The 61,390-nt window shown below is 39.5% G+C and overlaps 1 protein-coding gene across 1 annotated transcript; it reads right to left on the reverse strand.

Moving 5' to 3' along the window:
* Positions 1 to 42,011: 42,011 nt before the first annotated feature.
* Positions 42,012 to 60,557, reverse strand: ankrd50 (ankyrin repeat domain 50). The gene is made up of 5 exons (XM_026225705.1): positions 60,371 to 60,557; positions 57,862 to 58,592; positions 54,968 to 55,185; positions 43,733 to 47,274; positions 42,012 to 43,500 (listed from the first exon to the last, which is right to left on the reverse strand). The coding sequence occupies exons 2-4, from the start codon at positions 58,320 to 58,322 to the stop codon at positions 43,736 to 43,738; spliced, it is 4,218 nt and encodes a 1,405-aa protein (XP_026081490.1). The 5' UTR covers positions 58,323 to 58,592; positions 60,371 to 60,557; the 3' UTR covers positions 42,012 to 43,500; positions 43,733 to 43,735.
* Positions 60,558 to 61,390: the final 833 nt, after the last annotated feature.

The raw sequence follows: 61,390 nt of genomic DNA on the forward strand, positions 1-61,390 counted from the left end.
CTTTAAAGAGGAACCTTTCCAAAGTCATCAGAAACTCTGATGACTTTGAAAGTTCTGATGTAGTTTGTACACTCTATCCGTCACACACACACACACACACACACTGGAGTTTAATATTACAACAGCATCATGGGACAATTGTTTCAGCCACATCCTGTATTAGCAGAGGAAATGGTCTGGTAATGGTTTACAAATGTTCCTCTCTCTGTCTGTCGTTCAGGTGTAATTATTCTCAGAGCGACTGTGTGTTTCAGAGTCCCCACGAATCCCGAGAGAAGTAATGGATGTTTATCACTTTCCTGTTCCTGTTCAGTCCAAAACACAAACATGTGCAAACAAACACACACACACACACACACACACACACACACACTCAAAATAGCCATTAGTTGCTCTGACCAGTTCACTGATTTAACAGGATAAAAGAAACTATCAAACATTAGGAGTCTTAAGCATGTTCTTAAAACCTGCATTTTCCACTACAGAGTAAGGCGCTCGCTCACTCAGTATGCGCTGAAGGCTCGTTGCAAAATGGCTAAAGGGTCTTTCACATAGGACACGGTATGCGCTGGGCTCAACGTTGCCCTTCAGATACAACGCGATTTGTGCTGCACTATGCCAAGAGCAAAGTAGGTGGAGTTTTCAAAACTGCCCGTGCATACGTTCTATTTATAACAGTTCTTCTATCTAATAACGCGCAGGCCTGTTAATTGTATCGTACTGCTCAGAAAAATTCAGACACAGTAGAGTACTACTAGTCCATTTTGATTTCCGTGCTTGTTTGGATGCCCCGATCGATTGGTAAAGTGCACCCAAACACCAGACCTGTTGGTTATTGGAGGAACTTCTATTTCTGGTCTGTTAAACGCATTGGCCATTTTGCAACGAGCCTTCAGCGCGTACTGAGTGAGCGAGCGCCTGACTGAGTAGCCTAACATAAACATATTAGTTGGTGTTTTTTTCTTCTTCGGGGGTGTCAGGGGTGTTGCCTGTTATGTCGTATCGGTTATTGGGCTACCTTGTTGAACGCATATCATTATATTTCAAAATTTTTTAATTATTTTCCTAGTAAAATTAATTAGTCCAACGAACCGTTCGGTACATAATGCGTACCGCGTACCGAACCGAAAGCCTCGTACCGAACGGTTCAATACGAATACGCTTATCGTTACACCCCAATATATATATATATATATATATATATATATATATATATATATATATATTAAGTCCTTTATTTGGTTTAAGTGCTGAGTGGAGTCAATAAAAAAAAGAATTTCGACATTCCCATGTCTCCCGCCCGAACGAAAACTTAAAAATTGTGTGGCAACGATACACCTGTTTCTCACTGAATCTCCTCATGTCTTCCATCTCTGATTGATAGCTTAAAGCTCTTTCAGTTTAATTGTACAAATGTGTCAAATATTGTCTGATTTTGATCAAGTAATGGTCAGAATAAGGTCAGTAATATCTCCAGATGAACTCTTCCTGGACTGAAGCAGCTCAGCTTTACTTGATTCTCCATCAATCATGTTTTAGAGTCTCAAATCTGATCCTCAGGATCTTTTGAGGAGCGTTTGTTTCCAGAAGCTTTACTTTCACTGTTCCTCAGCGGAGGAATGAGCTTCCCAAGTCTCCAGAACATCTCACATCTTCTGAGGAGCCTTGATTTCTTCAGCTCTCAATCACTGTGTTATATGTGCGGATCATTTACATCTCATCTTACGGAGACACATTACTGGAGATATAGAGCACAGACTCATATTTACATCAATTTGTGTCGACTGCTCTACTGTTAGAAAGATCTCATTGATTAAATATGAATTTTTAGCTTGTGTAAAACAGTACAGTACTACTGTTTCTTACTGTCACCCTTCAGGTTTGTAGAAATGTTCAGATGTGTGTGTGGATGCATGTGTAACGTTGCCAGATGTTCTACACACTGAGCCGTCAACTTTAATTGCTTTTGTGTGTTAAAGTTGCATCAAAGAATAAAGCATTAAAACAGAACAAAGGTTCTTCTGCACATGTGTCTTTTGATGTCATTAATGAGCTCTTATGACTGATTGATTAATATTCCTCTGAACTGCCCTTATGGCTTTTTATTTGCAAATGTAAGTCTGTAAATTAATTCCTGGTGACAATCTGTGAAACAGCATCTGAATTCAGTGTATCTGCTTAACTTACAAATAAACCATAAAAATAATTACCTTATTAAAATGTAATATTATTGAACTTAATTTAAGAGTCAAAAACATGTTTATCCAACTTAATTTAAGATTGTTTAAATTATTTAAATAATTTGGTTACACTTTATTTTGATAGTACACTTTAGACATTCTCCTAACTATAAGTAACTTTGTAACTACATGTCAACTTATTCTCATTAATTTGCAACTACGTCTACTAACTCTTAGAGTAGACTGTTAGGGTAGGTTTAGGGTTAGGGTTAATGTTAGGGTAGGTTAGGGTTAGTTGACAAAGAAAGTGTTAGAAGATTTTAATAAAACTCTTAAACTTAATTTTAGGAGTCAGTCATCTGTTCACCCAATATTTTAAATGATTGAATGGAATTTAAGTCAACAATCCATATGTCTGTCGATCTTTATTCAATTAAAGGGATAGTCCACCCATTATGATGGATGGATGCACTTTATTGGACTTCTTTTGGATTTTGGATCAGAAGCAACAATTCACTGCCATTTTAAAACCTGGAAGAGCCAGGACATTTATATATATATATATATATATATATATATATATATATATATATATATATATATATATATATATATATATATATATATATGATTGTATTTGTCTGAAAGAAGAATGTCACATACAGCTAGGATATTTACATTTACCAAACCATCTACACAAGGACAAACTCCACAGACCAGACTGCTTTAACACTGAAAACCTGGACACATTAAGTTGGGTTTGTGTGTGTATGCGTGTGTGTGTGTGTGTGTGTGTTTGCACTTCTCATAACTCTGGGACGGTTGCTATGGGAGCAGTTTATCTCCAAACCAGATCCATTTCATCTGCCCCTCCCTCTCGTCTGCTTCCTTTCCTCTCTGTTTTCAGAATTCCTTCTGTCCCAGCCAGCTCAATCTCGAAAACACACACACACACACACCTGGCCCAGCTTAACAGCTGCACAGAACATCCTTAAAGACAGAGTAACACTGTGAGTGTGTGTTTCTTTGAGATGTTAAAAAGTGATACACAATAACTCCTCTGTCTACATTATATAGACAAAAGTATTGGAATATTCCTCTTCATTACTGAACTCAGGTTTTTCAATCAGACCCACTTCCAAAGGTGTGTACAATACAGCACTACTTATTTAAAAACATTGGTGGAAAAATTTGTTTTTCTGAAGAGCTCAGTGATTTCAAGTGTGTGACTGTGATATGACACCATCTCTGTAGTAAGTCAGTTTGTGAAAACGCATCCCTGCTAGATATTCCATGCTCAACTGTAAGTGGTATTAAGAAAACATTTATTTATATAGCACCTTTTAAAACAAAGTTACAGACTGCTTTACAATAAAAAGATCAGTACAGTAACAAAATACACAAAAATTCCATCCAAATTAAGAAGCCATACAATAAAAATGAGTCTTAAGAAGAGACTTAAAAGAGTATATAGTAGGAGCCTGCTTATATCCCCAGGCAGGGATTTCCATAGCTTTGGCGCACGAATAACAAAAGCGATGTCACCTTTGGTAACAAGTCGAGATTTTAGAATCTCGACTTTCAAGCAGCGGTCAGGCTCATAAGGGATTAATAAATCACAAATATAGTCAAGGCCTTAAAACAAGCAACAAAATCTTAAAATCGATTCTAAAACTAAGATGCAACCAGTGAAGAGCAGCAAGAATTGGTGTAATGTGGCGACTTTTCTTAGTATGCATCAAAAGCCTAGCAGCAGCATTTTGAATCAGCTGCAATCTTTGGAGATTGCATTACAATGATCAGATATTGATGAAATAAAAGCATGAATGACCTTTTCCAAATCTGCCAAAGAAATTAATGACTTTATCTTCATTAGTTGCCTTACTTGTGCAAAACAAGACTGAACCACTTTAGTCACTTGAACATCAAAAGACAGTTCTGAGTCAAAAAGTACACCTAAGTTGCAAGCCTCTTTTTGAAAATTATTAGATAAGGCACCCATACTAGAGGAGAAATTATTAAAACTAGCACTACCGAGGGGGCATGGGGTAATTAAAAGCATTTCTTACTTGGAGTCATTCAACTAAAAAAAAAACAAAACAAAAAAAAACTTGACATCCAATTTTTTCTTTTGATGAACCATGACAAAATATGGGATGTTTCAGTTCCAGGCTTTACTGGGACATACAATTGCATATCATCTGCATAGCAGTGGAACCCAATGTCATAATTGTACATAACTTGACCCAGGGGTAACATGTAGATAGTAAACAGAAGGGGACCCAAAATAGATCCCTGAGGGACCCCACAAAACAACCCAGCCAGCAATGACATGTGGGGCCCAGATGAGGGCTTCATGGGCAGCAAATGTGGGCCCCATTATGGGCTTGCACCCGGGATCCATATTGGGGCAAGCCATGGAAGCCCAGACATACTAAAAGTGGGAACTATAAGGGTACTGCATGGGTCTTAATTGGGCAATTCATGTCATGTCACACCTGCCCAAATGGGTCTAATTGGGTTTGCACCCAGGATCCATCCGTGGATGCCCAGATGAGCTTTAAAAGGGATATATAAGGGTGTTATGTAGGATCTTAACCAGGTAATTCATGTCAGACCCATTTGGGCCCTACCTGCCTAAAGGGGTTTACATTTAGCTGATGCTTTTATCCAAAGCGACTTACAATTGCTATTTATGTCAGAGGTCGCACTCAGGTCTTGCTCAGGGACACATTGGTGTCTCACAGTGGATTCGAAACCCGGGTCTCTCACACCAAAGGCATGTGTCTTATCCACTGCGCCAACACCACCCCAAAGTTTAAAGTGGATTAAAGTGGGCTTGCACCAGGATTCAACCGTGAATGCCCCTACGGGCTTAAAGTGGGCTCTGTAAGGATCTTTAAACCGATACCGATATTTACAGATATTGAATTTAAAGCCAAAATCGGCTGATAATATCGAGCATCCCTAGTTGTCTAAATATGTGTTTCTGCCCCAAGGGACAGGTGTCTGGGACTGGACTATTATTTGAAGTGTTACGATAGACCTGCAACCTTTCTGAGAGTCCACTTATCAGCATAATTCAACACAGCGTAAACTTTGATCTATTTTAATGTTTTTTACATTTTTGGGATGTTACATTTTTCATTTTCTGCACGACTAACAAAAATGACTGATGGATTGTTTTGGTAAAAGATCTACATGTATGCAATGTTTTTTATTTGGTCACTAGCATGACTTGAAATGTATTGAGTTACAATTACTCAATCTCAACATGCTTGATTAACCTACATGTAGAGTTACTACAAGTTACTAAAAATTTTACAGTAAGTAATTACATAACTCAATAGGCCTACATAGTTACTTTGTGCCTCTGCCATGCAGGACCCATATATGTGTTCCCAGTTCAAACCCATGCCCAAATGGCCCATGCCTGTCCCTTATGGGGCCCATGTAATCAGCTCATATGGGCTTCCTATGTGGGACTCATACTACAAAACCTACGTGGGACCCGCTGATTTCACCCAGCCAAAGCCCATGCCCACACAGTAACCATGGAACCCGTACTTAACCTATCTGGGCCCCACATGTGATTGCTGGCTGGGAAAGGAGCATGAGAAGAGGAGGCATCTCCAAGCACTATGGAGAAAGATTTGACAAATAAGAAATAAACCAGTGCAGAGCTACATCTCTGTAATAATAAAACCTTTGTATTCATCGGGAAGAAGGAGGCGGAAACCGGTTGACAATCAAATAACATTTTAATAATTCAAAATAAACACAAAACAGCACACCAGCCCCTCACGGACGACTGGTGTGCTCAAATAAAAACCAAAATATAAAATAAGGCCCAGGCCTGGTCCTCTCTTGTCCTCCACTATCGTCGCTCCAGTTTTATATCCTTCTATCTCCTACGTGGGACTCGAGACCGGCGGTGGGTCGCAGGTGTCGCTGATTTCCCAATCAAGGATTGAAAGCGGAAGCATTTATGAACATCATAAACTCCACATAAAGTCAAAGATTCACAAAAAGTCGACATACTCTAATGAATTCAGAGTTAAAGAGCTCCAAACTTCCACTGGCATTATTATCAGCTCAAAAACTGTGCGGTGGAGCTTCATGATTGGGTTTCCATGGCCGAGCAGCTGCATGAAGCTTCATATCAGCACTACAAAGCCAAGCATGGGATTGAGTATGTAAATCACACATATAGTGAACTCTGGAGCAGTGGAAACCTGTGGAGTGACCGATCAAACAGTCTGATGGGTGAGTCTGGGTTTGATGGAAACCAGGAGAACATTACCTGCCTGACTGCATTGTGCCGAATGTAAGTCTGTTGAATGAGGGATGATGGTATGGAGCTTTTTTTTCGGGGTTGGGATGGTGAAGGGAAATCTTCATGCTTCAGCATACCAAGACATTTTGGACAATGATGTGCTTCTAACTTTGTGGGAACAGTTTGGGGAAGGGCTTTTTTATTCCAGCATGATGCAAGGTCCAGAAAGATACAGATGGATAAGTCTGGCTAAGAAGACCTCAAAATCCTGACCGCAACCACATCAAACATCTTTGGGATGAACAGGAACAGAGCTTGTGAACCAAATCTTCTCATCCAAAATCAGTTTCTGACCTTATAAATGCTCTACTGGATGAATGGGCAAAAAATTCCACCAAATCTCATGTAAAGACTTCCCAGAAGGTCTATGTGTCTATCGAAGTAATCACAGTTTCTGCCACATGATCATCCTACTGTTCCTCCAGTAAATGATGCTGACTGACTGAGTCCCTATCAGTCTATTTATCTGATGCCACAGTTTTACTAATAATAACTAACAATATCTGGATGAACCGTTATATTTTGGCACACACACACGTTGGGATTCCGTGTTTTATAAGTTCATTTCACCCTACACCTAAACCTTCCCCTCACAGAAAACTTTCTGCTATTTTAGATTTTTAAAACACTTTTAAAACACCTGTGCGATTTTTGAGCTTGTTTCCTCATGGGGACCTAAAAAATCCCCCACAAGGTCAACATTTACTGGTATTTCAAAAAATTGTGGGACATTTGGTACTCATAACATACGCTCTAAAAAATGCTGGGTTGTTTCAAACCAAATTTGGGTCAAATATGGACTAAACCATTTTTACATAACATTTGTAACCCAAAAGTTGGGTTAGTCCAAATTTGACCCAAATTTGGGTTGAAATAACCCAGCATTTTTTAGAGTGTAGGGAATACCAGAACTCACTCACTCACTCACTCACTCACTCTCACACACACACACACACACACACACACACACACACACACACGTGTTTAAGTGCAGCTGGAAACAACTGGCTGTGACATATTTGATTACCAGCAACAAATGGAGATTGTGCGTGTGTGTGTGTGTGTGTGTGTGTGTGTTTGTGTGTGTGTTTGTGTGTGTGAGAGAGAGAGAGAGAGAGAGAGAGAGGCATGTTCTCATGTGAAAGAGTGTGTGGAGATGAGTTTGATTGTGTTGTGTGTGTTACAGACATTAAACACTCCTGTAATGTCATGGTGTGGTTGTTGTGTGTCTATCTTCACTCTCATGTTCTGGAGCATCGTGAGGGACAGATGTAGATCCTCCAGCCTCACATCGAGCTCTGTGTTTCCATGAGGTGGTGAAGTGATGACTGGACATTTTCCCACACGGCTGTGTCTTCACAGGAAACTGGAGGCAGAACGGAGACGTGTGAGTCAGGCGGGATCTCCCGAGAAAAACCCAGACAGAGAGAGAGAGGTATGACGGCAGATGAAGTCATGTTCTCCATCGAGTCGTGTGACGTCACAACCGAGGGGAAACTCAAAATATCTTTTTATATGTGAATCTGTGTTAAAGTGCAATTTGATGTACAGCTGTATTTTAAGCATCATTCCTCCAGTCTTCAGTGTCACATGATCTTCAGAAATCATTCTAAATTCTCTCTTTCTCTTTCTTTCTAAGGATTTTTTAAAACAAAAATAATGGAAAATACAGTTTTAGTTTTTAATGGTCAAAAAATATTTACATTAACAAAGCTGTAGATAATTTACCTCATATTTTTTTACGAATTTTGGTCCATCACATTATTTAAGAGATGATTCAGTCTCCATCTGTCTGTGATTCACTTCTTTCTAGTGGTTTAAAATTAGTAAAAAGGTGAGTTGCTAGAAGATGTGTCACCATTTCAGAGCAGTTGCAATAATTCAGATGCATTTACTAGAAAATGTAAAATATCTTTCTATTAAACGTTTATACAATGAAGGATATAATGCACCTGTCAGAATCTCTCAGTTCACTGGCATGACAAATATTTTCACATTCACATTGCCAAAACACTTAGTTTTGCACTGTTGCTGCAATTAAAATGAAATGAAAATACTGCAAATAGGCAATGCATAATATATGTATATATACTCATACATAAAATGGACAATAAATAATAAACTGACAAGTTTCTCTGTCTCTCTCACATGCGCTCACACACACACACACGCACACACACACACACACAGGCTGTCGCTCCTCCCATGTACGAATATAAATTTCACTCAAGTTTCCTAAAATATTTAGTCCAGCAACCACCTTTCCATATACAAAAGCTGTTATTGAGACTAAAATATGATCTGTTGTAAACCTGTCTGACCTGTTAGGGGCTTGTGTGCGTGTGTGTGTGTGTGTGTGTGTGTGTGTAACTCTATAGGGCCGCTGACATCCAGCAGATTATCACTGGATCACAGTAATGAATCCTCTGACCACATCTAACATCAATCTGATTACTCACATCATGGAGTAAGTTCAAAGATGCAAACATGATTCTGATGTTACAGTGGTACAGGACCTGAAGGAGAACACTGGCCATAAACATCACTCACTGGTCTTGCAATATGTTGCTGAAAAAACAACACAAACCTCAAAAAATGCATATACCGATATAAAAAAAAAACTGGGTGATTAAAAAATGTGCTTCACACACACACTAAAAACTCACATTAACAAACACACACACACACTCTCACAATCACACACACACACACACACTCTCACGTACACATACTCTCTCGGCTCTTAATGCAGACAGCAGACACAACACGGGCGTCACACAGTGACCTTCACTGATCAGAGCAGGAAGAACTGGACAGCTGAAGGGCTCGTCCATCATGATGAGGGTCAGTCTGGAGCCGCACACACACACACAGACACACACACACACACACAGACACTTCACACCGCTGCTATACTGTTGCTACTTTTCTTGTGTTTGCCAGGAAATACAACAAAGGCTTGTTTTATTTCCAACAAAAATGTCTTGCAAACACATCACAACATAATTAGGATCTCAGAACCTGTAAGCAGGAACTTCCCAGGAGAACCTGAAGAAGTTTGTGATCTTCCACAGGACGGATCATTACAGGGCACAAACACACACATCACTCCACACATCTAGAGACGGGGAACTCCTGACACACACACACACTCGCTGACGTGTGTTTGATCTGCTGTGGATGTGTCGCCTCAGGCTCGGGCTCCAGATGTTGCTCCATCATTTGATGTGAGATGTTTGAATGTTTCAGATTCTCGGGCTCTGACTGCAGCTCGCAGGACTACAGGCTCAGTGAAGCTGTTCCTGGCACCGAGACCACAGGAAATCTGCTTCAGAGCGTGTGCAGAGGCCACACACACTCTCACACACACACACCATTTACAGAAAGATTTTAAACTAAACATGTTCATGCAGTGCAATGGCCAGTAATTAAAATATTAATAAACTAAAAAATATGAAAGATAAAAATACAAACAAAAGTCCCAACGATATTAAAGTAATAAATAAATAAATGCAATTAAATAATATAATATTAGTATATTTTATGCATTATTTACATATACTGAAATCAAATATCATGGCCAGTATTTTATAAGGTTTACAATAAAATTATTATTAATGCATGAATTAAATAAATATAATTACAGAATATAACAAAATATTTTAATAATATATATAATGTTATATTAAATAATATTTTTACAAAAATATATGTGAAATATAACAATACCTACACACACATATGTAATATAATTTAATTAATATTAATGTTTTATATAGTTATATATGATAGAATATATAAATAATAGAATAAAAAATATATTATATACATGTTTCCCCATGCAAACTAAACTGGCACACACAGGCTTTGTTGAGATGTTATACTATTATTTTTCATTCATTCAGTCAATTTTGTTCACAGACTATGCAATTTTCACTAAAATCAATGAATGCATTTGTCAAAATGAGTATAATGAAAGAAAGAGATACTGCATGCCATAAGATCTGCTATGATCTAATCAGATTTCACACTAAACAAGTTATTTATGAGCTTTATTTCACTGAATTAAACATGTTATATAATGAGGCCATGTGATAATCATAAATCACATTTGTGCATACTGTTTTATATAAGGCACAATACTCAGTACACTAGTATTTCATTCTGAGCACAGACTTTTTTTAATTAAATAAAACTGATGATGATGACTAAAGGACTGTGTTTATTCCCTTAGGAGCCATTTTCCTCTTTCAGGACGCCTCTATAAGCAGTTTTTGTCAGATTTAGCTGAATGTATTTCAGTGGTTTCATCCCCATAGTGTTACAGCGTGAGTGAAGACGGCCCAGAGACGATCACAGAGTCATTACACAACCGTGAAAAACACAGCTAAATAATTTCTGAAATGTTTGAAACATCCTCAGAAAGAGTCACGTCAGAGGAATGTGTGCTTATTCATGACTCCTCAGAGGAAGCACATATGTGTGAAATTAAAATAATCAAACGCATTAATAACTTCTAACGGGATTTATTCTTCCATCGAGAGTTGAAGCAGAGTTTCAGGCTCTTCGTCGTGCTCTTCTGTTGTTCTCTTACAAATCAACTCATAAGACAAAAGCTGAGCGTGCCAAGAATGAATAAGACCCCCGCTGCGCTCGTTTGTGAGCGTTTAATGAGTCTCTTCTGATTAATACACTCCCACACAACCCTATAAAACCATTCAGGTCACATCAGGGATAATTATCTATAATCATCCAAAGCATGTCGTCAGTGAACATGAGTTTCAGAAATGAGTTTATATTCTATACTGTTCTTTGAGGAGACAGATAGATGAAAAGAGCTTCACATTAAAACATCACAAAACACAAAGATGCACTACGAGAGACACGCATGGAAACAACGAAAATAATTATGTCACTGTCACAGCTAAAAAAAAAAGGTAATTAAATATATTAAATATATTATTGTATTTTTCAAAAAAAAAAAAAAATTGCATTAGATGGTGTGTATTTGAAATCTATATGAAATCTTTTAAAAGTACATATTCTCTATATATATTATATATGTGCGTGTGTGTGCATGCTGTCACGGATCCAGCCAACCAACCAGCGTCTGACCCTACAGCTCAACCTTCCCTGCTCACCTGAGTATTAAGTCCTTGCACCTGCCTCTGCCCAATCAAGACGTATGCATATAAACCCGCACTCACAGACACCTAACCGTCTGGACTCGCCTATCGTGCGTAAGACTTACCCGACTCCCGATCTCCAGTTCTCAGATCATTTTCATCTTCATCATCGTCCTTGTCAGCCGTTGGTCAGTGGCCTACAATTATCACAGGCTAGCAGCGCCTCCTACTTCATCTGCCACCACCGCAGTAGCACTATCTTCCCCAGTGTCATATCCTCCAGCATCAGCCATCGAACCGATGCAAGTTGACTCCTTCCATCTCTCACCTGCTGAACGTCAAAGATGGCTTCGACAACACCTATGTCTTTACTGTGGAGCAGAAGGTCATCTCATGCCTGAATGCCCCGTATATTCGCAACCTGTGAAGGCCCACATTGACTCTGGCTTCACGGGAAACTTAATTTCCAGAAACTTCGTCAGCCAGTTTCACATCCCACAAATCCCTTGCCAGAAGATGAATGTATACTCCATCCTGGGGAAACCTCTCGGAAAAGGTATTATTTCTCACTGTACACTGTCCCTTACTCTACGCATTGGGGTAACCCATTATGAAAGGATCTCCTTGCTGGTGCTGGATGGATCAACTGCTGATATCATCCTGGGATCACCTTGGCTAAAGCAGCATAACCCTCACCTTTCCTGGACTACTGGTGACATCCTCTCTTGGAGTGCCTCCTGCTTTGAAAGTTGTCTACAACTCCCTACTAGACCGTCTTCCACTACTAAATCAATCCAGTCACTCCTCCAAGGCCACAACCATCGAGAGTCCCGGAGGTCAGCACGATATAGCAGTCCCAGAAGAGTGTAGGACATTCCAGTATGTTTTTAGTAAGCATTTAGCCACCAGTTTACCACCACACAAGCCATGGGACTGTGCTATTGAACTGCTGCCTAGTGTGACCCTACCTAAGGGAAGAGTGTATCCCCTATCCATCCCAGAACAGAAGGCCATGGAAGAGTATGTAGAAGAGGCTTTTTGTCAGGGTTACATACGCCCTTCTACATCCCCTGCCGCTTCCAGTTTCTTCTTCGTAGCCAAGAAAGACGGAGGCATAAGACCATGCATTGACTATCGGGCCCTTAACAAGCAGACCGTACAGTACGAATATCCCCTTCTCCTGGTACCTGCGGCACTCAAGATGTTGAGAGGGGCTTCCATTTTCACCAAGTCAGACCTGCGCAGTGCGTACAACCTCATCCAGATACGGAGGGGGGATGAATGGAAGACTGCCTTTATCACACTATCAGGGCACTATGAATACCAAGCCATGCCATTCGGACTAGCCAACTCACCCTCTGTATTCCAGGCCTTCATGAATGAGCTGTTCCAGGACTACCTACATCGGTTTGTGATCATTTACATCGATGACATCCTAATATACTCACAAAACGAGGGCAATCATCGTCTCCACGTGGCACAGGTCCTCCAAAGACTTAGGAAAAATCACCTGTACCTCAAAATCGAAAAATCTGAATTTCACCGCTCCTCTATTCAGTTCATGGGCTACATCATGGATTCCAGGGGTATACAAATGGATCTGAAGAAGGTGGAAGCTGTCCGGCATTGGCCCATTCCCACTTCTATTGAGGAACTCCAATGATTCCTGGGTTTTGCTAATTTTTATCGCAGCTTCATCTGTAACTTAAGTACCTTAGCAGCCCCCCTCACTTCCTTCCTACGAAAGACGCCCAAGCATCTTTCATGGTCTCCAGCAGCATCACAGGCATTCTCCCAGCTAAAATTAGCCTTCACTACAGCTCCCACTTTGGTCCACCCAAACCCGGAATTACCCTTCATTGTTGATGTAGATGCCTCTACGACCGATGTGGGAGCGGTGTTATCACAGGGGGAGGGTGTTCCACTGAAGCTCCATCCGTGTGCCTTCTTCTCCAAGAAGTTATCCCCGGCAGAGCAGAATTATGATATTCGCAATCGAGAACTGCTAGTCATCAAACTAACATTGGAACAATGGTGTCACTGGCTGGAGCGAGCCAATCATCCGTTTGAAGTTATCACTGACCATCGCAACTTAGAGTACCTCCTGGAAGCCAAACCCCTAAACCCTCGTCAAGCCAGATGGGCATTATTCTTTACCCGTGACATATCGGCCGGGAACTAAGAATCAAAGGGCTGACGCCCTTTCCTGCATTCATGACCCTGACCAAGCTACCCGTCTACCAGAATAAAGGCAAACAACGAACCCTCTCGCTCATCCGCAACCCATATTGGTGGCCTGGCATGTCCGGAGAAATCAAAAGTTTTTTTCAAGGATGTTCCACCTGTGCAGTTACCAGCATACCACACAATCTTCCCGAGGAGAAGTGACTTCCACTGCCTATTCCTCGCGACCCTGGTCACACCTAGGATTGGATTTCATTTTGGATCTGCCCAACTTTAACTCCTACACTTGCGTTCTTGTGGTGGTAGATTGTTTCTCGAAGGCCTGTTGCCTTATTCTACTAAAAGGAATGCCATCAGCCATGGAGACTGCTGGAGCCCTATTCAATCAGGGCTACCTGAATACATAATCTCGGACTGAGGACCTCAGTTTGTTTCCAGAGTTTGGAAGGCCTTCTTCCGTCTCCTAGGTGTATCAGTAAACCTAACATCTGGCTACCATCCACAATCGAATGGTCAGACGGAAAGGAAGATACAGGAGATCGGACGCTTCCTGAGATCATACTGCCATGGCCACCAACATGCTTGGAGCCGGTATCTTCCCTGGGCTGAGTACGCTCAAATCTCCACCACAGGTCTAACACCTTTCCATGCATGCTTGGCTTACAGCCACTTCTGTTCCTCTGGTCAGGAGAGCCCTCGGAGGTCCCAGCAGTCAACTATTGGTTTCAGAAGAGTGAGAGGGTCTGGGACTCTGCACATGTCCATCTGCAAGGGGCAGTTAGGAGGCACAAGAACCAGGCAGACGTTCACAGAGCAGTAACACCTACTGACCTCCCTGGTCAGAAGGTCTGGCTCTCTACTAGGGACATACACCTCCGGCTGCCCTGCCGCAAGCTGAGTCCCAGATACATAGGGCCATTCACCATTTTAAGGCAGATCAATCCTGTCACTTATCATCTAAAATTACCCCCAGATTGCAGAATTACTCCTACCTTCCATGTATCTCTGCTAAAACCTCACCGACCTTCTCTTCTCCCTACTCCCACAGGGTCTGATGTGGCTGAGGTACCTCCTCCTCCAATTGAACTGGAGGAAGACCTCATCTACACCGTACGCGCCATCCTGGATTCACAGCAACGAGGAGGCCAACTGGAATATCTTATTGACTCGGAGGGTTTCTGTCCTGAAGAAAGGTCCTGGATTCCGCATGAGGATGTTCTAGACCCTACCTTACTCCAGGAGTTCCATATCAACCACCCTGATCGTCCTGCACCCAGAGGGAGAGGCCGTCCTCGTTGCCACCATCATTGGGCTTCAGGAGCTGCCCATGGAGGAGGTGGTACTGTCATGGATCCATCCAACCAACCAGCGTCAGACCCTACAGCTTAACCTTCCCATTCCTGCTCACCTGAGTATTAAGTCCTTGCAAGCCCAATCAAGCCCAATCAAGACATGCTTATAAACCCGCACTCACAGGTTGGTGTGAGTGTGTGTATAATTCAGAATTCACTCAATCTCTCAGAAATTGTGAAATCTTCAGGCAACTCTGTTTCTAATATATGTTTTGACAAACGTCTGAATGTGGTTTTAATTGGAGCACATTTCCATTTGACAAAAGCGAGTGTAGCTATGCAGTTGCTAGGCGGATCTGATCACTAGTGTTCGTGACGATGGACTTTAAACAGAGTTCACCTCTGAGTGAATCTTCTGCTCCGTCCTCAGAGTTTAGAAGCTGTGTGTGGATGTTGTGTAACTCTGAACAGATGATATATCACACACATGACAGCTGATAAAAGATGCTGCGCTGTTATTCAGATTCTGTGCTGCAAGGCCAAACACGCCAACAACACACACACACACACACACACACACACACCAACCTGCCAGCTGCCGCTCCTGTCTGTCTCTGTGTGTGTGTGTGGACGAAGAGTTCAAACACACACATACACAGTAACTGAAAGTACATCAGTCCCACCCAGTGATGACAGCTTTTACCTGAAGCAAGGTAACACAGTCACTAAAACATCCTGCAGAGAGGAAGAGAAGAGGCAAACAACACACACACACGCACGCATGCACGCACGCACGCACACATACAAACGCACACACACACACACACACACGCATGCATGCACACAAACACGCACGCATGCACACACACACACACACACACACACACACACACACACACACACACATATATATATATATATATATATATATATGATTTTATTAACACTCTTATATAACATTATATAATGAATACATTTTCCAGAATAATTGTTAAGTTTTTATTTTATTATTTACAAAAACACTTAAAAGTAAAACCTTAAATTAGTTACTTGGGGAGAAAAAACTTTACAAACTCGTTATTATAATTATTATTATTACTTATGTAATAACTTATCATTATTATTATTAACAATAATAATAATTCAAGTGTTTATCATTTAGCACCTCGTCACCAAAACAGTATTAAAAGATTAAACTAAGCAAGCAAATGCATTTCTGGCAAATGTTTTACAAATCTGCAACATGAACTGTGTGCAACGAGTCTGAATACAAACCAGTTTTCAATTCTTTCTTAATTCATTTGTTCATTTGTTGTTTTTACAGTGAACGATTCAGTTCAATGACGTAAAAGAATCTTTCAGGAAAATGCAACCTTTGCAACCGACATCATTATCCTGAAAGAGATGCGCTGTAGGTTTCATATGAGCAGATTTGCTGAATGTTAACAGAAAAAACTCTACGTCACTAAAACTCTGTGCAGATTAAAGAAGACAAGCAAGAATATTTCTGGCAAACTCCATGACATCGGGTCAAAAGCAGAGCCAAATAATCATGAGAGCTGATGTGAGGAACGAGAAACCTCTTCCATTCATCTGAGATCTGGACAACATACACACTTTCAGAGCCAAACCAGACCCAAACCAACGTCTCTGACGCTGATACACAAGAAAAAAAAAAAACATCTATATATATATATATATATATATATATATATATATATATAAGCAGTCCAGGGCTGTTTGAGCTGCTCTTCTACTGTATAGATGTGAACTAATCTTTCATTCTGCAGATGTAATTCACTTTGGGTGTGAAAGGTCTTTAACATTTGCCAAAAATATGTTATATTAAGTCCAGCCCAGATGAGAAATGCATTACTTTATATAAAAAGTAACAAAGTAATGCAGTTTTGTAGGTAACTTTCCCCAACATAAAAAAAAAAAAAAAAAAAAAAAAAAAACTTTAAATTAAAACAAGACATTTTATTATGATAATGTATTAATTTTTTTTGCAATATATTATTTTTAAATATTTAATTTATAATAAAAACTTAAACCGCAAAAATGATCTTGAAATAAACTTTACCTGAAAAAACCTGCTTTTTATTTTGTTTTAGTTTTAGTTAGTTTATAATTTTTACTGGAAATTAAATGAATGTTAACTGAAATCAAATAAACTGCAAAATCTTAATTTCAGCTTTTTGTAAAAGCAACATTTCTCATTTTATTCAAAATATTAACCGTAAAAGTATCTCAGCTTAACTAAAACAACAGTTTCTTCCTCAGTATTTTTGTCTCGTTTTCCAGTAAAAATATCTAAACATTCTAAATCAATTAAGATTTAAGAATGTTTCGATATTTCATTGAATCCAGTCCGAGAGTGTGTTTCTCTGATCTGATGGTGTCTGATCGACTGCTTTGTGAGGGTTTGAACTGAACTCGACCTCCAGAGTCTGAACGAGACTCAACACGCCTGACGAAACACAACATAAAACACACATTCCTTCTGCTCCACTTCACCTCCACCAGACACAAGACACACCTCAACACGGCTAAAACTGGACATTCATATACATTACAGTTTAATATTCTCAATCAAATTGTGTTTTCAGTTGAATTTTAGTAAAAAAAAAAAGGTAATTTTGTTGTGTGTTTTAGTACTTTAGAAATATGTATTATTTTAAAGAAATATTTATATTTATTTTTAATATGTCTGTATTTTATTAGGTTTATTATAGTTTTTATTAAATATTTTGGTTATTTAATTTGAGTTATTTTAGTACTAAAGATTTGAAATTTTGTCTTGGCCACTAGCTGAAATAAAATACATATATATTATTATTATTATTATTATTATTATTATTATTTTTATATATAGTTAACAATAATAAACCTGTTTGTGTGTTGATAAAAAACGCAAATACTAATAGATAGTAAAATATGAATCAACTAATAAAAAGTAAAAGAAAAGTTGTTTTAGATTAACAACATTAAAATTAAAAACGTTTTTTTATTCACACACACACACACACACCACACACACATTTTTAAATCAAAATCTTCTTTTCTGATAAATAAATGAAAATTATATTTTAGGGTTTATGCAAAATATTGTCCATCTGGGTCAGAAATATACAATTATTTTCCCTTTGAATTAAGGGAAAGTTTTAAGAATTTAATAAATATATATTTCTGACTTCACTGGCAGATATACTTTTTATTGTTTTAAGCAGAAACTCACTTTATTAAGCAAAGATTAATATCTAAAGTCATTTCCCAGTAAATGTATCTTGATTTAAGGACGTTTAGATGTTTGTTCTGGAAAACAGACACAAATAAATCACTAGTTGTCATTCAGTAAGAGTCTAGAGATATAAAATGATTATAGTTTACACTGATAACAAGAAACCTCTGAGATAAAGTGTGTGTGTGTGTGTGTGTGTGTGTGTGTGTGTTTAATGTAGTCATAATGTGATTTGTAAAAGCAAGAATATTTAGCATCTGAAAGATAAAATAAATAAATAAAGAGAAAAACCAACAAAGAACACGAGAAAGAGAGGAGAGTTTCAGCTCTTAATCAGACACACTTTTATAACCTCACTTGTCATTTCTTTCAGATGAACTCATCTGAACCTCAGTTATTGTGGCTGTTTCTGTGTCACCATCAGATCTTTCACAACAAGCTTCACAAATACATTAAATCAGCAATCCTTCTCTAATAACTACAGATTAACCATAACCCATAAAAGAGAACATAAAAACTATAAACTTCACTCATGACTCATGTTTTCCTTTCGCAGAAGTCCTCAGATGTCCTCAAACAAGGTTTCATCATCACATCACGCTGGAGAGAGCCGTGTGTGTTTCAGGTGTTTGTGAGTAAACACACACACACACACACACACACACACACACACACACTAGTAATAAGTTAGTGCTGATGGATGTGTTTAGCAAACAGTCGGAGCATTCAAGCTTTTAAAAGCTGCTAAGCCCCAGTTGAGTGTCAGAACAACGGGACGCTGACGACAGATTCACTTTGAGTGCTGATCATCTACAGGGGTCAGAGGTCATGACCTTGAGGAAGTGACCTCACACACACACACACACACACACAAATTAATATACATAACATATATATATATGTATATATATATATATATATTGAAATGCCTCCAACCTGATATGATTGGATATGACTGGTAATGTTCAGCTGTGATTGGTTCATGCGATAAATCCCGCCTCTTGTGTTCTGCAAGGTCTGCATTCGTGAATCAGTCTGAATGAACAATATAATGTTGTTAACTAAAAGACTAATTAAAAAAGTAATCAAACAACTCACACACTTAGAGATAATCAATTTGTTACGTCAAAATAAGACCTAAAATGGCATGAAAACATGATCGGTGGGAGTATTTAGTGAGCAATCAGCTTAGTGAAATTTGATGAATGATGATCTGAAAAATTCAAAAATAGTTACATTTTAAATAAATTTGTTGTGTGTTTAAGTACTTTTTAGAAATATTTCTTATTTTAAAGAAATATTTTTTGTTTTTGTTATTATATTAAGAAATGTAAAATGCTTATAAACGCTAACTTCATGAGATTAATACATGGCTTAAATAAAATAGAATATCGCAAAAATATATATTTTGATTGTATAATTAATGTTAATTTAACCAAGAAAATGTGACTGGGACATGAATTTACATTTGATAAAAAAGGGACTTTCAGGACTGTTCAAGATTCGTTACTAATTCGAAAACATCACTTTAGAACTTTAGTAACGAAGGAGCGTTGAGCTGCTTCATTAAAAGCATATTGTATCGCTGTATTAAAAGCTCACTGTATATGTGTAGAGTATTATGAGAGAGAGATGAACTGAGAGTGTGATTACCTGCATCTGATACAGCATTCATTCTTCGGCTCAGTCTCATATTCACAATAAAACATGAGTCCATTGAGGAAAGCGATATCTTTGTCGTACTATCTTTCATCTGTGGAAGGTGATTTCAGATGAGCGCTAATCAGTGCATTTGTTGACTGCTTCTTACAAAAGCTGTTGCTGACAGTAAAAATAACTTCCTTGTTTACAACCGTCTTTCAGTCTCTTTCAATATAAAAGTCTTTTACTGCAGACTCACTCAGAAAAGCTCGTCGCCGTGGAGGAAAAATGTCACTAAAATCACCATCACGAACACAATAAACACCACTTTTATTTATTTAACATATTATTTATTGAACAATATTATCTTGTCATACAAGTGTAATGGCTGGAGTCCTGTAATCACTCTAATATCACACTCTCGTCCAATAAGATTTGAGGACCTGATGCACAAATGCACACAGACAGTGACAGTAAAGGTTTTTTTTCAAACAAATGCTGTTCTTGTGAACATTTTTATTCATCTGTGAATCCAGAAAAATAAAATGCATCACAGTTTCCACAAAAATATCGTACAGCACGCCGGTATTGATAATAATCAGAAATGTTTCTACTCTATTTTTAATAAATGATTGATGAGCAAACAAGACTTCTTTTAGAAACATTTTTAAATAACTCCAAACTTTTGAACACTGGAAATATCAGGACAGAAACTACACACACACACACACACACACACACACACACATACACACACAGTTTAGTTTGGGTCTAATGAGCGTCAGTGAGCTGGAAATGAAGGAACATTCTGGAAGAGCAGCTGAAATAACCAGCGTCCAGCTGCAGGCGCTTCAGCTCAGTGTCCATCAACAGCTTCAGCTGGTCAATAAAGTCCAGTTATAGATCGCAGCTACTCCGTCTGAACACAAACACCATCCACATTCACTCGCTTGAACAGCTGATGTTCAGTGCCATTCTAGTCCATGTTTAATCAATGGCTGAGGCTCTTAATGCAGTGGCACTCGTTCATTTAGAACACAACAATATTCATATGTATCCCCCTTTAAATTAGGGATAGTTTAATCTTATTTAATAGCTTGTTTAGTCTTATTTTGAAGTAATCTTGAAGCGTTTCTGTTGAGAAACACTGTCCTGAAGTGAAAGAATCCTGTTGTGTTTTCTAGCAGGATCTCTGATATCATGTAGAATCCAATCCAAGGGAATCCTAATGGGAATTTTCTCACAGTGCAACATCGAGATGTTTGTTTTTGTGGAACAGATGTAGATCTTTCAAAAGTAAATATATCTTGATTTTTGTGCTGTGAAAATCTTTTACCTAATTTGGTGTTTGCTATCAAAAATGATCGGCCTATAAAAACTTGCCTCCAAATCTCTTGTAATGCTATATTACCAGCAGCATTTTTTTGTCAACTTGTTTTTTTTTTTTTTTATCTGCACAGATTGTGCATTTCTTTCTGGAACTGACTGGTTGTAGGCATCAGTTTTTGGGTGAAATAAGCAGTATCTGCCGATAATTTTTGCAATGTTCAATCAAAGTCTGAGATGCATTCAGTTCAGATCGATGAAGCCTACCATCAATCAGCTCCAAAAAGAAACACAAAACTTGCACAAATTCAAAGAAAACAAGATTGAATCCAAGATTTGCTAATAATATATCATTACAAGTCAATGGTTTTAGGCAGAGTTAGTAAGTTCAAGTCCATGCGATATGCAATTACATTAACTAGCATTTTTAGGAAAAAGAAAGATCCTCATTGGCTCAGAATGACCAGAACACAAGGATTAGGGTTGTTGAGATATTTGTACAGGAAACAATCATGTCCGCAGAGCAGGGAATCTCCAGCAGTGATTCAGCCCGAGCTGTTTGGGTTTATAGGGTTAGGGTTTATCTCGGCCTGTGCTGACACGAGCTCCAGAGACCAGCCTTTAATTATAACAGGAAGCAGAACGAGTCTCAGGTGAGAGAACAGAGAGAGACACAACAGAGCCGGGGCTTTCCTCTCTGTGTGTGTGTGTGTGGCAGCAAGGCTCACAGCTGTGGCTCTCACTCACTGACACACACACACACACACACACACACACAATGAGTGTGTGGTCACCTCTTTTATAGGATTACACCCTTTCTTTCTTCTCTCCTATTATCAGAACTAAAGTCAAAGATCAAAGAGTTTAATAACACTCTCTCTCTCTCTCTCTCTCTCACACACACACACACACACACACATTTTCTTAGCTATCTAAATGGGGACATAGCATAGACTTCTATTGTTTGTATATACAGATATTGATTTTATACGCTAATCCTAAACCTTTACAATAAACTTTCTGCATTTTTACAACAATAACCAGTTTTAGAAATGAGGATTTCCCTAAAGGTAATTTTGTCACTTCTGGGTAAAAATTTGTCTCTGAAATATGGTTAAGTTGGCACACACACACACACACACACACATGCACACAAACACATACACACACACACACGCACATACACATACCGTACACACGCAAACAAACACACACACACACACTTTCTCTTTGTCAAAAAACAGAAGCTTTACATTTTCACCAATATATTCATCAGATGCTTTTAATATTAAATGGAATTAAAATGCAAAACAATGAAAGATTCAAGTACGTAAAAAGATCAGCGGTGTTTGTGTTTTCAGCTCGTTCATCATGAAGCAGTAGAGATATGAATATAAAAGGTCAAACGCGTCTCTCTGCACATCTGTCTGTTTTCTCCGGCTCCGGATCTCAGACGCTCTCTGGCTCTTCTCACAGCGTGGACTCAGTCCAGCAGAGGATTCTGGGAGAACAGCACAGCTGGCAGAAATATGCAGCTTTCTTTAGTCACACATGCCAGAGCAGCGATTCCCAGCCGCAGATGGCATCACACACACACACACACACATACACACACACACGCGCACACACACACACAAACACACACACACACACACACAGAGACACACACACACAGAGAGAGACACACACACATGCACGCACGCACGCACACACACACAGACACACACACACACAAACGCACACACACACACACACTAACACACACACTCACACATACATATAGATACACACACAAACGCACACACACTCACACACACACACACACATATATAGACACACATGCACACACACACATATAGACACACACACACACTCACGCACACACACTCACACACACGCACACGCACACACACACACACAGACACACACATATAGACACACACACACACACACGCACGCACATAGACAAACACATGCACACACACGCATACGCACACACACACACACATGCACACACACGCATACGCACATACACACACACACACACGCACATATAGACACACATGCACACACACACACACATATAAACACACACACACATAGACACAAACATGCACACACACGCATACGCACACACACACACACACACACATAGACACACATGCACACACACACACACACATATAGACACACATGCACACACACACACATATAGACACACATGCACACACACACATATAAACACACATGCACACACACACATATAAACACACATGCACACACACACATATAGACACACACACTCACGCACACACACTCACACACACACACACACATATAGATACACATGCACACACACACACATATAGACACACATGCACACACACACATATAGACACACATGCACACACACACATATAAACACACATGCACACACACACATATAGACACACACACTCACGCACACACACTCACACACACACACACACATATAGATACACACACACACACACATACACACACATATAGACACACACGCACACACACACACACAGACACACACACATATAGATACACACACACGCACACACACTCACACACACACACATATAGACACACACACGCACGCACACATAGACACACACATAGACACACATGCACACACACACACATATAAACACACACACAAACACACACACACATAGACACAAACATGCACACACACGCATACGCACACACACACACATATAGACACACACACACATAGACACACACACACACACACTTATAGATACACACACAGACACACACACACACATAGACACACACAGACACACACACACACACACAGACACACAGACACACACACACACACACATAGACACACACACACACACACACACAAGGTATTCATCATTGTAAACACAAACTTTCCAGGACTGAAATGTGTTTGTAACCCAGAATCAGTCCTATCGTTTTCTTCCTCCGTGAGGGTGATTAAAGGTGTGTGCTGATGTTCATGCGGGATGTTGGCGGGTTTTGTGTCACGGTTCTGTTTGGATTCTCCAGCGCTGAAGTCATGAGGGCATCAGACTCACAGAAACACCTGCGACTATCAGCGACGCTCATCTGAACACACACAATGAGCCAGCATGAGCGCGCTAAACCACGCTACGACCAGCTCCAGGAGTTTTATAACGGCCAAACATGAGGAGAAGCGATGGAGGAGAGATACGGAGACACACACGAGAGCAGAACGTGTGTGTGAGAGATGTTCATCAGTTACCAGTAAAGCATAGACACTCACTGAAGCAGAACTTCCTCCTCCATCAGAGAGACACCCACATGACAGACAGGTGTGTGTGTGTGTGTGTGTGTGTGTGTGTGTGTGTGTTACCCGCAGGGTGGCCCAGGAGATCACAGAACTCAGTTAGGCTTATTCTGGAATCACACAGTCTGTTTATGTCACTATGATAATGCCTTTACTTTAACAGGAACTAAAAATACACACATGAATATTGTCTGTTAGAATTCGATTGAGCTATTTGTATCCATCAACCTCATTCTTCCAGAGTCAGCTCATTACAACGATTTATGACGCAAAACTAAAGAAACCTGTTTCTGATACCAAACAAAAGAGTATTGTGACTTGTGTCTCACAATTCAGCCTTTTTTCATACAACTATGAGAAAGAGTCAGAATTGTGACATTTAAGATCTCAATTGAGAGAGAGAAAAAAGTTTAATTCATGTTTAATTCATAAAAAACAGAATTAAGTCGGAATTCTGCATTTATATCTCATCATTTAGCATTTTATCTATTATTATTATACGTCTATGTGACAAAACTAGCACAAGTCAGTCAAAAACAGCCCAAAGCAGAGCAATGACCTTATCCCAAATATATCAAAACTCATGTCATTTCCATACCCAATGCATATTTTGTAGTCACTATTATGCACACAGATAATAAACACGGCTCATAGTGAACTCCTTCATTCATGACATTTAGCACATCTGTAGAATGCAGACTATTTCTATACAAGCATTTCAGTCAAATGTGATTAATGCGTGGAGTTCAGTTCTGCTGATGGAGTAATCCTGTGTTTGTGTCTCTCCTCCTACTACATGCTCGTATCAGTGGGCGGGGCTAAAGAGGCAGTGCTGTAGACGCAGGAGGCGGAGCTAAGTCACACTATTACATCATAATGTGGCATGTTGTTTTTAAACTAACGAGAAAGTGTAGAGTTCTGTACAGGATGTTTTTATAGGACACTGACCTGTAAAACATCAAAAGTGCTGCACGCTGATTTACAGCAGACCTTTCAGATTGAGCAGTGTATCTTTATTAGTTTGGTTGACTGCATGGTAGTTTGATGATCAATAGCTGAAATGTTAAATTCGCAGCGCTAGAACTGATATGTTGTGTGTGTGAGTGATACACCTGAATGATCAGCTGGATTTAACACATTTCTGTTTGTCTCTGTTCACAGAAGCGCTGCAGGTGCGTGATGTTACGATGTGTGAATGCTCACGGTCTGTTGTTTACGCTGCTATTTGCTCATGAATAAGCTAAAATATTGCATTGTTTTGCATTGAAATGGCCATATTTTTGTTTCGTAAATGAGGCCCACTATTAGTACCTCTATGAAACATGAAAATGAATTGAAATCAAAACGCTAAAGATTTCATAATCTTCAATATCACTGCAAAAAAAATTAACAACTTAAATTCGATAGCTATTGTGTACACTGAACTTTACCCGTGTGTGTGTGTGTGTGTTTGCAGCAGTTATAACATATTTGTCTCATAATTTGATCAAGCAGCCAATAGTTCAGATAGTTACAATCCTAGATTTAAAAAGCATAGTAATAGCTATTATAGCTCTGAGAGTCTCCTGTACATCTGAGAGTCTAAAACAGACCTACATCAAAGAGTCATGGGCACAAAAATCTATTTTGAGTTGAAATATAATGTGTGTGTGTGTGTGTGTGTGTGTGAGTGTGTGTGTGTGTGTGAGTGTGCGTGCATGTGTGAGTGTATGTGTGTGTGTGTGTGTGTGTATGTGCGTGAGTGTGTGTGCATGTGTGAGTGTGTGTGAGTGTATGTGTGTGTATGTGTGTGTGTGTGTGTGTGTGTGTGTGTGTGTGTGTGTGTGTGTGTGTGTGTGTGTGTGTGTGTGTGTTTGTGTGTGTGTGTTTCCTGCAGCTGCTGTCCAGATGAATTTCAGAAGTTCTTCTGCAGGTTCTCTCTCTCTCTCTCTCTTTCTCTCTCTCTCTGTTCTTCATCATAATCATGCCAGAGAGGATTGTGGGATATACAGGAACAGAAAGGCCGAGATCGGAGCAGATTCTGTGTGTTTATCAGCAGATGTTTGGAGATCTGTACTCTCTGATTGAGGATCATCCTCTAGATGGCGCTGATTGAAATCACCTCACAAACATCAATTCAGTACAAGCTAACAGCAACAGCTAGCATACACTCATTCAGAAGCGTGTGTCTGTAGTTCAGTGGTCTCAGATCAGTTTTGTTCACCTTTTGCTTTAGTTTCTTTCATGTTTCACTTCAAAGATCAATCCCTAATTAATTCCTGCTTTATGATTATTAAACTCAAACACATGCAGCACATATTTCACATGCATCTCTGTATATCTCTCTCTCTCTCACACACACACACACACACACACACACACACACACCTGGGGCTGTACTGCCATCTCATGGCTCATAGCAGCACTGCAGTGACACTGAATTCTCTGTATATGCTGGTGATTATGATTTTTGTCTTTTGTGTGCAAATTTTCAGACACTAATAGAACTTCGTCCAAGGTCAAGGATAAGATTCATCACAAAAGGCCAAAACAGCTCTAAACAAATATGTGTCTGGATTCTGATGTGAGAGACAACAGCAGATGCACTTCTTCACTGGAGGAAGTGTTATTCTGGATTATAGACTCTATGTATTTTAGTTAAAATCATCTTAATGCTGGATGTGTTTCAGGTTTTGTCTTTTCCAGTTGTTCACTGATGGACTGGAGTGCTGTGGATTATTGTGATGTTTTTATCAGACTCTCATTCTGACGGCACCCATTCACTGCAGATCAAACAACTGAACCACTGGCAGACGTTCAACTGGAAGCCATTCAGAAGTTAAATCTTTTCTAAGAAGGTTTGAAGCTGTATTAAAGGTAAATGTTAGTAAAACCGTGTCTGATGGCAGTAGTGTGTTTGTCCAGAAGGTGTCAGTGTTTTCTTCACATCATCATCATCTAGTGTTCAGTGACGGGACACTGATATTTAGCCTGAACCTGTTCCTTCTGTTTAATGAAGCTGTGTTTGGAAACAGCACATTGATTTTTCACTGTATGGAAATTAAACTGAACTCGATCTGGTTCCTAAACTTGAATGTCCATCAAACTGAATTTTCATAATCACTTTATGCATGAGAGAGATGTTGAAAGGTTGTGTGTGGCTAATGTATGGAGTGTGATTTAAATACATGAATATGCTAATGATGTGCATTGGTATTCAAAGAGTGAATGTCAAGGATTTAACGGTTTAAAACATGAAAAAAGGTGTTTTGGGCCTAAACATGTTAAAGCTGCAGATCACTGATATGATAGAATATTATATAATATTACCAAATGATCCATTATCTCTGATGATATTTGCATATATGTTGTATTATGATTGCTGATGTAGCTCTGAGCTGCTGCGAGACACAGACAGCAGAGCATTCATCAGACTGACTGTTCATCAGTGTGTGTGTGTGTGTGTGAGTGTGTGTGTGTGTGTGTGTGTGTGAGTGTGTGTGTGTGTGTGTGTGTGTGTGTGTGTGTGTGTGTGTGTGTGTGTGTGTGTGTGTGTGTGTGTGTGTGTGTGTGTGTGTGTGTGTGTGTGTGTGTGTGTGTGTGTGTGTTTGAATGGGAGGCAGTAGGTCAAGGGCATCGGTATTAAACTTATCTCATACACACTGAGAGCTTCTGTGTGTGTGTGTGTGTGTGTGTGTGTGTGTGTGCTTCATGAGCTCTCAAGGCCAAAATCACTGCTCAAGGAATCTCATGAAAATGTTCAGGCCGCATTCATCTGGAAATGACTTCATGGTTTTTAGGATGACTGACATGTTTGTCTTTTGTGACATTATTTTCATATCTTTTGAAATATAAAAATCTTTCTGCATTTAGCAGACACCTTTATCTGAAGTGACTTAATAAAGAGGAAAGAAAAAGTAGAGAATGATATTCTACGCTGATTTATTCTCTGTGTTGAAAACAGTTGTGCTGCTTAATATTTTTTGAAACTTGATGATTTTTTCAGGATTTTATTCATGAATTCAAAGGATAATGAATGCATTAAAATGAATCAAAAGTGACATTAAAGGCGTTTATAATGTTAGAAATATTTCTGTTTCAAACAAATGCTGTCCTATTGAAATCCTCTGAATCCTGAAGAATTAAATATTTCACAGATTCCACAAAAATATTGTGCAGCATGACTGTGTTCAACACTGATAATAATCAGAAATGTTTCTTGAGCAGTAGATCATCATATTTTCATGATTTCTGAAGATCATGTGACACTGAAGACTGGAGGAATGATGGTGAAAATACAGCGGAGCATCACAGAAATACATTACACTTTAACACAGATTCACACAGAAAACAGATGTTTCACATTAGAATAATATTTCACAGTTTTGACTGTGTTTTTGATCAAATAAATGCAGCTCTGGTGAACATAGGAGACATTTTTTTAAAATGTTTCAGATGGCAAACTTTTGAATGGCAGTGTGTGTGTGTGTGTTTGAATAAACACTGACTCATGGGAAAGCGTATATAGATTTGTTTTTGTTTTTGTTTGTTTTTGATCACTGGGACACTCATATTAGAATGATAATCATCCAAAAGTTGAACAAACTCATCTGAAGGCCACGTGTATCCCAAACAAACACACACACACACACACACACAGTCAGAGAGAGTTTTATGGGTTTTTGATTTGTGTTGTACAGAGAGAAACTCATTATTAAAATGTTCAGAGCAAATAAACAGCAGTTTTAGCAGAACAGAATCAGAATGTGGGTCAAGCTTTCTCTCCTGGAGTGACCCGAGTGTGTGTGTGTGTGTGAGTGTGTGTGTGTGTGTGTGTGTGTGTGATGGAAAGTTTAACAGGCTCATATGGCAGTCATTACTGCAGTTCAACACGTGACACTGATGCCTCTAGTGTTCACTATTGAAACCACACACACACACACACACACACACACACACACACAGTGAACTTTACACAGTAGTTTGCAGAGTTAGTCATGACTAGTACTAGTTCTGATACTGATCAGATCACTCTTTACTCGCACACAAACACTGGAACACATCTGAAAATCACAAATACCTCGACACATTTCCTCTCTCTCTGTCGTTCAGTATGAAGTGTTGTAATGTTTTTGTGTGGCTAGATATTCCCTCCTTTTTGTCGTTGAACTTTTTCTTCATTTCCATGGATTCCCGCCGGCAGAATGACTCACTGAATCCGGACACTGATCTCAGATCATCAGATTTTCCTTCATCTGACCAAAGAAACACAGAAGACATTTCAGATGACTTCATCATTTAAAAAAATAATTTCTTCCTGTGTACATATTGTATCATCAGTTACACACACACACACACACAGAGAGAGAGAGAGAGAGAGAGTGATTAAATCTGTTATATGTAACATTCAGTGACATTATAAAATGAAGAGAAATCAAACATGCATTTTTCCGCTCTCAGTGAAAACAGTAATAATTACTTCCATCCCTCACATGTGTTGCACAGACACTCATTTCACAGAAATATTCTTCCATTAATGGATAAAACAACATTCCCGCACACAAACAAACATCTAGGGAGGAATGTGACACAGTGAACGACGCTCAGATCATTTCACTGCATGCAGTTCATTTAGACTCGTATTCGGTGCTGTTCTTCATTTAGATACAATTTGGTAATGCATCCATTTAATTTTTCTGTCTTTCTTTACTTATGTAGGTCTGTGTAACTGTCTGATGTGAAGCACACACACACTCTCTCTCTCTCTCTCTCTCTCTCTCACACACACACATGAAGATGAGACATGAAGCTCATGGAAACGTGATTTCACAGCAGACGTCAGGTTTAGTAACAATGAGCTCAGCGTGACATAAAACACAACGATCTGAGAGAAAACAATAAGAGAGAGCGTGTTTCATTTCACAGAAAGCAGGACATTATCAGTCTGTGAAACACTCGTCTGATCATTATTCTGCACACTCTTAGAGAAAAGGGTTCATTGGGGTTCTATATAGAACCATAGGGTTCTTCACTCAACTCCAAAGAACCTTTTATGCTAAAAAGATTCTATAATGACAAGAAAGAACCTTTTGGCACAAAGGTTCTTTAGGCTATTATTCATATATTGCATTGTTCTGCAATATTTTGTATTTGTAATTAAATTATTGTTTGTAGTAACTTAATATCACATTTTAATCATGCTGATTTTTGGAGAAAAACTGAAATGGCACTCTTCGTGTGATATTGATTAACTTCATAAAATTATATAAATATATACATTTTCTAACCCCCATATCTTGAATTTTGTGATCATTCACATGCATTCATAAATGCATTTGAAAACACCGAATAATGCTGTGAAAGAACACACTCAAAATGCACACACGCACTAGTATGACTTCATCATGTAACTTTACATTAGCCTAGATGCGTGCACTTTTTAAAATGATTCCCGATCCCGCTCCGAACTCCCAAAAGGCCTCAAATGATTCGCGATCCCCAAACTGACTCAAATGATTCGCGATCCCGCTCCGAACTCCCAAACTGACTCAAATGATTCGCGATCCCGCTTCAAACTCCTGAACTGACTCAATTACTGACCTAATACAATTGGTGTAGTATTCAAGGTTGAATGGAGAAAAGGTTTTAAATTCAATGCAAAGAGGCAAATTAAAGTCATTTTGTGGCCAGAAAAATAATAATTTCCATTTGCAATTCCATTGTTTACCCATTCTAATAAATATACATGCATCTTGTCTAGTTGCTCAAAAGAGTATTGCTGGTCCTAATTGCTTATTTATTTTTTAAGTTTTGCATTCGAATAAATATTTAGACAAGATCAAACACCACATTTTAAAAAGATACTGGTATAAGCACACACAAGTGAATATTAATTAATGCAAGAAAAACTGAATTTAACCCAAGAAAAGTAAGTACAGTAGGCCTATTCATGTGAATTGATAGTGAATGAAGAGATCGAAATTGATTAATGGTCATCAGCATCGTAATCATATTAAATTATTTTTTTCTCTCTCTTAGAAACACTATTGTGACAAAACATATTTAATGTAGTCTCTCATTCAATCCTATAGACGTTTACCCAACTATGTCAACTTCCGCTTGAAAATATGAAAATATGTTTTCTTTATTCTCATGACTATGAAAATTGTAGAGTCACACTGAAGGCATCGAGGGCTATTTGAGCAAGAAGGAGAGTGATGGGGTGCTGCTCCAGATGACCTGGCCCCCACAGTGGCATGGTTTAGGGGTGAGCTGGACCGCAGACAGAAGGCAAAAGGGCCAACAAGTGCTAAGCATCTCTCGGGGAACTCCTTCAAGACTGTTGAAGACCATTTCAGGTGACGACCTCTCGAAGCTCATCAAGAGAATGCCAAGAGTGTGCAAAGCAGTAATCAAAGCAAAAGGTGGCTACTTTGAAGAACCTACAATATGACATATTTTCAGTTGTTTCACACTTTTTTGTTATGTATATAATTCCATATATAATTACACATGTGTTAATTCATAGTTTTGATGCCTTCAGTGTGAATCTTCAATTTTCATAGTCATGAAAATAAAGAAAACTCTTTGAATGAGAAGGTGTGTCCAAACTTTTGGTCTGTACTGTATATATATATATCGAACACTTAAACTGACTCAAATGATTCGCGAACTCGCTCCGAACTCCCAAACTGACTCAAATGAATCACAATCCGAAGTTCCCATCCAAATCAAATGACACCGACAGCACTACTATTGGCGTAGTTCTCTAATTTCATAACATTTACTGAAATTAAGGTAGGAAAAGTATGTTGTTAACAAATAAAATATCAATATTTCCATTCCGAACTGCTTTCCACGTCGAAACATCCACGAACATAACCAGGTGAGCAGATCACTCTCTCACTATTTGATTGCTCTAGTCTTCATCCACTCATCATCATCATCATCATCATCCTCCAATCAGAACACACAGAACTCTCTGACCACAGCTGCTGTGCTTCAAAAGCTCTTGCAGCAGCTCAACACTGGTTTTCTCTGAGGTGGTCGGATCACATCAGATTGTGGTTAATCTTGCAGATCATGACTTATATCTACTCTTCCTCTCCCTGCAGTTTGGTAATATAAAGACTCCTCCTTTGAACTCCCACCTCTTCTGTGGGTTTTATTGTTCTGGGTCTGAATTTGGGCTCCTGGGGTCTCAAAAAAGAAACATTTTCAATCTCCAAGGTGAACGTTATAACAACACACTCTTAGAAAAAAGGGTTTATTTTATGCTAAAAAGGTTCTATAATGACAAGAAAGAACCCTTTTGGCACAAAGGTTCTTTAGGCTATTATTTATTCATATTACATTACTCTGCAACATTTTGTATTTGTAATTAAATTATTGTTTGTAGTAACGTAATATCACATTTTAATCATGCTGATTTTTGGAGAAAAGGCACATCATTAAAACATAAAATAAGAGCTCACATATCACACCTAAACATGCGTGGAAAACGAAATTAGAACTATCTACTAAATTAGTTAAAAATGCCTATCCATATACTATGATTCGCGAACCGGCTACGAAATACCGAACTGATTCAAATGATCCGCGATCCCGAAACAGACTCAAATGATTCGCGATCCCGCGACGAACTCACGAACTGACTCAAATGATTCGCGATCCCGAAACTGACTCAAATGATTCGCGAACACCGAACAGACTCAAATGATTTGCGAACCCGCTCCGAACTCCCGAACTGATTAAAATGATTCACGCTCCCCACCCAGCACCAGACGTCACCACACGACTTCGTTTTCAGGTCGAAATTAAGTCGGTCTTGTCATGGCATTCTTTTAGACCAAAAAGCGACGTTGAAAATTGGCCTTTGTTTGGTCCGTCGGATTTGGTCCAAATTAAGCCCAGAAAGCGACATTTAAGTCTTTTTTTTTTCTAGCCCAAAAATATATGTAGATGGTATTTAGTCCAAATTTAGCAGAAAAAAGACCACAAAGCCATTAACATAAGATAGTAAAGAAATATATTAGACAGCATGTCTGAAGCACTGTTAAATATATTGAAATATAGTTTGAAAACACTTGACAGGCAAACGCTGAACAGGAGCAGGGGCGTCACCATGGAAACGGGGCTCAGCCCAACTGTCAAACTGCTGAACGCTGTCTCTCATGTTTGTTTTCACTAATTTCAGGTAAGTTTCATCCCCGAATTACACAAATATTACATAAAAGTGTTCCTGAAAATTTCTTTCATTTAAATGAAAACGTACCGTTGAAAATGTACTTTATAGAAATGGTCAGTGTCTTCAGAAAATTTTAATTCTGTTGTTATTATTCTTTCATATATATATATTTTTTGTATAATCTGTAAATTATTTTTCTTTTCTGCATTTCACCTCTGCTTTAGTTTATTAATAATAAACCTGGCGTTGTATAATAAATATTGTTGGCTTGTATCCAGCTGAAGAACATTTTTAGACATTATGAAACATGACTAGTAAGTAATACCTCATACATACACTACCATTCAAATCTTTAAGGGTCAGATTGATCATGTATTCAAAATAAATATTTTATGCTCACCACTGCTGCATTTATTTGATTAAAATACAGTAAAATAGTAATATTTGAAATTACTAGGGGTGTCCTTGACTAAGGTTTTTCATAGTCGAATCAGAATTTTCTAATCTTGCCGATATTCGACTGATAGTCTAGTCATATGTTTGGGGCCAGAATACATTGAGTCAAGTCTGACATTCGACAGTCATAATTACTGATCTTAACACACTGGTAAAATGTGTAATGAATACCGTGCAGATACAAACAGGGTAAATAATAGTTAAAGGTAGTTTCGCGTGTAAAAAAACACCGTTTTTTTCACACAATTCACCTATCTGTATACCGCTGTTTTCACTGTCATAAAAACGTGCTGATGACTTCCTTGTTCTATAAAGTCCCTCCTTCAGAAATACGTATCGAGTTCTGATTGGGCCAGCGGTTCCTGTGTTGTGATTCGACAGCAGCTGAGCGCACGCGGCCCTCCTGCAAACGTGATTGGACTAGTTTTGGGAGTAGTTTTGAGAAGCAAGTGTGCAGGAGCATGTGCTGGAGATGTATTTATAATCACAGGAGCGTTTTTACTGACGAGATGCGCATGAAAATCGCATTTGATTTTTTTGCACAGCCCTAACATCTAGTTAACGAAGCTAAACAGCGTTACCCTTTGTGTAATAAGTTACAGAAACTGTTAAACGCACCAACTTAAATAATAAAATACACTTACCGGTTGTGGTCCATAAACAACAACTTCTCCAGATAAAGAGGGAAGTGCTTCATCTTTCAGGAATAATCTTTGTGTGAATCCGGCATTAAACTGATTGAGATTGAGGAAGTTGTCCTCAGCAAAATGTGCTGCACATAGTGTTACATGTGGATTATAATTTTCAGGAACCGAGTTAAACATAAATTGTAACCATTAATCTCTAAGTACAGCGTCCCTGGGAAGCCCAAACAAAGATGATTGGACTCAGAGATGAAAATAACAGTGTTTCAACGACATGTTGAACACAAACGCAGCTCTTCCTCTTCTCCGTCGGAGCCGAATTCCGTGAATTCATGTAGGCGGAGGTTAGTCAAAAAACTGTTTTAGTGACGTCCTTACTGCAGGAACTAGAAGAGTGTAGTCCAAACGGGTCTTTCGTTGTAGGCAAATTCTGTTAAATAAAATATCTCGCTTGGCATTGAACTTTGAGCTTTAGAATTTTACAGATATTATTAATACTCTAACAACAACATTACACACTGACTAAAGTTTAAAACATGGGATCACGAAGAACAGGACCTTTAATCATTGATAGATCTTTTCTATCTCAGAGACTGAAAATCATTGATAAACCACAAGGTAGTTGTAACTTATTGCAAGAGGAATAATAAGAATAAAAGAAAATGCATGTGTGACTTAATATTGCTTGTTATTTTTCAGTGTGTTGAAAGTTCTTTCTTCTCATCTTTGTGCATTTTCATTTTTTTTACGTTTATAAGTCACAATCAGGTGAGTGGTGATCTGGAGCTCACAGCTTAAAGAGATAATTCGCTATAAGATTACACGTACTAGATTTTAAAACACAAACCAATAATATATTTCAGCATCAACCTATCACTAGACAGTTAATGTCTAATCTAGTAAACATTTCCAATTTATTTTTGATTAAAATCTTGCACATACATGTAACAAAGTATTTATCATAATGTGCTGTAAATAGCATTAAAAAAAGATATCAGTTTTACTGTTGTGCATTAATGTCAGTAGTGAAGTTGACGTTAGGTTTAGGGGTGGGGTTAGGTAAGGGAGATCATTCTGATTGCATGATTTAGAAACACCCAGCAGTTTGAACACACCCAGAAAGTCATAAACGCCCACTTTTGCTCCACAGAGACCTAAGTCTCTCCTTAAGGGCCAGAGTTGACAACCCCTGACAAACTGATTAGTTAATAATCCCTCATGAAGAACGAGTACACTTTAATTTGTACATTTTGGACAACCATTGTTTTTTATTATTAATTTACATTTTAGTTACTGTTTTCTTTTTCACTTTAGACGCTGGAGAAAAAACAGCGAGGCTAAAGCATTCAAAGTGGAAACATCTGCCGTGGCTCATTAATCCAGAATTGGGAAGAAGCAGAAGAACAGAGATCAGGCAGAGATCTACTGGTGACCCTGTGGAAACCCATTTACCTAATGTGTTAGAGAAACCAAAGATTTTCATCACTCACCTTCATGTTGTTCCAAACCAGACTTTTGTTCATCTCTGAAACATAAATGCAGAACTTTTTAATGAAATCTGAGAAATAATATTTTTTATTTATAAATAACGCATTCACGAGAGCCCCATGATGCATCAGTGTTGCATTGACGTGAGAGCTGGCCATCTCATGGTGCTTTTGTGAAAATCCATTGGGGATACATAATTTCTGAATACATTTATTTTATTTTTTATTTATTTTTTGCTGTTGTTGTTGTTTTTTGCGTACACAAGACATCTGTTAAAAAATATCTTAATTTGTGTTCTGCACAAAAGAGTCTTATGGGTTTGGGGCAACATGAGGGTAAGTAATTAATGACAGAATTAACATTTTTGGTTGTTCTAATGTGATTATAATTGGTCATTGTTTCCATTTTCAATATTTTAAAGATTTATTGTATTGAAAAATTATATTTATACAGAAAGATGGATTAATTTGATAAGTTATAGTAAAGATTTTTTAATTGATAAAAAATCTAAATAAATACTGTTCTTTTGCAAGGTCTATTAAAAAAATACTGATAAATATAATGGTTTCCACAAAATATTGTGCAGCACAACGGTTTTAAACATTGATGATAATCAGAATTGTTTCTTAAGCAGCAAATCAGTATATTATAATGATTTCTGAAGATCATGTAACACTGAAGACTGGAGTAATTGTGTTAAAAATTCAGTTTACAGGGATAAATGACATTTTACAATGCATGCACATAGAAAACAATTATTTCTGTAGTTATATTTCACAATATTACTGTTTTTACGGTCTGTTTAATCAAAGAAGGTTTAAGATGTGATCAAGAAAGTGTTTTTTTACAGGAAAGATGTAATGTGTCAATAAATGTGTCAATATACTCTTTTAAATTGTATTATTTTCACAAATTAGGAATATGAAAAATAATTCACGGTTGTAATTAGGCCTGAAAAGATGTCTTTTCGACTTTTACTTTACAACTTCATTTTAACGTTGTTTAGACATCTGCCAATGACGTCTTTTCAACAAGTTTTTGCTGGATGGGTCAGAACTCACGAACTGACTCAAATGATTCGCGAACCCGTGACGAACTCACGAACTGACTCAAATGATTCGCGAACCCGTGACGAACTCCCGGAATGACTCAAATGATTCGAGAACCCGTGACGAACTCCCGGAATGACTCAAATGATTCGAGAACCCGTGACGAACTCCCGGAATGACTCAAATGATTCGCGATCCCGCGACGAACTCACGAACTGACTCAAATGATTCGCGAACCCGTGACGAACTCCCGGAATGACTCAAATGATTCGAGAACCCGTGACGAACTCCCGGAATGACTCAAATGATTCGCGAACCCGCTACGAACTCACGAACTGACTCAAATGATTCGCGATCCCGCGACGAACTCCCGGAATGACTCAAATGATTCGCGAACCCGCTACGAACTCACGAACTGACTCAAATGATTCGCGAACCCGTGACGAACTCCCGGAATGACTCAAATGATTCGCGAACCCGCTACGAACTCCCGGAATGACTCAAATGATTCGCGATCCCGCTCCGAACTCTCGAACTTATTCAAATGAATCTCGATCCTCAAACTGACTCAAATGATTCGCGATCCAATCAAATGACACCGACAGCACTACTATTGGCTTAGTTCTCTTAATTTCACAACATTTACTGAAATTAAGGTAGGAAAAGTATGTTGTTAACAAATAAAATATCAATATTTCCATTCCGAACTGCTTTCCACGTCGAAACATCCACGAACATAATCAGGTGAGCAGATCACTCTCTCACTATTTGATTGCTCTAGTCTTTCCCTCGTCATCATCCACCAATCAGAACACAGGAGAACTCTCTGACCACAGCTGCTGGGCTTCTAAAGCTCTTGCAGCAGCTCAACACTGGTTTTCTCTGAGGTGGTCGGATCACATCAGATTGTGGTTAATCTTGCAGATCATGACTTATATCTACTCTTCCTCTCCCTGCAGTTTGGTAATATAAAGATTCCTCCTTTGAACTCCCACCTCTTCTGTGGGTTTTATTGTTCTGGGTCTGAATTTGGGCTCCTGGGGTCTCAAAAAAGAAACACTTTCAATCTCCAAGGTGAACGTTATAACAACACACTCTTAGAAAAAAATGTTTCATTGGGGTTCTATATAGAACCATAGGGTTCTTTACTCAACTCCAAATAATATTTTATGCTGTGTAACACTCATATGATTGTGATCAGCTTTAACACCTGTCTGTTTCCCCTCCCATAATACCTTGCAGCCCAACAACAGCTGAAATCTCTGAGAGCCATTTATATGGTAATACACACACACACACACACACACACACACACACACAGAGGGAGAGAGAGAGAGATGTGGATCGAACACTGAGAGCTGAAGGAGCTCCAATTAACACAGTGACATAAATTCAACACACACCAGTCAATCTGAGCCCATCCTCCCCCCCCCCACCCCCCCCCCCCACACACACACACACACACACACACACAGCATTTCTGTAAAGCCGTTGTCCTTGAATGAACCCCAATCATTAGTCACACACACAGTTTCTCTCCTCTTGACGTTAATAAAGCACATGTGAAGGAAATCAATGTTTTTCAGCTGCTGTGTCTCAGGTCTGAACTATGAAGCCCGTTTCCACCAATGAATATTTTTTATTCAGCGGCAGAAACAGGCGTCAAACTGAACAGCAGGAAAACAATGCAAAAATAAACTGTATAATGCAGGGATATTTAGTTTTGTGCATAAAGTGTAGATTTTAACATATAGCCAGTGTTAATAACTAATGTTAATAATTTCATTGTTTGATAATACAGAGCTGTTGGCTGATGCATAATTTGGGATTCTCACACTGTGACAAAACCAGACGAGAAGCGTTGATTTAGGAAACGAGCCACACACACACTCACGGTCTGACCCTGTGTGACCTCTGACCCCTGCGTTCGATCGGGTCACAGTCTGTCTTAGCACTTAACGATTACAGTAATGAATGCAGACAGACATATGAGGAACTGTCTTTATAGCCTGGGATTGTTTCCAATCTGAAGAGATTGACTGTGAAAATAATAGATAATTACAAAATACATTTCCATTAAAAAAAAAAAAAATATATATATATATATATATATATTACTTTTTAAGCAGAATGTGTCTGTGGTTCATGTGGTTTTATGTAACTCAGAATTATATGAGGAGCTAAACAGTTGCAGTTTTGCAGAAATATATTTAGCACAAACTGAAATAAAAATAGATTTATTTTGATTGTATTCTGTAAATCCCTTTTCCTTTAATTTCAAACCAAATGACAATTGGGTTTCCTCTTCTGCCTCATTAAAAATCACACTGCATGGCTCCAGTTCTTCATTTCTTGTGCATGATGCTGGTCTGCAGATACAGCTAAAGAGGTTAAAATCACATGACCACGTGACACATCATGCCATCTATAAATTATTCAGTGTTCTATTGATTCACACCTGTGTGTTACACACACACACACACTCTCTCTCTCTCTTAACAGTCGCCCCTCCAACCTCAACAGCACAATCAAGAGACGCTTAAAAGCATCAGGAAACTTAAACACACCCACCTTTTGTCTCAGGCTTTCTAACAGACTGTGTGTGTGTGTGTGTGTGTGTGTGTGTGTGTGTGTGTGTGTGTGTGTGTGTGTACTGACTACAGGAAGTTCCAGTAACTGTAAGTTCTGCTGCATGAGACTATAATCCGTCAACAGTAGAGACGTGTCCTCAGCTCAACTCTGAACACATGCTCTCTCTCTCTCTCTCTCTCTCTCTCACACACACACACACACAGCTGTTGAGATAGAGATTCCCAGAGTATTTGACCATCACTGCTCACAGTTTTACTGATTATTGAATTTCTCTCCATCTGTCCATAAAGACAAGAGCTTTTCAGATGCACAATAATAAAGCATGTTATCAGCCTCCAATCAGTGTTTGTTTAGAATCATTTATTATTAGTTATTCAATATTTTTAATATTTTGTTTTTCAGTTCATTTAACTTTTAGTTTCGATTTCAGTTTTTATTTCTTATTAGTAATTGTACTGCTTCAACTTGAACTTATTTTGCTTATATTGAAATACTATTACAGTGATACTAAAATTACTATATATATATTAATATTTTCCCTTCATTTTAATTTTAGTTATATCTTTGGGTAATTTTGTTTTGCATTTTAACATTTTTATTAGTTTTTGTTTTTAAATGTGTATTTTATTACATTTTTATTTCAGTGTCAGTTATTTTAAGTTAAACTAAATGTGAAAAAATATTAGATATTAAGCACAAAGTTGGGGGTTCGAATCCCCGGGAACACGTGCTAATTTGAATAAAAGCGTCTGCTAAATGCATGAATTTAATAACGTTTACTCTTTTTCTTTAAGTATGAAATTGTATGGTTAAAGTTTCCACATAATATTTAGAATTTTGTTTTTATTTCAATTAACAAAAATAATTTTGAATATTTTTATTTAAAGATAGCCATCCAGACAGACAACGGTGATTGAGGAATCGTGCAGGAGGTTTCCGCAGCGGTTTGTTACGTGGCTCGGCGTCACGTAGCCTATCAATCTGTCGGGTCAGCGTAACGGAAACATTTCGACATGACTCGGTTAAAAGCTTGAGGTTTGATCTGCAGCCCCTCGAACTACGGCTGCCACGTGCAGCTCAGGACACGGCTGTGTAATTACGGCGCTCACCGCAGGACAAACGACGGAAAGACTGAGGAGAGCTGGAGTAACACCAGTCTGCTGCTCATCCAGATTCACTTCTGTCAGATTCTTAGAGTTCTCAAGAGCCTGGTGCTTTCGAAGGGATGCGACAACACTGTTACTCAGTTACTAAACAACACATTTACGAGTACATTTTCCTGTTATTTTTCAATATAAGAACAAATAGTTTAGACATTATGCAATATTTTGTTTAAAAAAATACTAAATGAATCCATTATACATATGTACAAGTATTCAGAAACATATTTCCAGTGAAGGTCAGTGTTCAGTTGTAGTTTGGATGCACGTGTAATTGTCACTTTACCCAGACGCTTGAAGAACCGGATGCAGAATCATCTTCTCTTATCATCCGGACTCTGAAAACACCAGGTATTTCATGTGTGAAAGCTGTCAGAGATATCGCCGGCTCCTTTCTGTGAGAGATCGAGTCTTGAGATACGGGGTAAAAACATCAACACAAAGCATTTTTGTCGTGATGTCTACCGGCTTTGTGTTGAATCGGGACACTTCACCCTTATCCAAACACTGAATAACTTACAGAGAGAGATATCAAACTTGGAAAGATTTATAGGCAAGATACTACAGGTGAATAAGAAAACAAAAAAAAAATAATACATATATATAGCTACTGCACCATACTTTCTCCAGTTGAGTAAAGACAGTAGAATTATTTTGCAAGACAAGATTTCTGTAATGTAATGTTTAAATATGCAAATAACGCTGCTCAGGTCCCTCCTTCAGTGTAAGTTTGTGGGTTTTGTTTTGTCAAATCAGCAAGAGTATTGATCGACAGAGCACATGAAGAAGAAACACTTAATCAGTTGCTTTGGCAGAAAAGCAGATATGTTTATTAAGCACTTTAACATGTCAGAAAATCCAGCTCATAATACAGGAAATTGAATTTCAAAATGTGAAATGTCTTTCATGTACACGGTCACCTATTTACAATCAATCTTCTCTTGAAACGAACTCCAGGCTCAGAACCAAAACAGCTGAACAAAGGAGAAAAACACAATAATAACTCGGTGAAACAGATGGCTTGAGATTTCTGAATACTGTCCAGAGTTTATCTTCATCTTAAAAGACTCATTCTCAGTCTTGTCCTAGGCTTCATGAAGTGTCTTTCAGTAATTCTTCAGAGGACAAGCTTTCTGATGCAGTTAAACCCAATATGGTCTTCCTGAGCCTCGTCTCATAGCAAACAGATGTCTGAAATCCACTCGACACCCGCCCCGTTCTCCCTCCCCCAGAGACACGAGATCCGGCTTCACAAGACCGTGGGCTTTTCTGTGTTTTAACTTTGGCTTGAGGAGTATACATTTCAAACCCTGTCCTGAAATCCAAATATTACTGCGGTTTGCTGCTTGGAATGAGGAAACAGCACGATGACCTTTCGCTGACCTCATCATCAGACGTCACCTGACACTTTCTCACATTCTACCCCCATTGGATGCGGCTTGTTGCTTTTTCTTCAACCGCTGAGAACTCTGCATTTAGCACCAAACTCGAGTTAACGATACACCATCGGTAGTTTAAATATGCAAATGTAAATAGAGGAAAACAAACGAACATAGACAGGTCCCACAGGGACTAAATAATGAAGGATGGTAAAGCCAGAGTTACTCTTCTTTAAGGGCATCAATAATGCTACACTCATAATACGGAGTTAAAATGACGTTTGTGATTCAAAAATATTATAATAGGCAACGTCAAAACACAGCACCATGATATCAGCAAATATAGCACACATGAAAACGGCTTTTTCTCCAAAATAAATATGTGCGAAGAGTAAACGAAGACTGGTTTCGTGATTTTATGAGTGCGCCGAAGGACTAATGGAGACTGAGAGATACAAAGATGTGAATACGACGGAGAGTTTGCGATATCTGTCAAAGGAAACAACGTACTCCAGCGGCACATTGCTGTCAGTTTAAGACAAAACAAACGGACAAAATGTACATTTTTTTTTTTTAAAGTAAACTCTGATAAACAAACAAAGCATTAAAATGCAAAAAAAAAAAAAAAAAACAAAGGAAGAAAGTGCATCCACTGCCTATTAAATATTAATGCATTAAATTAAAAGCGTCTGTGTGCAACAAGGTCACCACAAGAAGGCTGGAGCATCGACAGGCACAAGTATGAATCTGCATCACCACTCAGCAATAATCCCTCGTCAGTTCTCTCTCGTTCCTTTCTTCTTGAGACGTTTCACAGAGAAGTGTAGAAAATGGTTTCAGTTCTTTTACTGATGAAAGCATTCACTTTGGCACAGTCTCTTTCTGAAGGACGAATGAGGATTAAGACATCTGAAATCACATCCAAACTTGAGTCAGTTTTAAGCTATTGGCATTCTCTTAAAATGTAGATGAGTGGTTATTAAACTTTTCTTAAACCTTTGACCGAATCAAGGAGCCTAAGCACCACCTAATCGACAAGTTTCACTGAAAAACCAACGTATTTAACAACAAAGACCAGATTTCTACTAATACTTCTCAACTTGAACTACTATGCAATAGTCTTTAAATGTCATGTACTCACCAGTTATAACGGTGTCTCTTTTTTGCAGTTTAACCCAGAGTCTGATCCTTCAATTTGGAGCTGTAGGGCTTGTTTCAGGCTTAATTCAGTCTCTCCTATTGGGTAACTGTCCAGAAAGTCCTGGTGGCCCCTGTTGGGAACCGTTCTGGGGACTGAAACTCTCCCAAGAAATACCTGGTTTCCCTGTTGGTGGTATTTGGGGTTGGTCATAATGCCGTTCCTCTTCTTCTCTGCACAGCTCTGCGGCTGAATGTAGAACTGATCCTGCGATTGGACTGAATCCAGAGTGCTAGATCTTCCCACCATGATCTTACATTGAGGATCTTTAACAGCAATGTTGGACACTGGCTTATTGAGCACAAGATTTTTATCAAATTGGGTAAGTTCGTACTCAAGAGCCTGACTCTGTGAATAAGAGCCAGTCTTGCTTTTCTTCTTCTCACCAGATGTTCCTTTGTTTGAGAAGTTTTGGCCATTCTTAGACGCTTTGGTGGACTTGAGGCCTGGCTTGACCTGACTCCAGTCATACTCGCTGGTTGGAGAGCCAGGCTGGGTGCCGATGGACCTGGTGGTGGAGGAGGGAGAAGCGATTGATTGACGACTGCGACTGCGAGGAAGTGAATGTTGCTGGATCTGTTCAATAAAAGATAGGACATGGACGCTGTCGATGGGGACAGTCTGGGCAGTCGCAGTAGATGAAGTGGTCCTCAAGGAAGAGTTCTTTGAACTTTTGAGAGAGTTATTGGAGAGGGAGGACTTCTGCCGGTCCACTGTTGAGTCTGGAGACTCAGACGGTGAGCTGAAAGCATGAACAGGTCCGTTGGATTGTCCTCGACCTGCTGAATGCACATCTCCAGCTCCTGTGCTTCCAGAGCTGCTGGACTTTATAGTGAGTGACTGTACTTTCCCAGCAACCGAAGCAGGTGTTTGCTGCTCCATGGTGTGAACGGGAGACGGGTTGCAGCCATTGATACTCGTGGCGCCGTATTTCTCCAAGAGTTTGATTATGGAGGTGTGACCACCTTTGGCTGCGACTCTCATGGCAGTGCGTCCAAACTGATCAGCGTGGTTCGGATCTGCACCATGCTCTAGAAGAGTCTGAACCGCATCAATGTGCCCCTCTTGAGCGGCGATACCCAGAGCTGTAGCACCTTGATTGCATGTGTGGTCTACAACGGTGCCGTTTTCAATTAAGATTTTAACAATCTTTATGTGACCCTGCCAAGCTGCCGACTGGAGGGCCGAGCGTTTCTCATTATCACATGAGTTCACATCCGCATGGAAGTTGATCAGTAATCTTACCATCTCTACGTGGCCTTGCCAACACGACACATGTAAGGCTGTTCTCCCTTCCAAATCACTGGCTTCAACATTGGCTCCATTTTCGAGAAAGTACTCCGCCATGGCTAGCTGATTCTCAAGTGCCAGGATGTAAAGAGTTGGGCGACCATCTGCATCCTTGAAGTCAATATCTGCTCCATGGCTCAGCAACAACTCCATGATGTCTCTGTGTCCCTCTAGTGCTGAAACTCGGACAGCATTTCTCCCATCGTACCCTCGCTGGTCAATACATGACTTGTTCTCCAGTAAGATATGCACACAGTCGTAATGACCCTCTTGAGCAGACAGAATCAAAGGGATACGTCCATCATTGTCAATCTCTGTGCAGCGGGCACCTTGTTCAATGAGAGCATCACAAACTTGTCTGTGTCCCTCAAAAGCGGCCATGTGCAATGGCGTCCAGCCTGCGTCATCTCTGTGGTTTTCATCCAGTCCTCTGTCCAGCAGAGTTCGTACAACCTCCACGTTCCCCTGTGCGGAGGCAATGCTCAGCACGGTCCTGCCTTCACTGTCGATACTGTCCACTGCCGCACCCCAGAAAAGCAGAGTGTTGACCACTGAAGCGTGTCCCATAGATGCTGCAGCAAGCAAAGGCGTTCTCCCATTGTTATCAGTGTGATCAACATCCGCTCCTCCTTCTAGAAGCAGATCAACCACATCCACATGGCCTTCGTAGGCAGCCACCAGAAGCGGGGTCATGCAGTCTTTGTCGCAGTGGTCCACCTCGGCTCCACGGTCGATTAGCAGGCTCACGACGGCACCATGGCCTTTGCTGGCAGGCACACATAGAGCAGCGACGGAGAGCGCCGTCCTGCCATCCACATCCTCATGGTTGACCTCAGCTCCATGATCCAACAGATGCTCTACAATTTCTCTATGACCCATGTACGCTGCAGCGATCAGTGCCGTTCGTCCTTCATTATCCGCCTTGTTGACTTCAGCTCCATGCTGAAGGAGGTTGAGGACAATATCTTCATGACCTCCCCAAGCGGCAGCTCTCAGGGCAGTTCTACTGTCAGCATCTGCGCAGTCCACTTTAGCACCTGCATACAGGAGCGCAGAAACAACTTCCGAGTGACCTCCCCAGGCTGCAGACCTAAGGGCGGTCCAGCCGTCATGGTCTGTGTGATTGATGTTAGCATCACACCCGATGAGACAGTTTACCACCTTGGTGTGGCCTTGTCTAGCTGCCAGAGTAAGTGCTGTCTGTCCATGGCTGTCCTCCAACTCCATGTTGGCTCTCCTGGAGATGAGAAGGTTCACGACATCCAGATTTCCGCTGTAGGCAGCATTGGCTAAAAGAGTTCTCCCGTTGGAGTCAGTTTGATTAACAGAAGCGCCGTTATCTAGTAGAGTTCGAATTGAGTCCTCGCGTTCCAAGGCCTGTTGCAAAATGCATGAAGCGTGGTCATCTTCATTGCTGACGTGAGCCCCAGCTTTGACCAGTAGTTGGAGTACCTCCTGTTCTTTTGGGATTGAAGTGGACAGGGAGTCTTTAGCAGGGGTGCCATTCCACACCATCCAAAGGGCGAGATTAAAGGGCTCGATCTGCAGGTTCGAGTTGATCAGGTGATAGGCAAACTCCTGCACCTCCAGAGGTTTAAGCTGTTTTGCTCTGCACGTGTAAATCATGGCCATCATTCGATGTCCTTCTGCTGCATTGCAAAGGTATTTTTGTGTGCAGTGTTTAACATCCAGGAGCCATTCAGCAAAGCTGTAGTGAAATAAGATCTTAGTACTGCCAAGTCCATCAATAAGCAACTTAGAAAGAATGTCCATCTTCTTCTGAAAATCCTCCATCGTCAAAGCCATGTTTTTAGTCCAGACTGCATGATAGAGCTCCCTGACAGTCAGCGGCCTGCAGGCAGCCAGAATCACATTAAGGATGGGCTGGACTTTGGCGAACTGCTTCCTGACAAACAGTCTCTGGCAGAGCCAAAGGTAGAGTCCATTCAGTGTCCCCGGGATGTCTCGGATCTCGCGCAGCATGATGAAGTTCTCAACCACTCCGTCAAGAACTCGCTCAAGGTACAGGAAGCAGCCGCTGCTCTTGATGTGAAGCTGGTTCAGCATCTCTGCTGTCTCCTTGGTAAGGTGTTGTCGCAGGGCTTCCTCCTGGTCTAGGCGGTGGAGGATGTATTGCTGCACATCTTTTACGATGTAGGCCTTCCGTAGGTCATCAAGGCTGATCTTACGGAATCCTACAAGAAGGACAGAGACAAAAGGTGATTAGTTTGACCTGAAGTCCCTACAAAGGGCTGCTAGTGTCACAGTGAGGTTTACACATGACATGTCTCTTTGAAAAAACAAAGAGACAAAAAAAAGTCAGTAAGCTGATTGTGACTTTGGATATTTAATCTGGTGATGTCAGCTACAATCTGACAGCCATTTTCATAAAATATTAAGTTTTATGTTAAACAAATTATTTCCCACAAGTCAAAATAATAATTAAAATTTTGCATCTTGTTTACAAAAGGTGTTCATCCCCTTTGTTCATAGTATATTCTTATCAATAAATGTTTGCATCTACCATAGTTTGTGTGTGTGTGACCCTCAGTTGTTAAAATCTCAGAATGTACTTTTTCTAAAGAACAACTCGAGACAGGATCATTTATGTTCATTCAGTTGTTGTTTTGCTTTTTTTTTTCATCCAGCCAAAACTAAATAAAAAAACCTAAATGCATTTTTTTTTAATGTTAGACATCTTGCAGATACCGCAAGAGGAATGTAAACTTGTGCACTCAACGGCATCATCAGCTATGCAAACACACACACACACACACACACACACACACACAAGGACCTTCATCTTCATGCACAATATACAAAACTCAAGTCCAGCAGTAACAGATAAAGTCAGTTTTCCTGCAGAAAAGGTGAATGGAATTTGCTTTGTTATTCTCTAGAAAACAAAACAAGACGTGTAATGATTCCTGTGGCAAAACTAGGTCACATCTGCAACTACACAAAGTATGATGCGCATTTGAGAGTTTCACATAAGACTTTAAGACTTTTGCAAAATAAAACAAGGCAGAACCAAGGTTTTTACAAAAAGCACTCATGCCAACAGATGTCAAGGCATTCTGCTTCAGATAAGTTCAAATTCTATCTTTGTTGATTTTATTTTTTTCAGGGTCGGCATGCATGTTTAACAGCAGCCCAAAGGACATTCAATGCACATATTTCATTTAAAGTTCCCAAGGACTCAGACATGCTGAGGTCAAAGGAAAGGAAAAAACATGAACTCCTTTAAGGTCGTTCACATATGTCTCAATCTTTCTGTATCCCCACTGGTGGGAGAGCAGCTAAACATTCCTCTTCCATCTAATTTAATTGGTCGCTCAATCATACAATCTACACAAGTCCATTTTCTATGGGAAAGAGGATAAAAATAGGCCTACTTCCTCTCAAGTAAATACAATACTCTTTTTCAAGCCAAACCCCAGAAAAGTGTTTCAGTCCTTCAGAAAGACAAACCAGCAACACAAAAACAGAATACAGATTACATCTTTCCTGGCCAGTCCCTTAGAGTTTAAGAAGTTCACAAAACCCCTTTGAATGAGATTATATAACGTCTATCTTTCTGAAAGGGCGCTGCAGTTATTTTCTTTGTCTTTGGTGCTTAAGGCCCGAGGGGCAGCCATCAACAGCTGAGGTTTCCCAAATAAAACCTGTGTGAAATCTAAACCGAGGCATGAATGACAACAGAGGCACACCTGTGGACAATCATCCCGCCTTCATGCCATCTTTCTTCTTCTTCTCCTTCATACCGTAGGCTTTTCATATCCAGTTATAGAGCGCGTAAGTGCCCGCCCACTTTTCAGCAGCCGATTATTCTGAAAGTATTCTTGCCATAGGGATTTTTAAAAAGTCTTTGTTAAAGCATTATAAACCATGAACCAAGCCAACCAGCTAAGATGCGAATCACAATTTTCTTGAGAGCATTTACGTGACTTGAATACATTTGCAGAGCTTCGCATGAGTGGGTGGAGCTTCATGAGAATGGGCGGGGCTAATTATGTATTTTGGTGAAAGTGCTCGTTGCAACTCTAATTGGTGGAAATTTCTCTACAGCATCATGGGTAATGTAGTTTCACCACGAATACTGCTATAAAACATGAGTTTTTGTGTTTTTACGTTGACTTGAACAGATGGGTTCAACAAAAGCATATAATTGATTAACAACCTCAGAGCTCACAACAGGTCTGTCTTTGAAGATTTGTTACTGCTCCTCTGGAGAAAATGAATTACATTTTTACCTCTGAAAGCCGACTGCTCTATTATTTAATATTTTGCTCCAGTTTACCACAATACCCTTTAAATGATGATGAACAGGTCAATGGTAGCAGCATGTACTGCAGTTTACAACCCATGTTCTCTCTTTGAGCCCCGTCCCGTCTAAAGGCTTGTTTTTGTCATTAGTGAACTGACCCAGACCTTCACCCTGCCTTTAAAACACACAACAGTCTCCAAGCCTTAAGCCTTTGTGACTCCAGATGAAGGAAATAGAAAGGCTGAAAGAGGAAGGGGCCTTGTTGGGGGACTAAAAGTGGGGCAGTGGAACAGATGACCCAAATATGTTATTTGGCCGACGGGTCCAGCACGTAACTAACTCATCTGTTTAAGTGGGTTGAAGGCATGTTTGGTTTGGAAAGCTGCCACTGGTTAAAGAGTTCACCGGGTTTAGATTACAGATTACAAATTACTGTCTAGTAAATACTGGGGGCTTTCCAAACGTTCATCTTTTTAGTCTTCTAAAAAAAAACTGTAGCCAACCAAGCCTCTTTCATTATGTTTTCCGAATCCTCCCAAACGCATGTAGTTTCAGTCGGAGGCGGGAGGTCGAGGAAACCCTGACAGGAAGCCGTTGCCCTGTTTGACCTTGTTCCCAATGTTTCCAATAAAGAAAGTTTGGTTCTGCGCCAAATTCTTCTTTATCTTTTTAATGCATTATATATATTCAATACAATAATACTATTTTGCATCATATACAAAATAATTGACTGTTAAATATTGCAGTTATATAAATTACTGGTCTTTAACACATAACATAATAATTTTGCATCATGAAATCATTTGGAGATGCGAGCGCAGGTCAGAAACTCTTCAACACCTGCTGATAAAGCCGTCGGATAACAACATAAACCCTGCTGTTCTATTCAGGAGATGCTGCAGGCAGTTTGGGAGGAAACTGGATCTTCCAGCATAAATGAATTCATCAATCATGCGACAGAGCGACAGACAGGTGTGCTTACATAAGGAGTGGCCTTTGTGAACAACGCTCGGGTGTGTGGACTTCACATGCACCTTTCCCTCCGCTTGTGTTCCCACAGGAAACAGAGATTTCACAAATGAGATCATCTCAATCTCTCAACTGTCTGTAATGAGGTTCATCTTTTGTTTAAGTCTCTTATGTGTCTCTACATCACGCGAGCCCCGTGTAGAGCTGCGTTCTATACAAATACATACATATCAGAACCATGAATTGTGTTTAAAGTGACTGTGTCTTTAATGTTAATTAAGCTTAATGATTCATCTATACATTTAATTTATTCGCAGTGAATAATATACGTTATTTTACATTTAAGTATTCATTAATGTATCTGAATATCTTTAAACATCTAATGCATCTATTTATTCATTTGTGCTATTGCTGGTAATCTGTTCTTATTTACTGACTGTTCACTTGCCTTTAATAATGTTTGAACTTTATATTTGTCAGGCTAGTTTTTTTTATTTTCGAAATTTAGAATTGTAAAAGGTATCTGCTATCTAAAATATTGGTGTCATATAAGCTTATTTAAACTAAACGTAGATCAGCTGAGCTTACAGGACTAGTTGCCCTTCTTGGTAAGATGATGGTTAGATCACTCAATGATCAAAGCAGTCATTAGTTACAGAGTTAAGAGGGTGTTTCTCAGATCATCTGCTATTGATGTGGTCTTTCAAATCTTGAACCTAAACCCCAGACACGCGTGTCTTGATTGTGTGATATTTTAACTGGTTCTGCATCACTGAAACATCGCTCGCCCTCAGCCGCCCGAAAACATGTCCGCTGCTCCGCGTTTGTAATTACTCCATCAGCAAAGTTTCCTAAAATACACTTGAATCAGCAAACTTCCCAAACGCAGGGTGCCCAGAGCTCAAGTGTGTGTGTTCGGATCCAGATCCAGTGTTCAGATTACACACGAGTGTTGAGTCAGAGACAGAGAACTAAAATCATTATATACACACATCAGATCATGTTCAGTCATGTTCTCTGCTGCAGATTCACATGAAAGACGACTGCTCTATTGTTGAGACAGATGCAATGATACTGTAGTATAATAGTGCAGTATATTTCACTTTAATTCTCATGCAGCTGCAGCTTAGTTCTGATGCAAAATCAATTCTATTGAGTCTAAGTCAAATGACAGAAATGTGTCTGATTCTGTTCAAAACAAGTGAAACTTAACCGTCAGCCAAAACATTTATTAGCAATGACTCGTTATTATTAAACAAATCAAATAATCAAAAAAATTAAATTAAATTATTATAAATAATATAACGCAAAAATATAAATCATGTTCAGTTGTATACTTCTAACTTGGTCATGACAAAGGTGAAGAAATTAATATTTAATGAATAAATAAATATTACATTTTTATATTTAAATTTATTTTATTTTAAATAAATATTTAATGTATTAATACATCATCTTTATTATTATTATTACTACTACCACCTTAAAATCTATTATTTATTTATTTTTGTTTAAAGTAAAATAATAAACTAATAATATTCCATTTTATTATTTGTTTATATATTTGTTTTTATTAAGTATTTTTATATTTACATTTATGTATCTGGCAGCCAACTTTATCCAATTTTAATCCAGGAATATGACTTCTTGTCTCAAATTCAACACATAATGAATAAAAACAAACTCACAGTAATTATAAAGATGGTGGCGAGCAACACAAACTATGCATGAAATATAGAAGTAGAAAGACTTAGTCCAACAATCTTTGTTACCCAAAAAATCATTTTGCACAGTGTAGGTTAGTCAATCTGATCCAAAAAAAATTGTTTTTTTAAGTGTTAAAAAGCCTGAGCCAATCAGAACAGAGGATCGTCATCTGTCTGATGACAGCTCAAGGACCAGGATGTTTACAGGAAAGACAGAGACACCAGACTCTTCCTGCTCTCTCTGACTACATGAAGCATGCATTTCCTCAGGTTCTGCCACTAGAACAAGCAGCACTTCAGTCGTTTAACACGACGTCTCTCTTCATGATCTGCCAGCTCAAGGTTACATGTGTGCAGTGTTTCAGAAGATAGAGGCAGAATCAGCAATCTGCAGCATGATGGGTTATGATCACACACACACAAATACTCCTAGACCTCATGCTGGAGAGTCTGGCCTGTCACCAACAACAAGAAATCTGGAGATTTAGGAGACACTCAGGGGGCAGATATACACTTCACCTGTGAACAAGGGCCCTGTGTGTGTGTGTGTTTCTGATCTGTGGTGATTCCCAGCACTGCATGTGGAAAATCAACCATTTTCATACGAGTGATTCAAAAGCATATTTCAAGCCGGGTTTCCATCCAAAGCTGCGAATTTAACTTGTGCACAAAACTGGAATAAGGCATGAAACGTGCGAATACACACTGTTTCCATCCAGTGAGTCAAAGAGACCAAAATCATCACTTCCTGAAAAACCTGCACCAAATTTTACTAAGAAAAGCAGGAGAAGCCACCGAATATAATCATTTTCATATATAATCCATTGAGGAACTTATTTGAAATCATAATAAATCATAATAATATACTGATTTACTACTCAAGAAACATTTCTGATTATTATCAATGTTTACCACAGTTGTGCTGCTCAAATATCAAATTAAGAATAATTAATTTCATCTTAAATTAGATGCTGGTATTGTGTCAAACTCATTTAAACCAGTAGCAGTGTGGCACATGTTTCCCACAGATTAGCCTTTGACCCCGGGGCCCTGTCACCATGGGAACGGCACAGAGGTCACCGAGACCTGACCCTCACACCCAAACACTGCTAACGGTCAAACGTGTTAATGAATAAGTGTGTGCATGTCACACAGCCGGGTGAATCTGACCTCTGACCCCTCTCCAGCAGTGTCTCGGTCAGACTCTGAATAACGTGATGAAGATCACAAACAGTCTCTTACATCTTCAGCTCAACACAACTGAACGCTTTCAGAAACACTCAAATGTCGCGTCATGTCTCTAAACATCTCTGTCTGAAGTTAAAACAGCTGTTTTCGATGTGAATATCTGTTCAAATATAACTGTATTTTCAGCACCCTTCCTCCAGTCTACTCCACTTCTGAGTAAAACCCAACACTCGGTGTGAAATCATGATTCTGTCGGTTAGGATCATCGCTGTATTTGACCTGCTCTTCCAGGAGCATTATATTAGCAGACAATAAGAGCAGGAACGTGTTATTCAGAAAGCACACCGTTGAGCAGGTGTTAATCATCTGGGGTTTAATGCTGGACACGAACCACTTCGGGATTTTGTTTGAACTTCTGGTCAGTGAGCTGAGGTCAGTGTTTACTGGTCATGTGTGTTTACTGTGAGCCACCACACACACACACACACACACACACACAGTGTATTTTTACTACAGTCTGACCTGGATTCTGAAAGCCTGCAGCCTGTTTCTGTGCTGAGACCATTCACTGACACAAACACACGTACACGCACGCATGCACACACACACACACACACACACACACACACACAGGTTCACAAACAACTAAAAAATCCTCACGTAATTTCTTCACAGCTGTGATGTCATCAGAAACACTAAATGCCTGCACAACTGAACAGCGTGACATTAATATCAGCTTGAGGTTTGCAATGTGTGTAAAATGATGAAATAGAGAGAGAAGCATAGGCTTATATTGTCAGTGATTTATAAAAACATACTGCGACTTCTGAAACTCAAATCCACAGTGAAGGAAACAGCATTTAGTGAAACTACTGTAAGCTGCAAAAACATAAATATATTTGAGTTAAAAACATCTAAATGATGGATTTGTTTAGCTTTTATCTTCTCCATTACTGAGACACGGATACTATGCTACATTGATGAAGAAACAAACTCATCCTGATCCTGGATTGGCCTTATGGGGAGCATATTTTCATTTTTGGGTGACCTATCGCTTTAAATGACATAATTCAGCGGTGCAAGTAAATCACAGAGAGAAAAGGAATGAGATCTTGTTAGGAGGAAAAAAACAGCAAACAAGAAAACAACAAATAACTCATATTGCAAATAAGATCAAAATGTCACAACCTGCACGTTTCCACTTTAATAACTTCATATTCTGGAATGCTTTATGAGCAAAGCACAAACTTAAAACTTATAAGATGTTTCATATTTATTTCAAATAAAAAAGAAGGGGTTTGTAGAAATGTCAGAGTAGGAGAATCGAACTCTGTCAGTGATGTGTTTTCTTTCAGACTGAATCTGTACGGCCCAAATCAAACCGCAGCGCTGATCTGTCCTCACATAACACACGCTCACTGTCTCTCCACTCATTAGAAATATTCACACATCTGCTGCTGATTTCCTGCTGGAGGCTTGAGAAGCTCATCCAGTCTGATCTCCACTGACTCACACAACAACGCCTTTACTCTCTAGCTCTCAGAGACATTAAGAACACACTGCAATACTGCATTAGCCCAAAAAAGGAAACCAGTTATGTAACATAATTGATTTTTATGCAAAGTAACACAATAACAGACTCCCTGAAGGTCTGTAATTCAGATCTGATGCTGATTTGATCTGATGAGTGATGTAAGTACATGTAATAATCTGATTGTTAAACACTTAAGGGATGTTGAGGTAGAGGCGGTGGGTCACCTGTGAAGAGTTTGGTGATGTGTTTGTTCTGCCGGCGAGCCGAGAGGACGAGGAGAAGCCACGGTGGGAAGAGCTCGTGATGAGCGGCCAGCAGCTCGCTGATGTTTGCTGACCTCTGATCTCTGTCTCCGGTCAAACATCCCTCGTCCACTGAGTCCACCAACACAAACAGAGCCTGAGACGGAGCCTTACAGCCCAGCAGCGGCAGCAGCACACACCTGAGACACACACACACACACACACACACACACTGTCACTTTCAAATAACACTTAAAAAATAAATCAAAATCACGAAAGAGAAAACCTTCAGCGAGTCATTTGTTAGCAATTCAGAAATCAGATTTATTTTTTCCAAAAATTCTATTATTATTATTTATTTATTTTTCACATTTTGTATGTTCAGTTTTCATTTTTCTTGATTCTGTTTTAATGGTTGAATTGTTTTGAATTATTTTGTTTAAATATTTTAGCAAACAAAGTGCTGCACTGTTTAAATTCAGCGAGTGGATGAAAAATTGTGTTATTCCTTAAATAAATATATACATTATAAAAAAATGTATAATAACAACAATAATAATCAAATTATTAGTTATTTATATTCCTTCAAGAAGTAAATTATTCCGTGCAATACTGATATTTTATTTCATATATTTTAGTCACAATTTCATCAAAGTTCGAGTCTTCATCAAACAGTATTTTGAGCAGTTGTAGTGAAGATCCTTCTAGTGTGTGTGTGTGTGTGTGTGTGTGTGTGTGTGTGTGTGTGTGTGTGTAAACAATGATAGTTTTCTCAAATGAAGGATGTCCTCCTCGTGCGTCACGTGTGCTTCAGTGTAGTTTACATGTTAACACAGCAGGGATTCCAGAACCTGCTCCATTTCCGAGATATTCTGGTTTATAAATACCATTTTCATGACTCTCTCTCATCAGCTCTGAGTCTGTTTAGTCATGTGTTTGTCCACTCATTTCCTGTTTGTTTCTCTCATTATAACCACACACAGTTTAATGGACTCGATCATCTCTGCTCACATCTGACTGAGGGGTTGACTGTTTTAAATCTGATATTTGTGCAGTAAAATCACGACTAATGTGCACGTGTGTGTCTGATCACTCATCATATCACTGCTCCATTACTGAAATACTGTATATGTGAGCCATCACAGTTCACAGAGACATACACATTAACAGCGCGTCGCTCAGACACACAGTGTGTTTGTGCATGTGTGTGGACAAATCTCCCAGCATGCACTGGTGCAGAGACACTCCGCAGATTGTCAGGTGGCAGTCAATCAGAACAACAGAGACATGAATGATTAAACTGCAGCAGAGACACACATCTCTGAATAGTAATCAGGCTCGTCACTTCACATCGCTCTGAACTGGACAAAACCTACAGGTTTCATAATCCTTAATATCATAATAACATAAAGCAATATACACTATATAACAAATCTTAAATCTCAAGCCGAGCACCGACATCAGCATCGACTCAGAGAGAGAGAGAGAGAGAGAGAGAGAGACTGAGAGAGAGAGAGAGAGAGAGAGAGAGACTGAGAGAGAGAGAGAGAGGGAGGGAGAGCGAGAGCGAGCGAGAGAGAGAGAGAGAGAGAGACTGAGAGAGGGAGAGAGACACAGAGTCTGAACCACTGACTACAAACTGCTGAATCATCTCTCAGAGAAGGGCAGAGACGGACTGAGCTCCTCTCTGTTCATCCTTCATTAGTTACACACACGACCAGTCCCTAATAAACCCTGTCTGTCCTGGAGCCAGTGAACAGATCCTGCTTTAGATCAGTGTTTGGTGCACACAGACACAGCGGTCACATACTATTACTATTCTGTTCTTGACATGTTGTGATGTTTGGAGATGTCGTGTAATGAGTGATCAGTGGTGAAAGCACTTCACTCGACTGCTGACCGCAGTCACACACAGACCTGATCGATGGGCTTCAGTTTACCATCATTAACACAACACTTCCTCATCTGAGGTCTGGAAGATCAGCCTTCAGACAAAACCCTGTGAAACAACACGACAACCCAACCTGGACTTAAAACAATCCTTTCCATTCATCAAGGATAAGTTAAACTGATCACAAGTGACAGTAAAGACATTTATAAAGTTACAAAAGATTTCTATTTCAAATAAACGCTCTTACTTTTTTCTTCAACAGCCTTTCCATTTAAGAAAAAATAAATAAAAATACACAGAGAAACTCATGTCTTCACTACTAATGCAAGATCAAACGTCTGGTTTAACTTTAAGACATTATGACAGAAATATATTACTATTTATAATTTTAAAATATAAATTTAAGTCATAACAGCACAAGTGAATCCTGTAAATATTTTAACTAATAAATACCAATATACTTTCACCCGATGATTAATCACAGTTTGCACACAAGTTTCTGAAATGTTATGTTTATATATGCAAATGAGACATTATCTAATTAAATACGCACTATTTTGCATAAATTTCAATAACAGAGATGTCAACATTGAATAAAACCAGGTTCAAAGATCTGATTTTGCTGACTTATTAGAAAAGGATTTTACTCGTTTTATCTCACCGTAAATCAGAAAATACTGTCAACAGTCAGAAAAGAAAAATATTCAGGGGAAAAATTTCATATAAATTAATTTGATGATTTTTCACAATTCCTTTTAAATGGTTAAATAACATTTTAGTACAAAATGCTTGTCAAAATGAAATCTTGTAACTTGAAATTTAACAATTTATTTTATTGTTTGTATCACAGCGCTCTACTTCTGGAGTAACCAGAGCTTCAGTGTCTGGATCAGAGACATGATGATGGTACAGAAGTTCATTAATAAACCACTACACCACGTCACCTGAAGCTGTGAGTGAAAGATCTCGAACGAATGCTGCTCACCTCTTGAACGTCTCAGCAGGGTTTCTCTCGATCTCTCCCGGCTGTAGTGCGCTCTGGACCGCCGGCTCTCTCACTCTCTCCTCGTACTCCGGCACGAGTCCCGACCGCAGAATCTGAGACACCAGTCCACGGATGAAGCCGCTCACACACAGTGTGTCCGAGTCCTCGGCCCGGCAGAAGTGGAAGCCCAGACAGTGCTGATGCAGACCTCGCTGGACGCCGTGAACCGAACTGGGCCACAGTAACTCCGTACACAGAGCAGTCTTCCCGCTCCCGGGACCGCCGACCAGCAGGACCCCCCAGGAGCCGCCCTTCCCCGCCCCGCTGACGGGGTTGAGCGTCTCTGAGGTCCCCGGGGCGCTGAGGTTGCTGGTCTTCTCCTGAAGGCAGTGCTGGATCTTGTGGAAGACCCACTCGCGGCAGTAGAAGCGTTTGCCCTGCAGCAGGCTGGTTTGGGCCATGATCGGTGTCCTGCGGGTCGAGAGGCGTTCAGATGTTACCGGGCATGCTCAAACCCTGAGAGGGCGTCTGTGTAGACACCCGTTCATCATCACGGTGAGTCTGAGTGACCCTTCCTCCCTTCGATCAACACAGAGGACCAGTGGACAGCAGAACTGGACTCTGAAGGTGATGGGGTTTAATCCTCAGAGCATACACAGCGAGGTCTCTGTCAAATCCATCCGTGTCTCTGAGATCACAGTGTTTGTCATTATACAGACTGATGAAACACCCTGAAACAAACACCACAGTCGACATTAAAGACAACATGTAATCACAATTCACTCGGTTTACTTCTAAGAAGTTATAGTGAACAATCAGCCCAAACTTTGCGCTAGCAACACGATAGTCATGGGTTCGATTCCCAGGGAATGCATGAACTGATCAAACATACACTGAATCCAATAAAGCATCAGCAAAATGCACAAATGTAAATAAACAAAAATACCTAAAAATGTCATCAATCCATTCTAATTTATCATTCACATTCATATAGATTCATTCTTCATCAACCAATAGTTTCCTCATAGACAATCAATGCACAAGTATCCAGCGAAACAGATTGTAAACAGAGAGTAATGCTGACTTTAGACCCATTTTAGAGCATCACAGGTTCCTTCGGATGAGCTGCCCTACCTAGACAGCATCTCTGGCACGACATAAACAAGCATTGTGGCCAACATTCAAAAGAGCAACGGACCACTGAATCACATGCAAATACTGAGCCAACTGTGAGCAGACACACAAACAGTGAAGAAGAGCAGCAGAATCAAGCACAGCTCGTGAGTCAGCAACCTTTCAGGGAATATTAAAGTGGTGATACCGAGGGTAAGGTGTGAGGTTACTGGGGCACTTTCCCCTTGAGAATGGCCAACAAATCTTAAGTATGCAGATGGAAATGTTGCCGTTCTCAATTTGGAAAGTGCCCAAGAAACATCACCCGGCAGCACTGCTCAAAAAGATGCCTCTTGTATCACCTTTAGAATATAAGCTACATCTGATGTCCTAAGATGTTGTGGATCCACAATGATTTACACTTTTATGCACCAAAAATGATTAGTGGTTAACAATGATGTTTTGATGCCTCCAAAAATTGGTGTTAATAAAAGATCTTAAAAAACCCCAAACATTTTGTTGATTTTCTAATTAAGCCCCCAAATTATTGGCAATTAATTAACTACTTGTGATTCTCAATGGATCTTATGATGCCCCAAAAATGTTTAAAGATTTAAAATAGCCCAAAAACGCTGAGTAGGGTTTGACACACAGCCAGATCTTGCTAACGCAAAAATGATAATTCATGGCTGTCGACAAATAAACCCAACAAAGCCTGATCACCACAGCTACTACAGTAAAATAATAATATGAGATCTCTCTAAAACAGTATTTGAGTGTAAGTTTAATAATCTGTCAGTTTTCTTTACTTTCTGGGAACAGTAGAGTTATGCGCTAGCGGAGTTTGTTGTGAGAATAACGTCCTGTAGTCGCTGTTGTTTTAATCGGAAACTTTGGTCATCAGAGTTAAATTACTGTGAGGGTCGAGTGAATCTCAGCTCCGCGAGGCTTCAAACGGATCTTTAAACACCCATCGATCCAAAGCAGCTCAAACACCCACCAGAACACGACAAAACAACCCACGGGTCACTCACACCAAACCCGAGCTCCGCCCGTCCCGGGTGACAAAGACTCTGAGTACCCACACACACACACACACACACACACACACACACGCCACGCGCGCTCCCGGGATCCATCCAGGAGACATTTAAAAACGTTTATTTGAATCGTGACGGTTATTTTAACGGTTATTCTGACTGAAACAGCCCGTTTAGTTTGAGCGAGAGCGACGCGTCAACACTAGAACGCTCCTGCTGTCGGCGTCGCAAGCGTTGCGTTGATCATAATGGGAGCGTTCTAGTTTGTCGCGTCGCGTCACTCGCGTTCAGCGTATACGCGGTGACTCTGAGAGGAACTTCAGCGGAACGCGGTAAATATGTAATGAATGCCTCACCTCCAGCGCGCCCGTCCTCTCAGATATCACATCTCATCCACGGAGAAACACTCTCGTGATGGTTTTCTGTCGTTAATTCCCAATCCCAAATCTTCCGTTCACATTTTCCACTCGGGCTGGGTGTCGGTTTGTTCTGTGGAGCTCCTCCCGCAGACCGACGCTCGCCGAAGCCGAGACTCCGCCCATCGAGCATGACGCATGAGCAGAGGATGACGGGAGATGTAGTTCTGTCACACACACGCACGCTGACGTTGTAGTTCGTTAAACAATACAAACCTAAATAATTGGTATATACAAATTAAATAAGAAAAAGAACATTGTAAAAGTACATAAACATACATAAAATATTGTATTTAAATAAATAAAATAAAAATAATTTGCGCCACAAACCAGAAAGACATACATGATGTCTAAAAAGCACTTTTGACTGTATGGTTACTGTCACTGGTGATGTTTCTGCATTATGTGAAACCTAACCCTGAAACGCAGCCAGCCAAACCAAAGAAGAGAATTGAGATAATTGCAGTAATTTTCTCTCTTTGTGTTAGTGGCAGAATATCTGTGTCCTTTGTGGATCAGAACGGCCTCAGCACTCAGGGTTTGGTGAAGATATTCTGCTTTACCATCATCAAATGCAGAAAAGGTCATTATTAGTCAACACACACACACACACACACAAAATGTATATATCATAGAGTATTTTCATGATTTCTGAAGATCATGTGACACTGGAGCCTGGAGTAATGATGCTGAAAATACAGATGTGTATCACAGAATTAAATTACAGTTTAAAATTATATTAAAAATAGAAACCCATTACTTTAAATGTTAATAATATTTTACAATATTACAGTTTTTTCTGTATCTCTGATCAAATAAATGCAGCCTTGATGAGCAGAAGTGTGTGTGTTTGTTGTTGTGATCCTCAGATGGCTTGTGTTTCTCATTAAAGCTTGTGTTTAAATCACAGTGACAATTTCCGAACAAAAAAGCACATCAGATGCCTGTGACAAACAAAAA

The sequence above is a fragment of the Carassius auratus genome, chromosome 39 (genome assembly GCF_003368295.1).
Source record: "Carassius auratus strain Wakin chromosome 39, ASM336829v1, whole genome shotgun sequence".
NCBI classification, from domain to species: domain Eukaryota; kingdom Metazoa; phylum Chordata; class Actinopteri; order Cypriniformes; family Cyprinidae; genus Carassius; species Carassius auratus.

Bases quoted from the DNA above. Each gene is read 5' to 3' on its own strand.
- ankrd50 (XM_026225705.1), bottom strand. From the start codon at position 58,322: ATGGCCCAAACCAGCCTGCTGCAGGGCAAACGCTTCTACTGCCGCGAG. The intron at 55,186-57,861 runs GTGAGCAGCATT...TGTGTGTCTCAG, and splicing joins CCTGCTGAGACGTTCAAGAG to GTGTGTGCTGCTGCCGCTGC. The intron at 47,275-54,967 runs GTGACCCACCGC...TCCTTCTTGTAG, and splicing joins CATCACCAAACTCTTCACAG to GATTCCGTAAGATCAGCCTT.